This window comes from Thalia democratica, chromosome 8, assembly GCF_965202585.1.
Source record: "Thalia democratica chromosome 8, ktThaDemo2.hap1.1, whole genome shotgun sequence".
NCBI lineage: Eukaryota > Metazoa > Chordata > Thaliacea > Salpida > Salpidae > Thalia > Thalia democratica.
In genome coordinates this window covers 10,308,348-10,379,594 of record NC_139172.1, presented here as the reverse complement: position 1 = coordinate 10,379,594, position 71,247 = coordinate 10,308,348, and the positions used below count along the sequence as shown (strand labels likewise).

The window sequence follows — 71,247 nt, the reverse complement described above, 5'->3', positions numbered from 1 at the left end:
GTTGTGTTTTGTCGATTATTGCAGATCATGCTTTGAAAAATGTTTTTTTTTGTATCACTGTTTCTTTACTTGTTTACACAGAGTAGATTAAGTGGTTTAGTTTCCTTCTATTACAACTATATTACATTATTAATAAATAAATGTTTTTTTTTTAGTCAGCTAAAAAAAACAACTTTAATTACTTTTCTCTCAAACCAGGTTTTCCAGATTCATTCTCATAACCGTCCACTTGTCATAATTCCGAAAATGATCTTCGCCCTTTACTATACATCTCCCATTTAAAAAATTAAAATTTTTGCCCTTTTATCAGTTATTGCCCCCTGATAGCCAAAATTGACCCAAGGGGTCTCGCTTTTTTATAGGAAACTTTGTAAAGCCTTAAGTATAATAACTATTGATGCCATCAAAATATTTACCTAGTTAATGTGTATATGTTTGCAACAAAGATTTTTGAACTTTTAAACAGTGTGAATTTATATTAATAATATTTTTTATTTTCAATAAAAGTATATATTAGTTATAAACTGTTTCTATAAAATATAAGCATCAAATAACTTAAGAATATAAAGTATTTCTGACAAACTTAATACTCTGACGACGTTTTAAACATACGTGATCAATGTCTGGGTTATATGTGCACACACAAAATATTTGGAACAACGCAAACTTAGGAAGTTGAACAGCTAGTTTTGCAAAAAAAAAAGGCATTTTACACCAAAAAATTAACATTTTTCTGTCAATTCACAGCTTTTAAAAGTATTGTTTTAGTAGTTTGTGTATTGTTTGTATTGTTGTTTTTTTATTAATTTTGTGCTTTTGTCATGTTACTTGATAAATAAACTATATTTGTTAACTTAATATTCTTTATTCTTTATTATATTAGCAAACTATTGATAAAAGCAGTATTAAGAATAAAGTATACACTTAAAACCTTTTTTTTACATAGTTTTATATTAACAGGATGGCCACAAGACCTGGAATTTGACAATTTAGGCTAAAAAACCTTGAATTTGAGAAATAAAAAAAACCTGGAATTTTAAACAAAAATCACTGAAAAACTTAGAATTTTAAACAGTTTTCACATGTTAAGTAGTAAAATTTTGATTTGAAGCGAAAAATCTATCATATAGATAAACATTTTTTTCATCATCATGTTTATTATTATTAAAAAACGCACCTAAAGTAGCTTTACAGTATCCTTTCAATGTTTATAGTACATAACACAGTTTTAAAACTTAACTTTCAACTAAAAACAGACTCAAAAACGTTTGATTAAAAAAACCTGGAAGAAATATGTTCAAAGCCAGTGGCCACCTTGTAAAAATTAATCATTTCATAGATTGTTTCACTTAAAATCTAGTACTCTAACAGCATAAGTTTTTATTCACATAATGTGGTTTTTAATTTTATCAAACGTTAAGAGAGTTTTCGTAAAGAACTTGCTGTATATCAAAAACTATACTTAATATTTAATTTAATTGATTTATAGTGATAGAGGTCCTGATGACTCATAATGTAAATTAAGTAATTTTAAAAAGCTAACCTTGCCAATATATTCTAACTAGCGTATCTTCGTGATATTAGTTAACTACTGTTCAAAATATCTTGATACAATTTATTAAACATTTTAACGTACAAATTAAATACATAAGACTCTACTTCACAACACTCAGTTAATTAACCGGTGACTTTGGTAGTTACCATCTACCAAAATACAAGTGTATTGAAAAGAAATATAATTAAGCATCGAGTACTTGATCTTTTTCTGCAACTTCTGTTATAAAATTAAAAAGCCGTAAAGCATGCGATATTGCAATTGATACATAAATAAATTTAAACCTAAATTATAAATCATACTACCAAACTAATAAGTCAACTAAAATCTATTCTAGCATTTTCAAACAAAATATTTAAAATATTTTGTTTCAGGTCTGAATTTATAATTAGTATTAATATTTACAATAGTAAGTTTATCACCAGCAAATTCCACTTGTTTATTTGAAGTTATAGAAGTTTTTTACAAAAAATTTCCTAAAAAGTTATAAACAATAGTCCTTAAATAAATAAAGTTTACACTTACAACTAACTAATAAAAATTATAAATACTGCAAATCTAAAATAACTCTTTTCAGTTGTTTTTAATTATTATACTGTTGTATTTTATTCTACTGTTCTGTAGCAAACTGGTTGTTAATTTAGTTTATAGAATAGTTTACCAATTTAGTTGTCTAACAAAAGTTCGACTAAAATTTTTAAAAATCAGTGTAACTTAACTTGCAATTACTTAAATATAGTTTAGATTTATTGTAATTCTATCTCAGCACAAAAATATTTTAAGATTAATTATTTGTCCAACCTTATATGTAGGGAAGTTTGTAAAAACTCCCAAACTATTTGCTCCGATTACATAACTTATACTAAAAATTTCTGCTCTTATTGAACGAACAGAATTACTAGATAAAGCAAAAAAAATAAGTCCAAACTATTTATTCATTTGTGTAATATTTTGAGGTAAATTTTTCTACTTTACTAAACTTGACCATTTGTTAAAATCAAACAACTTTTACAAAAAGTTGGTTGAAGTTGTTTAGAGAAGATAAGCAAGAAGTTTCTCTGAAAGTTTAAAATTAAATTCTGCTAACACAACAGCAAAACAATATTATAGTATACATGAAATAAGTTCTTTAAATGATATTTTCTCTTCCTAAAAGTTAAATTAAATAATATAAGCTAAATTTTTTTTGCCAGAAATTGCCTTCTTACGAATATATTAAACTGACAAAAAAGCTATTTCGTTTTTTTACTAGAATTGTTTTTTAAACAGATACTACCTGCCCCTCTAAATGGACATAACTGTTAAATGTAGTTATATCTTTTTTAAAATCAAACTTACAAATATAGTATACAACATTTACTAAATTAAAAAAAAAAAACATAAAAACAAATCTTCTGCATTTAATAAAGTAAAAAGTTACAAGACTTATAAGAGTTGTTATTTTGAGTATGAAGAGTAAAAACAATTGTAAAAACTAAATTTTGAATAAAACCTAAGATTAAAAAAAATAAATTAAATATTAAAGCTAAGATCTTTTTTATATTATAAAGCAAAAAGCTATTAACTAGGCGGAATTAAACGGCTAGGTATTATTGATCTTATAGAGTAGGGGTGGGCAACGTAAATAGTTGACGGGCCGGATCCAAAAAAAATTAGTCCTCACCGGGCCGGAGCATTTCGAGTCTGGTCTACCGGATTCAGTTGGATCCTTTTTTAGATCCAGATCTTTATTAAAAAATGTTTTCTGGATCCGGCTAAATACTAATTTTAGACAAGGTTCGTATCCGAATAGAACTAACTTCAAAAGACTTTGATCCGGCTGGATGCTAATTGATCTGGTGTTTTGAAATTTTGAATCAATTTTCAAATTATTAAGGTTTCAAGTATAAAATTTTAAGTTAATTTTTATTAAGTACTCATAATTCTGTATTTATTACAACTCTAGACAGAATTAATACTTATTAGTTTTATAAAAACAATAATTTACTTACTAAAAGTTACTCGAGCCTAAGGTTTAAAACTAAAATATCAAAAATTTTCAAATATTCAAAATTATCTAATTTTGGTAATCCTTGGCTTGAGGCTACATTAATAATATTATTCAGATGTTAATTAAGATTCCAATATTTAACTACTATCTTTTTATTTAAAAAAACTTACAAAGATTCATTCAATTTTTTTTGATTTTAAACTGTTATTACAAACATACACAAATAAATTTCCTAAACAAATCATACTTAAAGTTAATGAGATTTTGTTTTGAAATATTGTCATCAGTTGGTCATCATTGAACTTAACCATTTAATTAATCAAAAATTCCTTAATTAAAATATCAATAGAAGAAAAGAGTGCAAACTGTAGTCTCTACTTGAAATATTCTACTAAAATGTAAAGCTGGGCAGTTTTACTTAAAGTAGGTGTCAATGTTATTAAAAACTACTTTTCTTAACATTTATAAGAACAATTCACTACACATCTGGGAAAGACATCTTTTTTTTACATGTAATTTTTTATCAAAATCATAATGATAGGTAAGATCATCAAAGTTAGTTCGGCAAACAATTTTTTGGATAGCTTGAGAAAGAATTAATTCAACTGATTTGAAACAGAACAAGGTACTATAACAAAATAGTGTTTTTATTACTACAAAAGTTAAAAGCCATTTTTAAAAACGTTTAAGGTTAAAGTCTTAAAGTTTATATTGTGAAAATAATTTAAAAAAGGTTTTTTACAAATTTTGTAATATTTACATTGGCTTGTAGGATTTTATATAAATTTAGAAATGCCTAGCGGGCCGGATAAATTTTGTCCGCAGACCGGATTCCGTTTAAATTTAAAAAAGGTTTGGGGGCCGATCATTTTGACTCCCAGGGCCGGATCCGGCCTGCGGACCGTAAGTTGCCCACCCCTATTGTAGAGTAATCTACTGAATTCTCAAAACAGAATCTTTTTTCCAAATCAAAATCAGGCCTGATCGGGATAGTTCAAAAATGTTTAAAGTATTTAAAGCTAATTTTCACTTGTAGTATAAAGATATATATTTTATTTACTTAATATGATCTTCTAACTAGTAATTAAATGAAACTATGTAAACAACTTTTTTAATAAAAAAAAATTCCATCAACTTCGCCACAGAACAAAGGACAAGTTACGTATAGATTAGTGAATATAAAAAAAGAAAACTCTAACTAAATTAAAATTAAAGCAGAAAGTAAAGTTGTGTAATTATAAAAAGGAAGAAAAATATTATGACTTAATCTATAAACATTTTGTAATAGTATCAATTAAGAAATGCATTATGAAATGAGGCGGAAATTAAAAAAATAACTTTGGATCTTCCACTAAAATTTTTAAACTTCTTTAGCAACAAGTAAATGTGTATATTTGTAAACTCATAACAGTAACCAATTACTAATTTTAAAAGTATCTAAAACTTGTGCACGGCAATTGAAATTCTTATAATTCTGAGTAATTGATATTTATCTGTTGAAAAATATTTAGCCAGTATTTATTTCGGCAATCCCAAACAAGTATGTCTCGGATGCTGTTGTTGTTGATCGTGCGGTGAAGTTCATTGTTTATTATAATTCTGTCCTGGACAAGACATTAAAAGGTATCCGAGTGGTGTGCGACTCGACAACCGAAAGGTTTTTTTCGCGCACCAGGTCCCAGGACCAAATAATTTAAGCAATTTTATTTTTTTCGTTCAATAAACAACAGTATTATAAAAGAAAACTTTATTAATTTTGTTAATTAGACCTTCATGATTAAAAAAAAGAGATTTGACTTAAATAAGTTTTAGAACTTACTTAAACATACAATTTTTTAGAAGTAATGAGTTTTCTCTTTTCATAGATAATTATCTTATTTATTTTTATCGGAATTTTATTAATTAGATCTACATTAGCAGTTGTTTGTTTTGAAATATAAATTCTTTAAACTTTTGTAAGAATTTTAATTGTCATGTAAGTATCTGACATTGTTTTTTTTTTTGCTTGATAGTTTTATTAGAGCTTCTGTTATATACATAAACATTTTATTTATATTTAATTTTAATTGTAAGTAGTTTGTATCTACGAAAATAAGCTTGACTTGCTTCCAATTTATTAGATATGGTCGGATACAGATCTTAGCTAGAAAGGCCGGGTCTCACCTCAGATTTAAAAAAGTACAATATTAACAAAAAACTAAGGTTGTGTAAGACAAAAAAAAAAAACAATAAAAAATTTTATTTGGTTTAAAATATTTTTTTCCTATGACTTCTTTTTTAATATCTTAACTTTTTTAACAATAACATTTTTTTATTTAGCGGGGCAGATATGGAAAAAAATTAACCTTTGAAGGCCGTATTGTTACATGAACAATTATTAAAAAAATAAAAATAAATAGTTCAATTAAGAATATATTTAATAATCATATATTTTTTACATATGCTAAAAGTATAAAAATATTTTTAACACAAAGTTTTTGTTTGTATATATGCGTTACTTAGATTACTTTTTGTAATGAAAGATTATTAATATATTGTTTAGTAACTTTTTGCATTTTGCAACCAGCATTGTTTGCTTATAATAAAAATACTTACCGAGATTGTCACTTATTAGTACCACAGTGCATCACGTTATAATACTCTTAGCAACGCATATTACATTTACTGTACATTTAGAGCACTCTAGAAAAAAATAATTTCTAAGTATATTTCAATGATTTTAGAACACAAAGTTTAACAGTGTTCATAAGCTTATATACGTACTTTAAACACATCTTAACAGTGTAGCATTAAGCAGAAGTACGTTCTTAAGAAGTCTTGGTTAAAAATACACACCTACAACTTTAACCAATGTTTAATCACCAATGTTTACAGATGACCTAAAGTTTGACTGAATCAGAATATACATATTTACCACAAAAACTCTTTTTATTAAAGCTAAAAAAGTTTTCACGGACTGAATTGTTTATCGATACTCAAACTATTTGATTACACTTCTCAATAATTTAGTTAAGTATTATTTTATAATTATGTATAATAAGTAGATACATACTTGTCAATTAGCTCGTTCGTTTTTTTTGTAAGTATTTGAAGAATATACAATATGATCATCAGTATTTTGGTATGTATTTTTTGTTTCTTTTGATAAAATCTAATTTTTTTAAATAAATTATTGTTTAGATATTAATTTTACTTTCAGGTAGAATATTTTTGTTAAAGTAAAAACAAAAATTGCATTATGAACACTAAGTTTTTTTGGTATTAAATTACATACTTACAGAAAGTGCGTACTCAAGCGGAAGATGACTTTACTTTATAAATATCTGTAAATAAAATAGACAATTGTAGTAAAATTAACAAACAGAAAAAAAAACAAGTCTCGTTTTATCAAGATCTGCGTACAGAGACTTTCATTTTATGTGGGAATCTTTTGTAGAACTATATAAAAGAAGAGTTTAATTATTTTTAAACATAAACTTTTACACTGCTTTAAAAGATGACACTAGAAAATAATACAAAATTTAAAAAGTATTAAATTTTGATATGCATTAGTCTTTTTTGTATCTCTTTGTTTATGAAATAGTAATGCTTGTTTATGATGATTTTGTTTGCTTGTTTGAATCTCTACGACTTAACGCTTTATTACATGATATCTGAAATACAGTATTGTAGTTTTATATGTTCAATAAATTATTTGTAAAATGGGTTACTGGTAAATATATAGATTTAAAAAAATAAAATTGGTTAGGGATAGGGGTTGAAATGTTATTATTTTCCGGATAAACTATTACTTTACCTTCTTTGCATGATACTATGAATGAAAAAAAAAATCCAAAACTTTACTACATTGAACCATAGCACATGAAACTAAGTGGAGTAGTTTTGAAAACCAATCGTATGTTGTCCTGAAAAACAAGTGTCCTTTACTTAATCATGAAAGTAAAAAAATATTTTTAGAGATATGAAAGTAGATAAAAACTATTTAAAGTACAGTTTTAAATCAAAGATAGAGACAGGAACTCTAACGCTTGAAAAGAACAAGGGTTGCCTCATCAAGTAAACAACAAATTCTAAGTAAAAAAAAACAAAGTTATCTGATATTTGTTAATACCAAAACACAAGTTCTGAAAAGATACTCTATATTGGAACGGGTCTAAATTGCACGAGGTTACTAAAGTGCACGAGGGCACAAAATAGCACGAAGATACCTTATCACGAAGACAAATTTGAACGAAATTGCACAAGGGGATAACATTGTACGAAGACAAATCCGCACTAAGGGTCATTTTTTCACGAGAGTAAAAAAAAACAAAAAAAAAAAACACTAAAAGATAAATTAATAAAAAACAAAAAAAAAGTTGCTGACCGAGGGTAAGGGTTGATAGCTAAAAAATACTAATAAAAAAAAAAAAGTTACCTACCGAGGGTAAGGGTTAGGGGTGACAGTGATACTAAAAAAAATAAAAATAAAAATTAGTAAAGAAAAAAATAAGTTACCGACCGAGGGTAAGAGTTAGGAGTAACACTAATGATAAAAAAAAAATAAAATAAATATCACTATAAAACTTAAAAAACAAAAAATCAACCCGTGCAAAAGTATTACCGTGCAAAATTGTCTGCTCGTGGAAAATTGTCTTCGTACAAAAGTATCTTAGTGCAATTTTGTCCCCTCATGCAACTTCGTACGCTCGTGAAAATTTGACGGCTGACCACTCAATATATATATCAGTGATCTACCGGATCTGAATGGTTTTTAAACTAAACTTAGACTTTAATGTCTTATGATAAAAGCTAAAGTTAACACTAAGTTTTGATCATAAAATTTAGATCAGCGATTCTTAGCCTGGGGTAAATTTACCTCTAATGGTAAATCACTTTATTTTAGGGGATAAATTTTCTTTATTACAAGTTATGTATATTTATGTTTTTTAATTGTTTTATAGTTTATAAGTAAATATTTATCTATAATTTTTTAAAGTTAAATAAACTCTTTAAATTTTACTATTATTTATATTTAGTAAGCATGAAGTTTAAAAAGTCTAGTATTTTTGTTCAAATGAAGCACTGTTTTGTATATTGGGGTTAAATTTGGTAATTACCTTCCAAAAAGGGGTAAATTTTTTAATCTTCCAAAAAGTGGTAAAAAACGAAAAAAGGTAAAGAACTGCTGACTTAGATGATTAGAACACAAACTCATGGTCGGCTAAAACTACCGTGAGCTCGTATATATACGTTTAAAAAGAGCTTTTGGTCGAAAAATAAGATAGGTGTTTGAAAACTAAAAATGTTTAGAGCTTTATTTTAATATAATTACTTTTTTACAAAAATAAACATAATTGTTTTTAAACATTTTGCTTACAAAAGCCTTAAAAAATAGTCGTGTGTAAAATCAGAAACTTCTGAATTGTTTTTTGTAGATTCTTTGTTATATGTACTCTAGTATAAGAAAAAAAAGAATTTGTACATGAGTGCAAAGTTCAAGAATGATATTAGTTTGATATGTTAGTGTTCGATAATTTTATAACCGAAAAATATACTTCTTAAAAGCTAACTCTTACGAATAATTTTGATACATTCGTTGTAACATTATGTATTGATGTCGGTATGTAACTAAATTATGCTGCAAAAGCCAGAAAACTAAAAAAATAATTTAAAGTTATATTTCAATGTTATAAATTAACTATGTTTGTAAGTTTTCAGTTCAATTAACTTTGTTATAGAATAAGAGTGGAAAAAATGCGATTTGCAGATAAAACTGGCTTGCCATTATACTTTTAAAGATTAAAATTTGTACTTAACAAATATATAAAAAGAATAGTAACAATTTTTTTTTTGGTTCAACTAAAAACCAAAATTTGCAAAAAAATCTTAATATTAGTTTTTGACCATTTCCAAAAACTGGTCAATACAAAAAAAACTTAATCTAAACACCATTTGAATTAATAACACATGTCTGCCAATATAAGAACTATTATTTATTAGCGGTTTAGTCAATATTAACTTTAATATTATAAATTATTTTTAAATTTTAAAGCTTGTAATTTTTACAAAACTATTTTTATTGTTATCAATGATAATAAGCCGATTTAAAGAGGTTAAATCATAGTAACTTATGTCTTTTGTAAACAAACTCATTGTTGAAACTACTTGTTGCTATGTATCGAATTTTAGTTTACACTTTGACAGGCTTAAGAATATTTTCAACACTATAAGTAATACTTGATAGGTTATTGTAAAATATAATACTAAAAATTAGTTTAGTTATTTTAAAAATTAAGGCTTGAAATTAAAAATTTAGTTAGTGATCTGCTGGATTTGCATCCGATTTTTTTTCACCAAACTAAGATCCGGCCGAATCCGGATCCAGTAGATCACTAAACTAGTTTATTTATTTTAATATAAAAAAGTATAGCTGCGTAAAAATAAGTTTTTACTACAACAGTAAAATTTCAATGAGATAAATCAATTAAAAGTTATAAAAACGTTTTAGTCATCTTTATTACATTTAAGTTGTTTAAGGAAATTTTATTATTATTCTAATGAGTATACCACTAAAAGACAATGAATTTAAACAAAACAAACTATTCAATGGCATTTTTTAAAATTTGTGTTCAGTGCGGGTTTTGATCTTATAACTAGAACTTATCATTTGTTTATATAATTAGGACAACTACTACATATCGCCACTCGAAATTAAAGTTAATTTTCTGAAAGTTACAATTTTTAAGCACAATATGCAGTTTGCAATTAGAATAATGCAAATAAACATGTTGCTACTTTTAAGTTATAAATATAAAAAAAATGTTTAGTATAGTAATTTGTTGATACAGTTTAAATTATATCAAATGATGATCAATAAATTTCAATCAAAATTAGAAGCAGTGACTAAAGTTTGATATTGTAAGAATACTGTATATTTTTAAAAAAAATATTCACTAACCATGACTTATTCACAAAAAATTAAAGTTGTAGGTTTTTTGAGAACTTTCTTTTATTTCTACTTCATGTACTTGTTCATAGAGAGTTTAGCAAAATCAAAACTTTAACGTTATATCGAAAACAGCTAAGATATTGTTTTCAATAGGTCTAAGCTTCAATAGGTCTAAGCTAGATAATAGAATCTGAATTACCTAAAGGTATAAATATCATTATCTGTTATTTATTTTTCTAAAAAAGTAAAAATTTACTGTAATTGTTTTGCCGGCATATAAAAAAAAACCGCCATCCGTAAAAGTAATCATTTCACCACACATCGTTTCATGAATTATTTAAATTTTAAATTAAAAGAGAAGTATCATTGACAAAAAAAAAATTACAAAAAATAAATAAATAATAGCATTTAGTCAACTTTTGTCTTTTTTTTTCCCAAAATAAGCTTATCATTGAAAAACATTTTGTTTTTGTTAGATACTTACTTTAAGCATCAGTCAAAAAGTTATAAATGAGCGCAATGTAAAGCCTAATATGTTTCATGTCAGACCATGTAATCAATTAACTAAAACTTTGCTGAAAATAAGTTACATTTTCGAGCATTACATGTAATTGATTGTAATTTAACACTTATATTACCCCTAGCTAGTACGGCAGATTAAGAAAAATATGTAATTGGTGTGTCTAAAACCTAAATTTTTTACACAGTGGCAAAGCTGAAAACGCATTTAAAATAAATATTTTTTTTTCTTAATTTGTAACTTATATTTATTTTCCTATGTTTTCAATAGTTTTTGGAGAGGTGTAATATAGTAGAAAACAGGTTAAGAAATTAAGTAATTAAAAAAATCAAGTTAGAAAAGTTATGTTTATTCAAAAGGTTTATAAATGAAGGTTTTGATAGTTATAGTTTATTGAGCGACAAAAAAGAAGCTCAAAACATTTGGTCCTAGGACCTGGTGCACGAAGAAATTTTCGGTTATCCAGTTCGCACACCAGAGATATTTTTTAAAGTGTTGTCTATGACGTTTAAATAAGTTATCTCTTATTTTATATGATTCATAACTTATACTTTTTGTCTAACTTATCTTACCGACCGTACATTGTACAATATTTGACTATTAAATATATATTTCAGTAAAAAGCTTATTAATATTTACTTATTTATCTATTTTAAATATATGTATCATTACAGTGAACTCATTGCTTAAAATCATGAAAAACTAAATAAAGAAAAAATTAAAAAGAACAGTTGGCACACCAAGAGGATTTGAGAAACTTTAATATTCAAAATATATATTTTTAATATTAAGTTATTAAAGTTCATTACTTTACTAGTAAACTATTTTAGTTGATAAAATTGAAATGACCTTTGCTATTACTTCAAATTGAAAATGACAATTTCAAAGAAGACGTTGAGTTTAATGATTTAGTTTTGTCTGTACCAAAACAGATGCTTTAGCATTAAGGTATTTAACCCTAGACATGGTTGGATAGATATAATGGTCGGTCGTGACAATGTCTACTTGATGAGACAGAATGATGAGTCCAGGTCGCAAAATGTCGCGTGGAACGTTATTGATGGTTTTACGTTTCATTTTATGGCTAGTGTTATAAAATTTTTAATTATAACCTTATTAAAATGCTTAAAGGGTAGGCTTCTTAAGGTTGCAATCACTATTTAAATTTAAATTTTACAGTATTACTTTGAGTTAAATATTTCATTTACATTAGTATTTACAAAAATCTTTAGTATGCTTTTACTACAATAGTAAAACTTACAATAAAAATCTAGTTTAGATGAAAATGTTTACAAATACTTGTTAGTCAACTTTATTACACTAAGACTTATTTTAAACAAATCAAACTATTCAATTACAATTTAAAAAGTTTGTGTTGAGCGCGGGTTTCGATCTTTCAACTAAAACTTATCAGTTTTTTTTATATAATTAGGACCACTACTACATATTGCTACTCGTAATTAAAGTAAACTTTCTGATAGTTGAAATTTTTAAATACAGTATATCATTTGCAATAAGTAGAATGCAAATGAACATGTGGTCATTGGTAAATAAAAAATAAGAAAAAAAATTGCTTACTCAACTAATTTATTAATACTTTTGAAATAATACTAAATGATGATTAAAAATACTTAACTAAAATTGATAGCAGTGATAAAAGTTTGATATTGTAAAGAGACTTTTTTATTTGCAAATTGTTCATTTACTATGATAAATTCATAAAAAAAACAACAGTAAAGGTTTTTATAAAAACTTTTCTTTACTTCTACTTATAGTTCATAAAGAGTTTAGCAAAACCAAAATTACATTATAAATTCAAAAATAACTGAAATATTGTTCACAAATACGTATTTTAAGCCAGATAATAAGCATTAACTAAAACTAAATTTACATGTAATTGCCTAAAGGTGAAAATAAATCAGTTAGTAATTTGTTTTTCCGGCATGTTCAACAAAAACGCCATCCGTGAAAATTATCGAAACTTGTGTTTCACACAAGGTTGATTTAGATTTTTAATTGAAATAAAGGTGTAGTAGCTGATTGTGAAATAAAAAGTAGTCAGTAGCACAAAGTAAAAAAATAGCACTTAATAATATTTTTTCATTACTTTTTCCGAATTAAACTTGTCGTAGACAAACATTTTGTTTTTGTTGAATCTCTACTTCAAGCATCAGTGCTTTATGAGAGCAGAGTATAGGCTATTTTTTAGCCGAGACCATTTAATCAAATGATTAAAATAACTTAAATTTTCAAGTTTAACATGTCTATGATTAATTTTATTACGTATTATACATCTAAAAACTATGGCCGATTAAAAAAAATAAGTACTAGGTGTGTCTTACACCTAAACCTATTTATACGGTAGCTAAGCTGAAAACAAATTTTCACTTGATATTTCTTTCCTTGTCTCTCAAACTGTTTTAAAAGATGTGTATTGTAGTAGAAAACAGGTTTAAAAAAATTTAGTCTAAAAAATTTTAGTTTGGAAAAATTATTGTAAAAAAAACATATTAAAAAAAACGCATATACCTCAAGTATAAACATAAAATGAAATGTTAGTTAAGTTAAGTAAAAGACAATTTAGAAATGTTTCTTTTTTAGGTATTTAAAACAATTTTTACATTATTTTTAATAATTAGTACAATCTAACGTCAAAATATTTTTGAAATTTTAAAATTATCATTTGAAAATAAAACATTTTTCTAACTGTAACGTCTAAAAAATGCTTAATTTTTTTTTTCTTATTAAAAACATTTAAAGTTATTTTTTGCGAGCGATACTTTTAAATCTTATTTTACAAATCGTCAAAAAAAACGGCTAGCTAAAAATGTTCTTTGTAACATTTTTTTATAACTTTTTCATAAAGTAGCACAATAAACATTTAAATAAAAAAAATCATATGAATATACTTTTGGCGAGCCCGTAGGCAATGCCACCGATTTCGGTATAAAACATCATATTATGTTAATTGAACTATTTAGTCAGTGACTTCAAAAACATGAAGAGTATTTGAGAGTTAGCTACAGTAGGTCGAATAAATTTATTAAACAAAATTGTGCAGTGTAAAGATGGCAGCATATTGTTTTTTGTTTTAAAAATAACTAATTTAAACATACTAATTTATGTTTCGATATACTGTAAAACATTTAAAATAAAAACTAATTAAAATAAGCAAACTAAGTAAAGGACTAAAAAAAGTTAAAAAACTTTAAAAGATAATTATAACGTAGTGAAATTTGTTTCTAAACTACTTAAATATTTTTAAAAATTGTTTATCATTTTAATCAAGTTTTAAACAGTTACAAACTATATTATATTAGTTTAGTTATAAACTTAGTTTTTATTATGTTTTAAATTGTAAATATAGTTATTTTTATTTAAAATGAAAATTTAACTAGATTAAAATTCACATAAATAATAAAATAATGATTTTTTTTAAATTTTAAACAAAGTATTGTTAAGTGTTTCTTGCGAGACTAAGATAACTCAAAACTAGCATTAATTTTTTGACAAAATAGCATGAATAAAACACTTATCTGTATAAGAATTACAGTAATTGCTTAGATTTAAACTGTAGTCGGGAAAACTTTAATTTAACATAAATATAAATAAGTTTTACGTTAACGAGTTTTACGATACAAGATACTTCAATATATGTGTAAAAACTGTTTTAAATTTATAGAAGTAAAAACTTTTTCGTTTCTAATGATTGTTTATTTAAAGACATAAAAGACCATTAAAACTTAAAAATTTAACCAGAGTTCACTAAGGTTATTTTTTAAAACTCTTACATTATTTTCTAAAAAAAAGGTTCTAAGTAGGCAAATATTTATACTATATTATTTGTTTTTAAGTGAGGACTAATTTACAAACTAGATTAGCTGTATGTATTGTACACATACTTTTAACTTAAGAATAACAGTTAGACTTAATATTCTTATTCTCAAAACGAAGCTTAATTTACTAAGTTTATAAGTAATTTTAGATAAAAGTTTTCTGAACTAATTAAAGCATTGTTGTAAAGTCTTTAGTCTATTTTCTATTTTTAAGTTACATATTAGTACTCATATGGAGCTTTTTAGAAAACTCAAACTACTTTAATGTAATTGTGAACTAAGATACTTTTTTTTTAATTTTCTTGGTGTTGCAAAAACCGTATGAATAAGCAACTTTTATTTAGCAGAAATGAAATTAAAAATCGTCTTAGTTGTTTTTGTGATACTGGTAGTTCAGCAGGTAGCGTGCTCTTGTAATATCCCTTCCTTCCTACAAATACCATGTTCCAAATACGAGTTGACGCGAAAATTGTGCCTAGAGGCGTGAGTTAATTAACATTTTATAATTAATAATAATAAAAACTCTTTTTATTTAATTTTAAGCTAAAAAACTAAAGCAAAAGTTTTGTGTTCATTTTGTATTTAGAATTTTTTTTTCTAGCTTCCAATTTTTTTGTTAGCTTAAAAATCTAAACTTTTTAATAAAATAATCTTAGTGAAACTAAATTTAACTTTGGTAAAAAAGCTAATATTTTAAAGACTTGTTACTAATAAAATTTTTAACAAAATATAGCTTTAAAAAGATGTTTGCGCAAAGTTTACTTTCACAAAAAAAATCGACACCGAAAGCGAAAACTAAATATTAAAACTCAGTAGTACTGTAATTAAAGTTCAAAAATGTTTTATTTTAACTACAGAGGATGTTGCTACAACGAGAACGGAATAAATATTAGAAAGTGTTTCAAAAAATGTAAGTTTAAAGTTTATAGTTTTAATAGTTTAGGAGGAAACTTTAAACGGCAAGATTAGGGTTTCCCAAACTCTCTACTAAATCACTAAACAGGGTTCAAAAGAATGTTTTGATATACTATTAGATATTATTGGAATTTTTAAACTATTTCTTAAACATCAAACATCTGTATAGATATGAAATATGTTGAACAAGTAGTTAATTTAATATTTTTCGCATAACTTTAGTAGGGCATGTCGTTTTACTTTCATTTTATTTTAACAACTATAAGTTTTTATTTTATTGTAAGAACTAACTGAATTGATAAGACTCCTATTTTTAATCTTAAAGAGCGTTTGATATCTAGCAGTTAACACAATTTAACTAACTTTAAAAGCAAAAAACTATACTTATAAATTAGTTTATTGTTTAGAAACAATAAATCGATCCTCATAAACATGTTCAAATGACATAATGTATAGAAAGCCCACGAGATCAATGAGTTACATGTACTATAAATTAACAAACTTCAACACTTTTTGAAATTTGTACATTTTCTTAAGATCCCACCCTCTTTTTCCCAAATTCTAATTGTTTTCCACCAGCCTTTTGCAATCGCAGCTTTAGGAAACCTTGAACTTATGTTGCTTTCTTAATCCGTGTTCAGTTACGCCATTTAATAGACTACATCTTGTTTTACGAATAACATAGTTGCTTTATTTTTAACCATCTTTAAAAGATGCATTTAACACATTTTTAAAATCAGTTCTAACAAAGAAAAAACTCATTGAAATATTTTTAAAATTTAATTATAACTTTTTGTTTAATACATTGTGTTTAAATTTTTTGGTATTGATGATAAATAATACATATCCTAATAACTTTGAAACGATCAGCTTTGCAGTTTTAAGCTCTAGTACATATTTAAGATTTTAAAGTAATATAGAATCAAACTTTTTTTTAAATATAATTAGTAAAACTTTTTTTCTAGTATAAGTTAGTATTTTAATTGTGCTAAGATTAGTTTTAAAACTTTATTTTTATATTCTGAAAAAATCAACTTACAAAACAAGTTTTGGTGGTCATAAGTTTAAAGCAAAAGTTTTACAAAGAAAATTGGTTCAAGTAACAAAAAATAAAAATGGAATACTTACAACACAATCAAGCGTAATTAACTTTAAACATTTTTTGGAATAATAAAACTAAAGAAAAGATTTTTCAAACAAAATTTTGAGTTTGTACCATACAACTCTTACCTAGAATAAGCTAAATAAAGTATAACTAAATAATAAACTTGTAAAAAATAAAAAAAAATTATGTGCAAGTTATGTCGATGTTATTTAACAAAATAAGAACAGCGTTATATAAAACGAGTCGAAAATTATTATATTTTAAATCCAAAATTATAGGTAAGAAATAATAAACTGTGTAATTTTTTTTTAGTGCATGATGCTAATCTTTCATGATACTAATTTAAGTGTTAAAACATTTTGAATTTTAAGCTGAAAATAAGGAACCAAAAAATAAAGACATGTTCGAGTTCACTCCAACAATAGTTCCAAGAAGTGAAACTGAACGCCTTGCTGAAATTGAGGCTGGAGTAAACTATTACCCAAAGTATATTTCTTATCCTTTAATAGGTATTAGTTTTTTTGGTTATGAAGTTTTTTCTGTTTGTTATTTTTAGATCTGAAATACAGGCGTTCGACGAGTTGGACTTTCGAAAGTGAGACTAGTTTGCCATGCAACAGAAAAATGTATCCAGAATACACCCTACAGATATCCAAATACAAAGTGAGCATTTTATACACATAGTTTTAATACTGACTAAAAAATACAAACTAAATGTTTTTAAGTTTTTGAACAAAAAAAAAGTAAAGCCAATAAATAATGTAAAAATACATGTCTATTTAAAAAAAAACTTTTATTATTAAAAAAATAATACTTACGGCAGTTTAAAAAGTTACAAAATAGTTACATTTAAATTTGCTACTTCTACAATATAATTTATTCACATAAACTTAAATGATATTTAAAATTATTAACTCTTATCATTAATTTTTTCATTAAATAAACTAATTAAAAGTTACTAAGTTTTAATTTAAAACTATAACTTAGTTCCGAAAAGTATTTCAGTCTGTAATATTATAAATATACTTAAACTCCATGAAAAACATTTTTAAACTATAAATTCCTTTAATTTAAAAAAAAAAAAGTTCTAAGAAATAAACTACTAAAAAAACATAAAAACAAGTTTTGTAATTTTTAAATTTTACCTTTTAATGATTATAACACAAAAACACAGTAAACTCTTTGTTTTTGATATTAAAAAGTTTGAAAAAAAAAATCGTTTTGTATAAAGATTATTCAATTTTATATAAAAACTGTATTGTTTGTTTATCAAAGTTTATGTAAGTCTTTCGGTATATTATTACTTATTAGTAATCAAATTCATAAAATCAGTCGATCGTTAAAGAGTTTTTATACTAGAGTAAAGGTAAAACTATGAAGTTCCTATCATAATCTCTAAAATTTTTTTAAGAAGTCAAAATAAAACAAACAAAATTAAAACATAAAAAGTAAAAAAATGTTATTATCGTTGTAAATATCTATGTAGTTTTGTTTGAAAAAATAATATTTTAACTTTACAACAATTTTATTCTTACTTTTTTATTTTTTGTTTGTTAACTTCAACTACATCTCTTTATATATTTTATAAAAACCTAATTTTATAAGAAAAAGCAAAATGCTTCAAGTACAAAATATAATAGTTTATGAGTTTTAAAAAACAAATTAGTTATACAAATAAAACTTTATTTTATAATCAACAGTATGTTTAAATTTTTCCTATTACTATTAATTAAAAGAAAATTTTTAAGTAAGTCTCATTAAGAAAGCAAAAAATAAATAACCATATTTACTCAACATAAATACAACATTTTAATGGCTAATTGTTATAATGCAAAACATATTTAACAAAAATGTAAATTTTTTCTGATAGTATTTGTGATGTTTTACAAAAGTTATTGTATTATTGTTATGAAAATTAATCAAATTATAATTGTATTTGATTTATTAATAAAATATTTTTTAAATTCATTTTTCTTATTAAAGCACTTTTTTTTGGTCAACTACTTGTGCAAAACCGATGTATTTTGAATAATCAATAAGAAATATTTCTAAAGTTTGTACTTAACTTAAAATCCAAAAGGGAATTAAATTTATTTCATTGACTATACTTAATAAAAATAAATAAAAAATAAAAATATTTTTATAAAAATTATACAAAACAAACAGTTATTTAAATCAGAGATCCGCATGCTTTTTAGATTTATATTTTAAGTTCTAGTAGAGTTCTTTGTAATATAAAACAACGTTGATGTTTAAATAGACAATTGGAAATTTCAGATAAATTATTGTAATTTTGTTATGATAATGTCGAGGTCAATATAAAGTTGATCAAAAATATAAAGATGTGAATATAAAATGAACAAAAATAAAAGATTATTAAAATGAAATATAAAGCTAGAAAATTTACAAGAATATTATTAATATAAATTGAAAAACAACACTCGTATAAATAAAAGTTTTTGGTGTTGTAGATCTTTAAAAAGCTATCTTTATGTAAAATAAAAAATTGGTTATACTAACTTAAAAATATTTAAAAAAACAAACCTTCAGTTTTAATATTAAATATAGCTAATACTTATATACAGGGGCGTGTCTTGAACATTTTTATTTGTTCTTAATTTGCCGCTTAAGTACGCATTTCTAAGGTATGCACTGCCAGTTAAGTACGCAATATTTAGCCTAAAAACTTTGTGTTTAAAATGTTTTTTTTTCTTAGAAATATAAAAAAACACATAAGTAGTAAATAAAAAATATTATATTTATTTATTTTTTATACTGTATTAAATTTAGATAAACTAAAACTAAAAGAACCAGAAAAAAAGTTATAAACTTACAAATTGTATACCAAAATTCAAATCCGTTATATTACATACAATTTATCAAATTAACGAAAATAACAAACATTGTATTATGCCTAAAATAGATAATTAAAGACCAAAACTTGCAGGTAGTCTTAGTATATTATAATCATTTGTTTAAAAAAAAACTTAATAAATCTGTTGTATAATACAGAACTCATTAAAAAACCCTTAAAAAATGTCAAAAATAAAATTTCAAGTCAGTTAAATAAAACAATTAAGAAAATAAATTTTACGAGCATTATCATTAGTTTTAATATTTTGTTTGGAACAGAATTAATAAAAAGCACAGCTGGAATAAAATTTTCTAAGGTAAATGAAAACTTTTGAACTTTAAATAATCGAAAAATACCAGTAAAACAGAATGTAAAATCTTGATAATAAATCATTTGAAAAAGTTTCCCAGAAAAAAATGCTACTTTAAAACTTTTACCTATTATCACGTCATAATTAAAATTTTGTGTGAAATCTATTGCAGCTGGGCAAAAACGAGCATTTTTTGTTTCGAAAACTTATAATCTTTTAGTGTTATAAATTCAACATTCATTATTCAAAGTTTATCAAATACCAAAACAAAGTCAATAAACAACGTTCTTAGTGATATTCTAAGAATCGTTTTTCCTTTTTCTTTTCTACTTTTACAGGGGGTTCACAGGAAACAGGAAATCAGTCAAAACACGCCTCTGCTTGTATACTTTTTTCAAACAAAATACTTGAACTTGAAAATATACTTATAACAACAAAAACAAGTTTAAATTTCAGTTTTTAAAGTTTTAGGAAGCACTTTACAAAAAATATTTTTACATTTACAACTACTTGTCTACGAAGTTCTTTTATATATCAATAAAAAATATTGTGCAATTTGTATTTAAAGCATTCCAGTCAATTAACTTTAACAGTTATTTAGTACTTTTATTTGAAAAAAAAACTTTACAAAGTTACTTATTGTAGCAGTTTGTTCTGAATATGTACTTAAAATACTATTATCTATTAGAAATAATATTTTAAAAACAACACTTTACTTAATAAGTATTAATAATGTTTTACAGCTATATGTTAGAAACACATTTCAATTTTTAGTATCTACATTGGTTCAGAAAATATTAAAGAAACGTTATATTAATAATAAAATACTACGTTTTTTCTGATACAATTGTTTCTACTTACTAAATAAGATAGTTTACTAGTTAATTTGTTAAGTAAATGATTTAAATAGATATGTATCTGTTTTAAGCTGACTGACTAGAATTCTATATAGTAAATAACTGTATCTGAAATAACCAAGTTTTTTTTAATTTATACATACCGGAATTTAGAATTTATTGTAGAGAGCCTCTCTATTTTCACTTTTTTTAGCAAATAGAAGTAATATCATAATTAACATTTTTAATATAATATTTAATACTTAATTACATTTTTTTACTTTTTTAAAACTAAAATAACTAATTTTTAAACTTATTTATTCACACTAAGGCAACAATGTTTCACCCCTAAGGGATCTTCAGGCCTGCAAAATAAAATAAACATAAGACGATGGATAACTAAAAAATACAATAATGCAAGAATTTATAATTAAATTTAAACTAAACTAGAAAATTAAAAAATTTATAGTGTTGTTACTAGATAATTAATTAAAAAAAAAACAATAAGAATGAAAAATTTTTAAATTTTAAATATGATTTATACTTACAATAGCTGATTTGTTCTATACAGATTTAGATTTAGCTTATAACAACACAAAACAAATGGCGTTTAACAAATAAGGGTACAAATAATAACAAAAATAAAAATAAGTGGCAAAAGAATTAAATACGCTAAGTTTTAAAATAAAATTTCCTAAAGTGCGGGCAGGTGTAGAAGAGCTCTTGTCTTTTGTTTAAAATTCGTTTCTTGTTAGCGTGTGAAGATCCCTTAGGGGTGAAACATTGTTGCCTTAGTGTGAATAAAAAAATTTAAAAATTAACTTTGTCTCCAAAACTAAAATTGTCGAGACCTGTTGTGCCCAAGAAATAATCCTTGAATATATTACTAAAATAGCTAATTCTAATGTTTTTAGTGATATAAACTTAAAATAAGACTTGTAGTTTAGTATAAATCGAGCTTTTGTTCTATAACAAATTTAGTCATAGATTATACATTACAACTACATAACAACACTTATAAGCGTTTATGTGAAACGTTTGTATGTAACCCTAATGGCCTGTCTTAAGAGATTACTTTTGTATATAGAGCTACAAAGTTACAACTAGTTTAATATATATATTTTAAATTAATAAACAACAATTTATAAACAATATATACAACATTAATGCAAAAACAGGTTATAATCACAATTTATAAATTGTATTTACAACATTAACGCAAAAACAGTTTATAATCAAATTTATGAATAATATGTACAACATTAACCGCCAACACACAAAAAACGGCCAAAAGCCAAAATAGAATTCAATAACAAAGGGCCACTTTGTTACGCGTATACCTAGTCTCTTGTTTCCTTACTAAAAGTATAAGTTTTTAAGCAGCAGATAAATACAAATATTTAGTTTGTTATAAACTATCTATTCTTTATTTACTTTAAATCTATACAAACCAGAATGTGTCATGTATAACTTTTTAAAAATTTTAATTATTAAAATTAAATGAAATTAAACTGAACTTAAAGTTTTCGTTTTTATTTTAGAAAACTTAAAAAAAAGTTGAAAAATTAATATACTTTGATATTTTATAAAATTTCTATATTAGTGCTATGATTTTTGTTTTTATAGATACTTATAACTTAAGTTTATTGAACACGAGAACGAAAATTCTCAAAAAAACATACCTGTCGGTAACAAGCAGCTTAAAAAATATATTTTTTAACATAAATTTTTAAACTTTAACTTTAAAACTGAAGATACAGTTGTAGTGAAAAGTTAGATTTCGTTTTTTTATAGTATCATATGAACATAGTCCTGGACAAGACGTTAAAAGGTATCTAATTGGTGTGCGACTCGATAACTAAAAGGTTTTTTCGTGCACCAGGTCCAATAACCAAATATTTTAAGCATTTTTTTTGTCGTTCAATAAGCAATATATGACAGTTAAAAAAAAAACTATTAGCTTTTTTTAACTCTGTTTATTTATAGAAACGAGCTATATTTTATTTATCATTTTAAACTTACTCAAAAACTCGATAAAAAAATGTGTTTATCATTTTCTTAATACAGAAGTACATGTTTAAGTTTTTGAAACTATTGGTTTTAAAAAATATAAGTTTGCTGTTTAACATAAGCTAAAAAATTAAAAAATATTAAAAGTAATTTTTCAATTATAAAAGCGGTTTTAAAGTATTGAAAGGTGTCAAGATAACTAAAATAAATAGTACAAACTGCTGTAAGCTACAAGTTTTGATAATATCACTTAAGTAAGACCAAAGTTTTCGGTGAATTATTGGTCTGATGATCGAAGTGATAGAATAAAAACTCGTTGTTAACAGACCTTAAAATTGTTTTACGGCAAATAAAAACCAAGGTTTTAGCTTTTTTTTTGGTGTTTTGTAAATCATTGGAAAATTCTTAAAATTTTTATTCTTCTTTAAAAATTTGTACAAAAATTAACTGTTATACTTTTCAAAATAGTTTTTTTTTTGTTTATCTAGACTAATTTTTTTATTTAAATCTTCTTAACTTAGTTGGATCTGACAAAATTACTGATATCATGTAACATATTCTGTACAATAAATTATTTTATAAAGTAACGTAAAATGCATAACTTGATTTCGTCAAAACATACACCCTAACTTTATTGCTTGAGTTTTCTATTTTCAATTAAGAGTATGAACACAAAAGCAATTAAAAACAGTCATCAGAAGAAATTTAGCGCTCATAAATGTGTTTTATTGACGTGGTTTTTTAAAAGAACTTTTAGTTGTTTAGCTACACACAACTAGACTAACTATTAAGTACTTGAACTATAAAAATGTTTAAAGAAATTAAAAAGCTTTAATTTCAATAAAAAACTGAACAACTAAACACGACACTTATTTTAGAATATAACTTTTGAATAAAAATAAAAGAGCTTTGTAACAATATACTTAAAAAAAATCTTATTAATTCGTTAGAATTCCTTTAAAAAAATTGAAAAAGTTATAAACGTAAGCTTTACGAAATTTTTTTTTTTTCAGAACTTTAGATCCCTTAAATATTATATATATAAATCTAAAAATATTTAACTAATTATAGAAAAAAACACATCTTTTTACGGGACTCGTTCAAAATCCACCCGCGATCAAAATCCACCAAGTCAAATTCGAGAACCGCTTATAAATCGAGGGTAGGGGTTAGGGGTAACTGTGGTAGTGAAACATAAATAAAAATAAAAATAATAGTGCAAAAAATATATAAAATAGATTAACATAGATGTTTTTGTGTTAAAATTTTATTCCGACTAACGGCGTTTAATTGCTCTCAAATAAACTTAATTCTAAGAATAGAGCTTTTTTGAGACTCCGTAGATCTGTTCTTAAGTTTATTTGAGAGCAATGAAACGCCATAGTCGGAATAAAGTTTTAACACAAAAACATATGTGTTATATATTCCGATAAGCTTAGCTTATCAGGATCTCTATGATTTAACGCCTTTTAATGTCACATCTTATATAGATCAGTAAATGAAGAAAATATAAAACAATCTGGTGGATTTTGATAGAACGTATACCCTTTTTACATATGTTTCTTATATAAAATTCTTATTTTAAGTTTAGTAAATTTAATTACTTGTTAAAGTTATTTAAACTTTTTGTAGAGATTTAGGGCTTTACAAATTTAATAGACACCATGACGTGGTAATGACGCTAATTTTTTTTTGTACAGTAAGCTCAGATTGAATACACGGTGCTTTTCGTTTAGTTATTAAGTTTAAGAACTTTAACATTTTGAAGAAGTTTGTTTTAGTAATTGCTATAAAAAGTTTATTAAATACGGAAGTAAAATTAAGTATAATACTTTTTTAAACTGTTTGTGTGCGCCGCTTAATTTTACTTTCATATTAACATTTTATAAAACTACAAATAACTTAAAAAATACATTTGTAACGAAAAAAAAGTAAATACAAACAAAACGGGCTTTAACTAAAAATAATAATTGGTTCCCAATAATATTTTTTTTTCTAAATTTGTTAAGTTATTTTATTTTGTTCTTTTTAATTTATAGATCACAATAAAACTTCTCGACTTAATAAAAAGGAGAATGATCAAATCATTTTTTTAAATTTTATTAACAAAACGATGTTTCACTCGTTTAAACTAAATCAAACGAGATCATCAGTTTGTTCAATAAAATCTTATTCTAATATATTTAACTGATGATCTCGTTTGATTTGTTCAAATAAGTGTAACATTGTTTTTTTAAAAAATTAAAAAAGTTGAATTGAAGTTATTTTATTTTACAACCTTGCTATTGCAACTTTAAAAAAGATGGATTAAACTAAGTTAATAGTAATTTTTGTCGAGTAAGGAGAATTGATAACGTAAATAATAACTAAACAGTAAACGGAAAACAATAAAAATAAAACAAAAGTTGTCTCATGTAGACTGGATTTATACAATTACAATCCAACAATCCAACACAATAAACATACAAAACAATGATCGTCCTCAGATACAAACTAATTATACGTATAATATTAAAATTAATGAAAAATAATCAAAGTAACATCTTTATAATACTGTGTTGCATTTTATTTTTTAGTTTCGTATATTATCCTTTCGTTTGACCTAACACTCTCCGAGATGACTATTACTTTGAAGTCATTTTACCTTAATATTTCTGTCCATAGCTTACTTTTCTGACAAAAATTAATTTTTATTAATTTGTTATCATAACTTTTGTATGAGTGTAAGAAAAGCTTGATTTTGATAACCTTGCTAGATGTTTATGTATCTATACTTTTAAAATAGCACTTGTAATTTATTGATAAAAAATATTTTTGAACCTAAAAATAATGGTACCTTACTCATAAAAAAGAAATGGTACACCATTTGCTACTTATTTTTGTTATTTTTATGCCACATATTTTTATCTTATATAATTTATAATGTTACATCTTAGTGCTCTTTTAGTATAAAAATTAACTTTTTCTTACTAATTTTTTTTACAGTTTAAATTTAAATACAGTTGTTAACATATTATGAATGTTTCTTTATTTAAACTAAACTAATCTTTAAAAAAAATTGAAAAGTATTTAAAACCTTTATCTTTTACCCTTGAACATAGTAGAAAAACTCAAAATTTTAATATATATCATTTATACAAAAGAAAGGATGTTTAGAAAAGAATTTTAAAGTCAAAATAAAACTAATAAATATTTTTCGAAAAATTTAAATTAGAACCATTTTTTTTTTTTTTTTTTAAAGTTTAAAAAACGTGCTATTTCATTCAAAAAATATAATAGATGTTTTACAGAAAATTTTGCAATAAAAAGCTGAATTCTGAACAAGTAAAGTTAATACAATTTTATAAAAAACAAACTTTGGTTTTGTTAGTTGAATTATGCAAAACTCTTAGAAAATAAAAGCCAGAAAATGAAAGTTTGAAAGCTTCAAACTAAAGACATTGATTATAAAATTTATTGTTGTTTACAAATAAAAGTGGAGTTATTTGTAATGTTTGAAAAATGTCTTAATTTACTAAACTTTCAGTTTAAGATTATCAATAAAACTTTGTAAGTAACAAGTTTTTTGATTTTTTTATACTTTATAAAACAATTAGTTCAAGCAACTTCAAGTAGTTAGATTTTCTTTATCTGATTAAGTAAACAAAACCAATTTTAGATTCATTTAGAAAAATACTTTTAACCATTTAATAATTTACCCTAGTTATAGTCTTGAAGGAACGAATTTGTATGATGATGAACTTTAAGAGCAGGATTTTTTGTTATTTATTTATAATCTTTAAAATGTTTTTTAACTTTGCGTTAATTTTAATAAGCCAAAATAATGTTTTGTATGCTTATACAATACAATAAATTAAATTAGAACTATATTATTTTACTTTATTAGGTATTATACTATAAAGTGTATCTTTATATTATAGATCCAGTTGTTATCGTCAGGGTTGCTGCTTTAGAGATGGAGAGTGTTACCAAAACATCTGGTTAAGTTAGTTTTGTTCATTATAAAGTTTACTAGGATTTTTCATAAGAAAATATTGCCTCCTACTTTTGAAACTGCTGTCATATTAGTTAACCTATTAAATGAGAATACTAATATTTCACATACATGCTTTATTTGAAACAGTTCAGAAAAGCACGGCGTTTCTTTTAGCACAAAGTGACACTTTAGTACGGAAGTTATTTTGCACGATTCTTTTATTATTCATAATAACATTTTATATATAAAATTTTCACTATTATGTTTCAAAACCTAAAACGAACTATGCAACATGTAAAATAAAAGTTAACAAGCTATAAGTGTGTAACAAGTTTAAGCTTCAACTAAAACTTCATGTAGTATGTACCAGCTATTTGAAAACAAACCTTTACTTTTTAAGAATGAGATAAAAGTAAATTTGAACATTATTAACTCCTTTTGCTATAAAAATTTATTTAAGATTTATTGATACTTTTACTTTTATATAATAAACATAAAACTTTTTTTTATAAACCTAGCAATGTATACGAGCTCTAGGTTTCATTAAACATTTTGAATAAGCTTAAATTAAGTTTTATAAGATTAAATTTTAAACATGAATTTTAAATAAAGGTTTAAAATACAAAGTTTATAGATACTGATAAATAATTTACGTTTGTTTATTAAAAGCTCTGATAATTGATAGACTATTAAAAATTTACTTAACATAACTTTAAATACATTTAGCTTTAAATATTCTAATTAAAAAGATTTTAAGTTTCTCACATTTCTAAGTCTACCGATCTGGTTTTTAATATTTATCTACATGTTATAAAATTAAAATAATGACTACCACAAGCGTTAAAAAAGTTAATAAAACAATGTTTTTATTCGTTGAGTATGTTTTATTTTTTTTATTGTTTTAAAACTTTTAGATACAGCTTAACTTAAAGTTGTTCAAGTAAATTCTTTATATAGATTAATTTTAAGACGATACTTTTAAAAGTGTTAGAACTGATTTTTGCATTAACTATTTTGTTAAGCTAAAAAGCTAATAAATAATTGAACATCTAATGTTAAAAGTAGTAAAAGATTTAATAATGTAAGTTACAACATTTCAAAATTCAAAAATAAAACTCCGTGCAAAAATGATGCCATGTTAAAATGACGCTCCGTGCTAAAGTGACGCTGTGTTTTTATGACACCTACCTGTTTTTTAACTTATATATAGCATTACATATACAATCGTACTGTTAACAAAACATAACTGTTAATACTAATGACAAAAGTTATGTTTGTATATAAAACATCTCAAAGCTTAAAACTAAAACATTGGTTTTTATCTGTTTTACTCTAACTAAAGTTTGGATATTTTAATTACAGTTTGTAGAGATTTAAAAAATTTCCTACTTTTTTGTAGGTTTTTCTTTTTCATTAACTATTTTTTTTTTAGTTTTGAAACTTTGTCCTCCCGGATCATTTTGTAAAGGTAAGATATTTTTCCATTACATAGTAAACTATAAATGCTCAAACTACTAAGCTATAAAATAAATATTTATAAACAGCATCATTTCAATTTTTATTGTGTAAAGAATACTTAAAATTTGTTATTTACCCTATTTTTAAAAATATTTCAACGAAAACCTAACATAAATTAAAAATAGTATTTTTACCTATGGTTTAAACTTAACAAGTGTTTTTATTTATAAAACTACTTAATTCGTTTTGATTCTTTTAGAAATAGTAAAGTCCTTAATTTATAGTATTTAGAACAAAAAATGAACACAAGTATAAAGTTTTTTGTTAAAATGTATTAGTATTTTTAGTTAGATTTTTATTATTTATAAAATTTTAAGTTGTATTCTTATTTAGTGATAAACAAATAAGTGTTCATATTATCACAAGATCTCAAGCTCTCGCAAATTATTTAACCAAAAAAAAGTTTGATAGTTTTACTATTTTTTTACTCAGACGTTCGACTACTACCGATTAAACTAAAAATAAATAGAAAACTAATACTTATTTAACATAAAACTATTTAATTAACTATTAAATTTTCCCACAAAAGAACATTGTGAAAAGAAAAATCTCTGCAATACTGGTACTTGTGTTGCACAAGCAGATAGTCCAGGTTTTACATGTAATTGCCCATATGGAACTTGTGGAGATAATTGCGAACGTACAGGTTGTTCATTTTCTGCAATTAAACTTACTAATAGTTGACTTTAAGTATACATTATAGAGTTTTACTGAAACATAAGTATTACTTTAAATACATCAGTTAAACATACAAAAAAATAACATTAATTTGAAAAATTGGTTCAGTCTTTTGATTCTTATTCAACTAGTTTAATTATTAAAATGGTGTAAGTATTAAATTTAGCTTGTGAAAAAGGCAAACAATGAAGTTAGTTGTAAAATTTCAATATAACTTAATTAGATTAAATATTTAAAAAGTTAAACATAATTTAATTTTTTGAACGTTTTTAGTATATTTCATCAAAGCTTTAAATGCTGTGTTTATGGTCCAGTATGTATCTACTTTACAATTAGCTTTTTTTTGTTGAATGACTCTTGTTATTTAAAGTAAATTTTTTAAACATACCATAACCCATACATTTTCATTTTCCAAATCTACTTTAGATCTTTAAATTTCATTTAAAGTCATTTTTATTACTCTCAAATAGCTTTTTAGTATAAAAAATTTTAGCGTCAATTTGTTTTTTTAATACTCAAAACTATCTTTGTGTTTTGTGAAACGGTGTTTTAAATACAATTATATTGTTATATATGATTTAACGTCATTTACTGACACATTGTAAGTTAGTTTTTTATTCAAATATATTTTATTAGATTTATTTGTTGCTTTATTTGCTTTATAAAGTAACAAATTAGTTTGAGTTCTTCATCTTTGAAATACATTTCTCAATAGTTTATTATGTTGTATTAGTAAGTCATAACTACTAGCTATTTTCCGCTAAAAAAAGTAAAATGCGAATTCTATTTCTTAAATTTCTTAGGCAAAAACGTCAATAAGTTGTTATCAATCCGTTTTATTACAGTGTCTAAGAAAATAGTTTTAAACTACTTAAAATTTCTTTTATTCGTAACTTTTAATGTTTTTGGCTTACGATTAACTCGTAATAGGACCTATTTACTAGTAATGTAGCTTCGACTTTTAAATATTAAAGTTTTCTTAATGCGCTCGTTAAGTGCAACCGCGGCGTGTTGACATGCTATGAGTAGTTCGACATCCTACCTAAATAAACTGTCTTTGTGTTTTTACGGCTTATATTTTATGTATTGTGAGTTTAAAATTATTAAATTAATTTAAAGTCTGTAACAATTTAAAATAGCATTAAATCTTAACAAAATTGTTCACGTTTAGTTCCAGCAAATTATCTACCTAGCCATCCCTTGGTATGTGCCGAAATTTTGATTACCATAATTTTTTTCTTCTTCAACTCATTTAAGGTGTATAAACTAGTTAGTTTAAACATTTTTGCTCAAACGAACATAGTTGGTACATCAAAACTGATCTTGTTATTATTTTCCTACTTTGTTTCATTCAAGCTACACTATTTTGCATTTATTTTCAATTAACTCTTCATTTTTTTTTTACATTAAGGTTTACAGTTTACAGTAAATTTTAAAAACTTGTGAGATATTTTTTTGAAATACTTGCTCACACACCTGTTTTATTATTTTTCATAAAATATATAATTTCCGAGATTAAACTTATAAAACACTTTACGCTTCATATGTGTTTTTTTAACTACTACTTTCAATGCTTTTATCTTTCACTAAACTAATTTTTCTTGGTTATTATTGTATTTTATTATTTTCCGTTTTGATTGTTTTACAGCTTCTTGGAAAAATGTAAAATACAATATTTTAAAGTGATATAATACATGTTATTTTTGTTCAGAAAGTTTTAGAGCTTGTGCTTTTGTTATTTTGATGTATTATGCTTATACTAAAACTTTTTGCGTGGGTATTAAATGTTTTTATTAATCTAATTTAACTTTTTTATATCTTGATGTATTTGTAACAAATATTAAACTTTTTCGACTAATTAGTATAGTAAACGGTAAAATTTTTATGAAGATATAAAATATAAAATCTCAAAAAAATTTTAATTTGTACAATTTCGAAAAGATTAAAACCAGTGTTTTTACTTTTTAAGCAATTTGAAGTTAGCTTATGGTGATTGTTGTTGATTAAAACAACCACAAAATATGTTGCGGTTTAAATTAAATTGAATATTTTACACTTAAACAAGCTATTTATTTATTAGATAGTAAAATGTTTACTATCGTTTTTAGAACTAATTATATCTAAAATATTGCGTCCAACTAGAGCTAGGCTATCAAAAAATGCCATTTACAATAAAAGGGGTAAAAGCTGATAGAATCAGAGTTACTTTAACATTGAAAAAGTATGGAAAAAAACAGTACTTTGTTTTATTAGTTTACTTATACAGTAGTTGATAAAGTAGTTAGTGTTTGAATGAGTGTTTAAGTTTATACTATGTTTTACAGATGACTGCTTTAAGTTTGTAGTAACTTCTGGTACTCATAAAACATACGATGATAGCGCTACAGTATGTGCAGGCGTAGGAACTAGTGGTCAAGTTGTTTCAAGAATTCTAACTAGCGAGGGATCAAGTTACCATTCGTTAGTTGTATATAAAAACGTAAACATTAAATTTATAAGATTAGTTAGAAAAATACTTAACAGTTTTAAATTGTTAATTACTTTAAAATTTAAGTAATCTAAACTTGTTAATCAATTTTTAGACATATCATATAATTTTCCTACCTTTTACGGGTTGGATCTGATTTGGCACCAACTTTGTAAAGTTTACCTACCAGCACTGCCTTGTAAATGCTTTTATTAAGTCAAGTCTTCGAAAGAAAATCTTTAAGAAAAATCAGAGAAGGACAAATTTTAAAAGGTAGCTAGAGGGACATCCTTAGTCAGTAATTAAAACTTTCTCGGAGATACAAAACGCTATTCAAAAAGCAGTAGTTGTAGCCGCGTTGGTAGAATGATACTGTATACAGTTTCACTCCAGCAGCTCTTGCGATGAATTTCAGCTGAATTAACTTTACTCGCTGAGCAACTTCTCATTGTAGAGAGTGAGATCCTACTTTTTTTGAAAAGATACAACACGGAATGCGACAGTTGTCGGTTGTAAGTCTAAACCTTTTTGGCAAGACGATGGACACAAAGGGTCAACATTTCATTTCATTTTTCATTTTACCTTCACTGTTACCCCTAATCCTTACTCTTGGTCGGTACTTTTTTTCATATTCTATTTTTATTAGTTTATTGTTTTTTTTTCTGTACTTATTGTTACTTTTCTTTTTCTTTTTACCTGTAAACCCTAATCCTTACTTTTGGTCGGTTTTTATTTTTCTGATAATTGTTCTTTAAATTTTATTAATTTTTTTCTTATATATCTTATCTTCTATTTATAACTGTTACTGTAACCCTTAACTCTTACCGTTGATTAGTAGGTTTTTATAATAGTTTTTATGACTTTTTTTGTAGTATATATTTTTTTATACTCGTGCAAAACTTTCACTCGTGCAATATTATCCCTTCGTGCAAAAGTGTCTTTGTGCATATTTGACCCATTCCCAGCCGAAAGGGTATATCCTAAGTCGCAATGTGTTTAAAGTTTAAACGTTCTACCACTGACATCATGTTCTCTGTACATAGTTACAAGAAAAATGCGAAGTTCAGGACACGCCTTTGTATACCACTTTTAATGACCTTAGTAAAACTTTTAGTTTAGTGAGTCGGAAAGGACTGTTTGCTCTAATATTGAAGATTAGTTGTCCTTCACATTTCTTTAGTATTGTAATTTTTTTTCATACAAACAAAATAGCAGCTATTTTTGCTTTAGTATTACTGATTTATTTAAAATTACAAGTAAACTAAGGCTGCGTACTTGCTCAAACTCTTTTCGTAACCTTTCTTTAAACGCTGTTATTAGAAATTAATCTCCATACAATAACTGATGGTTTCCTTTTAAATTTGTTTGTCTGAAAGCAAAGCGAAGGCTGAAGAACTATATGATCTCCTCTGTTCTTGTGTTGCTGCACTTGTAGCGTTATTTATTGTTTTATGTATTTCTTCAACTATTAAAAACAGTTATTTATTTTTTGATTAAAAATAATAAATATTCTAATATTACAACTAACTATTTTAAGGAGTACCCAAAGTCACCGTGTTTAAAAGGTTTTTACAAAGTTTAAAATTTTCAGGCAAATTGTAGCAATTCTCGCCGCCGCAGCCACTGACAAGTACTTTTTAGGAATAAAAGGAGTCAGTACAGCTTCGCAGTACCAATTACTTGAAACAGGAGGTGATGCAGAGAGTGGCTTGCTATTTAGTTGGAATGGTGGTACAGCACCTGATTACCCAACTACTGGTGATGAATGTGTCGTTTATGATAAAGCTACCAGCACAATGTCATCTATATCTTGTAGTCAGGAAAATTATGCATTGTGTCAATATAGTAATGCTTAAAAAATTTTAAGATTTATTTCTTTAAAAAGTGTTTAAATTTTTTATTGCAGCTTGTAGTAAAGTTTTACAAACTATTTTTTGTATAGCTATAAAAAACATGCTTTTCTATAACTAAAAAAAGATTTATTACGAAGTTAAACAAACAAACACAAAAACTTATTATGATTTACAAGTTTTAGTTTTTACAGACTAATAGTCTAGTATACAGTGTCCTTTATTGTTACTTTAGAGTAAAAGCCACATTTTTATTCATTGTAATTAAAAGTTAAGAAAGTTTTGCCAACTTTTGTGTTGTACGCTTTTAAAATAAATAAAACACGTGCTTTTTTTTCAAAATTAAAGCCATTTTAAAGGTCTAATTTTAATGATTTAAACGTACTTTAAAAAAAAAAACTTTTAAGTTTTATACAAAAGTTTATATCAAGACTAACTAAAAACAAATATTATTAAATAAGTAAATAGCTGTAAAAATTTTTAATATGCTAAAACTGTTTGTGAAATTAAAGTTTCTAAAAAATGATTGTTGTATAAACAAAATACTGTAAAATTTTGACCTATTCAAAATATAAACTTTATCAAAATAAGAAAATCTTATGGAAAAAAGTAAATTTGATATGCATTGCAAACGTAATTAAAAGTACTTAAGGAAATTACTTTTGCCTTTTTCGATTTAAAAACTAGACTAAGCTCCTCAGATACACAATCTTTTAAATAACGCTTTAAAACTAGTTTTGCTTTTATTGACGCTACTTAAGATAAATAACTACTGATTGTTTTATTTGTTCTAAGATTTTGCGATTGTAAACTTAGTTATAAGTAATTGTTTATTTTACAATTTTAGAAAAACATAAGCGTAGTTTTATAATAGGGTTAGAATAAGTATCATTTTGTGAGTTCTAGATAAAACACAAATTAACTTTATTTAGTTATTCTCAATTGTTTTTTTAACGAACAGTTGAAAAAACAATTGTTATATGAACAATATCATTAAGTCGAACTTTTTTGCTAGTGTACGACAAATAAAAAAATCTAATATAAGTTTATCCTAATGCGTTGAAGCTGGAATACAGTTGCATAATTGGATGGCAGTTAATTGTTTCCGTGCTTGGCTATTCTTGAACAGTTAAGAAAAAACATAAAAACATTTTGCATCTATTTTTAAATTCTTTTTTTACTTTTTAAAACCGTTAAAAACTTAAAAAACATCAGTAAAATTTTTGCATATTTTATCAAGTTTCTATCAAATATAATTGATGTTTTTAACGAAATCAATTCTGAAAAAATTATAATTATCTGTTTTATGGGTAGATGATTTTTTCCTGTCCGTGGGTCAGAACTAAGCATAGAACTAAGTATTATTTGAGTTAAATTAGTTCTAATGAATTTTATTCATATACAGCTACTATTAGCAAACTTAAATTTTAATTGAAATTAATTTTTGTTCTTTAATCTTTGTAAAAGATCCTTTTTAAATTTTTGTTATATATATCAAAAAAAATAGTTACATTTAAAAAACTTTTGTAACTAAAACTAATTGTTTATTTTTTTGTTTCTTGATATGTTTTTCTTAACTCATCATAAACTAAAAAATATAAAACCGCCATAATTCTAAAACTAATATTGAAGTATTAATTTTCTATATTACAGTTTATTGAACAACAAAAAAGCGCTTGAAGTATTTAGTTCTAAGACCTAGTGTACGAAGAACCTTTCGGTTATCGAGTCGCACACCACTTGGATATCTTTTAAAGTATTGTCCAGGACATTAGCGTTAAAATATTTGTATTCTTACCTATTTGAGTTTTAGGTGAGTCATAAATAGATCTAACAGCCTGAGTCATATATTCTTGTTTAAGTACAAGACTACTTGCCAGACTGCCAGTTGATATAATTTAATAAATTAAGTTGTTGTAAGACATCTATAAGTTTTTAAAATATTATTTGATAGCGTACTTGCGTTTACGAACAAAGATTATATTTATTAATTGATTTGAAGAAAAAATACTAAAATTTATTTTTTTTTCCTTTAATGCCTAGCCTGAAATAGAGATTGTGCAGTTTTTGTACACTTTATGTATACTTTTCGCTAAATAGGTGGAAAGAAAGCTGTAAAGCACAAAACTCTATAAGATTTATCCTAGGTTTACAACGTAGATTATAAACTGTAGGTATAACCTTTTAATCTAAAACTGAACAACTTGACAGTTTATAAAATAAGATAACATATTATTAGTCATTTATAAAGCTATTTACGAAAAAAAAAGACATCTCTTTAGCTACAAAAACTACAAGTTTGTTTTCAAACTTACCACAGTTAAGTAATTAAGTTTCAACTTAGATTTAAATGGCGAAATTGAAAACTTACGTACTAAAATACGTTTTATAATAAAGCTAATCGAGTAGACAAAAATTGTAAAAAAAATTATATAAAAATTGTTATTGAATTTGCAAATAAAAGTATTCACGACTAACTTAAATACAAAATGATAAACAGCTTTTCAGCACAGTCGGCCTAATCGTGTTAAACTGGAAAAAGAAAATAAACTTGTTTATAAAACGAGTATTTTTAATGTTTTTGAATATTAAGTTTCAGTGTAGCCTAAAACTTTACCTATTAATTTTTTAAAACTAAAATAAGTTAAAATAAAAATTAGCAGACTTTATTTGGTAGACATTTTTTCTCTTTGTTATTTTTGTAAATAAAGAGAGATCAATCTAAAATTGTAAAAAACCAAGTTAAGTTTATAATCAGCTGTATTTTTGTTTTAACCGCTCGGAGATGTAAAGTAAAAAGTTTATCAATTTCTACTTAATTTTATTGAAAAACACTGAAAAAAAGATGTATATACTATTAAATTGTCTAAAAAGATATTTAGAAAAAAAATTCTTAGACAAAAAAATATAATTGTATACAGCAGGGACCATTTTCTGTTAATTCAAAAATCAAAATATTAAAATAATAACAATAAATAAAAAAAAAAACAAAAAAAATTAATTTTCTAGTTGAGCGTCCACTCTGCTCCTGTTATAAAGAGCCAGCAACAGAATCTACGCGTAGAAAAATAATGGAAACACCTGAAGAGCTAAAAAAACATTAAATAAGTACGTGCGTCAACGTAAAATGATTTAATATGACTTTCATCGTTATCTAACTATAAGGTTATGTTTTACAATTACAAAACGCCATACGAGCAACCTTTAAGTATAACGGATTTGAGAGTGAATTTGAACAAAAAACTAACTAATAACGATATCAAATTATTAGAAAAGGAAGGAAAAAATGTGAAACTTATTTTAATCCAAAAATCAGTTTCTCTCTAGAAACTAAAACTGCAGAGGTTTCTTAAGATTAGAGAATAAACAACTTCCCAAAACTGGTCCTATAAAAAAAACCATCAAAATCGCTTGTTTGCTAAGTTTAAGAGTCTGAAAGTTTTAACCATAAACCACTAGGTGAAATAAAAAAACTGAAAGAAAGGTAAAGCAAACTTTGTAAGTCTAGAAAAAAATAAAATATCCAGCTGAAAATTTTCATAGTTGGTAAATGTCACAAAAATACCTCATGTAAAGTTTTAGCTGATTTTAAAAACTTTCACGACAGCAAACTTTTATTTTATTAAAAAATCCTATTATATGGGACTCAAAAACTGCAACCTTAAAGTTTTTAGCTGGATTTATTTTTAGTATTTATGTGTAGCATTTATAACAAAAAAGATTGTGCAGAGTTAAGACAGTTTAAAGATATTTTCACAGAGGCACTTATTGATTTTATAAGATTTTTTTGTTTTCTTATAAAATTTATTCCTTTTTTATTCGAATTTTCAGTTTTTTTTTTGCCCAAAAAAGGAGAAGGCCTCAAAAAAATACTGTTTACAGAGTTTCAGTTATGTATAAGGGAAAATTATGCATTAAATTTGTTCAACAATAATTAATTAAAAAATCAAGCTCAATTAGCACAATTATAGTTTAAGAAAGAAACACAAAATGAAATAAAAAACATAGTCATCGTATCTACAATAAAAGTTTGAATGAGAATGTGCTAATTTAGAAATTTTTTATGAATTCAAAAGTAAAGAAGATAGTGTATGTGTTTTGTAGAATAAAAGATTAATTTGTATTTTATTGACGTTGAATTTTCACTCAATTCCAGATCAGAATTATTCAGTAGATACATTTTGCATACTTTTAGCTGAAACAATTTTGATAACTCGCTACCATTTCTAAACTTTATGTGTTATATAAATATCTATACCATTTTCAAGAAAAAAATTTATATTTGAATATATTTGTGTTTAAGTTTTTAAGTGTATTTAATTTTTGAGAAAGTTAAAAATAATTGAATACTTAGTATAGAAACTTTAGATTGTTCACTAGATGACTTCAATGATTACATTTTTATCAATAACCCTCTTCATTAAGTTTTGAAGAATTTATCGATTAAGATCATACACTACTGCATGAAAAATTTTGTAGTTTAAAAGTTATAAAGATTAAAAGTACTTCGTTGTCTACTGGCTCACATTTATAGATTTCTTTTGAACATAAATATTCTATAAAGTCTCTTAGATTTACAAAATTAAAGCCTCTTACAAAGTTTGTGTCGAACAAATCCGGTCTGCTACATACAAAATAATGCCTCATCTTGACTTATATATTGACTAGTCTAGTTGCCTAACACTACTATTGAATAATAAAAAAAAAAACAAAGACAAACATGTTTAAAAATTCGCTTTATTAAGTAAGAAACTTAATTTAAAAACTTGAAACCTTTAAAGTTGTCCTTAAAGGTCTTATTAATCTTAATTTTTTTTTGGAACGTTTTTATAGGAGTTTTCTTAACATATTTTTAATGCATTGCATTTTTGCTTTTTATCTTAAAACTTAATTATAAACTAATGATTTTTATTATAAGCTCATGATAAGTTGTTTATTTGCGTCCTTCAAGGTTTTATCTAAATGGTACTTTTTTTAGTAGTTGAATCTTTTCTGTATAATTAGTGAAGATTCTAATTCAACGCACTATTACCGTTTATTTTAATGTTATCTACGGTTGTAAAGCTTATTTTAGCTTTGCAGCTTGGTAATGTTTTCTAACATGCTCCGTCCTTGCTGTACAGTGTACTGTATATAGTAAAATAAGCATTAAAATACATTCTTTACTATAAATTTCAAAACAACTTTATTTCATTAAACAAATATTTATGTTAAAACAAAGAAATTAAACATGATGAAAACTAATTTCTAAGGAGTTTAAACGTAATTTCATATGAGAAAAGAAAGAAAACAGTTAAAATAAAATAACAAATTTTTCTTCATAAAAAGAAACACAAAACTTTAATGAGTTATTGTTAATTAAAAATATTTTGATTTAAAAAAATTTGATCATAATAGAAGATAAAAACAAAAAATATTAAAAAATACGCTCTTAGTTGATAAAATATACTAAAGAGTGTACAGAAACAAACAAATAGATATTTAACAATATAAAAAAGCTTATTTTTCAAAGCAGTGTAAAGATAAAAAATTTACCGTATTTAAAAAAAATGGCATAGATTTCTTTGCGTGCAAACAAAAAATATGTACAAATCGACACAAAAAAAATTACAGAAAAAGTTATAAACAGATAAAGTTCTGATGTAAACAAAAAAAAACCTTCATAATTAAAAAAAGACTGCATAACTAATTCAAAAAAATAAAGTGTTTTGTTTGTAATGTTTAATAATCATAGTCTTTTAGTTATTTATAAATATAAAAAAGTTTTGAAATATTTTAAAACTTGCGATAGTGATTACTTAATTTTTCATTTGCAATAGAATTTTTTTTTATGTTTAAAAAACTAAATATCCTTAACTAATATTTACAGAATTTTGAAGGTAAAACATTTAAAATACTAGTTAGAACTTAAGTAAACTAATTGTATAAAAAATTTGAGTTAGTAAAAATAATAAAAAGTTGTAAAATGATAACTAAATTTATATGATGTATTATATTTTTTTAAATATGCCAAGTTAGCCAATATCTCAAACGTATTATCCATAAAAAAAAACAGTAATGCACAAGGACGTATTCGTATCATTTTACAGGCAGCTTTAAAAATTTAAAGATATAGTGACAGAAACGGTATTTGTTGAAGAATTATTTGGAATTTTTAGTTTTAGAATGTAATTTTTAAAAAGAGTCTTTACATATTTTACGTCCAAAAATATTAAAAAATGTTTCAAAATCTTCTAAAAGAGCTTTAAAGAAGCTCACTTTGATTGCCTCTAATTGTTGTTTTAACAGTTCGTTGAGGCCTAGTAAATGAAAATCCATCAAACAGCTCTTGATCTAGAGAAGCAATGACTCCTTTGTCTCCCTAAATGTGGGTTAAAATAAAATATATACAATGAAACTTTTAAATTAAAAAATAATTTTGTTTTATTAAGTGTGAAAATGCAGTGCAATTACATAAAAACAGTAAATATAGTGTATATTTATTTAATGAAAGTAGTATACTTAAAAACTTCTGTAAATCGAGAAAGTAAAAGATAGAGTTTGGAAAATAGTACCACTCAAATCTGAAAAATATTTATACGATGTTTAAAATTTTTATTAAGTTCTCAGACTAAATTTTTCTTTGAAGTATATTAAAAAATCATTAGTCCTTGTAGTATCATTATATGATAAGATATTACTTATAGAAAAAAGTACATACAAAATGAGTATAAAAAAAACTATAAAGTAAAAGTAATTTATAACATTGCACTACTGTAGCGCGATGTCAACTAAACTTATAAAAGCTAGTACAATTTGCTTTGGGTAAAAACTTTAACTATCCATACTTTTGCCTAAACAGGAGGGTGCAAAAAACAATTTATAGTAGCAATCGGTCAACATTTAATTGAAAATTAAGATTTCTGTGACAACTACAACGTAGATAACTAAACTTAATAAATAAAAAAGTAATAATTTTCACCTGAAAAAAGTAGAAACAATTTGCGTTAAAGTCTTAAACCTCTGCTTTGAAGGTAAAAAAAGGTTGTATATTTGACCGTTTTTTTATGTCAACTTTAAACTAAATAAGTGTTTACTTTATTTACTGAATTGTTATAATACTTTTACATTTAATTACTTATTTTATTACTTCATCTAGCCTTTAAATTTGTACTGTTAAGTGTACTTAAATGCTTCTTAGTTTATTTTAAGTTGCTATTTCATTTTAATACAACTATTTTATCCATGATGTTAAATCAGAACTTCAATTTATATTTTGTTTTCAAAATCTGAAAACTGCGTAGCTGAATTGATGAAATTACTAGCTGTAATCAAACATCTAGTTAATGTGGAACATCCGGTAGTCGATAAGGAACCATCAACATTTTTTATAAAGATTCAATGGTAGATATATTATCCAGCATGCATCATAAAAGATCCGTTGGTCGATGAGGAAGATCAAATGCTTGTTGTGAAAGATCCGTTAATCGATAATGAAGATGTTATAGAGGACAACTACCTTCTAAACATATAAATACTTAACGAAAACAGCTTATTAAAGAATTATATTTACTTTTCTAACATTAGTACTAACTTTGATTGCAGAAACACCGGTTGTGTTGTAGCAAGCAAAAGCCAATATTATTCTAGCTAGCCTTATGTTGTATATTTGTGGAAAAGAGTTGGCGTTCCATGCTAGATATGGAAATCTATCCAGCCATAAATTTTATGATTCCGTGGACGATGTTGGTGACAGTTACAATGTGCCACTACAAGTCAAGTAGAAGAAGAGCATGATTATGATTCGGAGGTCCGAAAAAAAAAGATGTGCAACCTGCCTAAGAACCAAATGCCCCAGGGAGGCTTATCAAATCCAGGTGCACAATAAAAAGTAGATAAAATTCAGTATGTATATAAAATAATCATAGAACTATGAGCATATGGAAACCTTTCTATATAAAACAAGTCATTACCACTTTTATCTACTTAAAGAGTTTAAAAAAATATAAATTAAAATTTATCATTTCTTGTTTTTAAAAATAACTTATCTTGTATTACACATAGTCATATAAGTGAATCCTCATCATAAAGTTTATACGAAATTTCTAGACTTACTTTAGTTAGCCTTGGGCTTGCATTAGTAAACTCTTTGTCAAAGTTCGAAAAATCTGAGGGTGATTTCTGTTCAAAAAATTTTTATTATAAAAAAATAACATTTAATTAACTAAAATTTACATTAAAAAAGAAAATTAAGCAAAGCTTTATTACTAACTATGATTGGTTTAAAAGGAGGTGCAACTTGTCTATTCTCAATTGCTGCCCAGTCCATACTTGAAAAAAAAACATGATTTTGAATTCTCTTCACTACTCCTAACCGCATTTCAACATCTTTTTTAAGTAGCTGTAAAAAAAAGTAAGTTTAAATCAACAGCTAATAAAATATCTACAACATAACAGATGAAATTATATAGAAAAGATTACAGTTAAATAGAACTAGCCACCTGTCTACAGCAGTCAACAGCCTGTTTGTTGAGCCACCTGGGAAACACAGGATTTTTTGTTTTTATCGAGGTGAAAAGTTGCTCCTCGTCGCTTCCGTGGAAGGGCGATTGGCCGAGCAGCATTTCGTACAAAAGAACTCCCAGCGACCACCAGTCCACTCCGAACGAGTAGCGGCGTGACGAGAGAATCTGCAAAACATACGGTTTTATTGATACCTAAAAAATTAAAAATTATGTTTTATAAGCGAACGTTTTATTGACTCACACCTTATTACGTCATATACTGTACTTCAACTTTAAAAACGTAAGAAGTTGTTTCTGATTTGCAAAATGATTTTTAATTTGGTGTTGGTAGTTCCTTTGTCTTTATCTTCATACAGTTTTGTTATTTATATATAAGAAGAAACAAGTTTAAGTTTATTGAGTTTGTGAATAATAGACTAAACAAAAGCTATTTGTTTTGGCAACCTAAACTAACAAAATTATTGTAATAAACATAGTTATAGATTTAAACAACAAAAATTAGTTGAGAGTATCTTATAAATTTGAATTACAATAACAGCAAACCTAGAAAAAAAATCAATACATGAAGTTGGTAAAAAAATTCATAAAAAAGGTATAAAAAGTAATAAAATAAAGTATAAAAAGTTTTATAAGATGTAACGTTAAAAGGCGTTAAATCCTGGAGATCCAGACAAGCAAACTTATCGGAATATATACCACAGATGTTTTTGTGTTAAAATTTTATTCCGACTAACAGCGTTTCACTACTCTCAAATAAATTTAAGAACAGATCTACGGAGTCTCAAACAAATATATTCTTATATAATATTCTTAGAGCTAATTATAATATATATTAAATATTAATTTAATATATAATTAATTAAATAATACTCTTAGAGTTTTTTTGAGACATCGTAGATTTGTTTTTAAATTTATTTGAAAGCAGTGATGCGCCGTTAGTCGGAATAAAGTTTTAACACAAAAACATCTGTGGTATAAATAGTTTTATATATAAACGCCTTAAATAATTACAGTTAAGCCGAGTTAAAAAAAACCTCTTAATAAAAATCTAGCATTATTAAAGATGAAAAAATATAAGGAAAATTTTTTACAAAAATAAAAACCTCTGGGGCTATGTAGTCCGGGGTACCACAAAAAGTTGAAGCTTTATTCTCATTTGAGGTGTTTTCCCTACACATGCCAAAATCTGCTATCTTACAGTGTCCTTCATAATCCAACAACACATTGTCCAATTTCAAGTCCCGATAAACTATTTCTGCATATAGAAGTACTTTTTAGTCAAAGAAATGAATTTGTATTTAGCTGTTTTGATGTTTACTAGGAATATTACTGGAATAAGATAAATTAAAAAAAAAATCTCATTAATATTATAACAAAATTGGTGTGTAAATAATTAAAAAATATTTCTGATTAATCAATTTGTTTTATAAGCTAAGTTTCAAAAGTGGCAATTAAAAGTTTCAAACTTCTTAATTGATATGATATGCGTTAATAAGTTATATTTTTGAGGACATATAGGGTCTGCCTTGATTTGACATATTGGTCTTAATGCGTAGATTTTTATTTTTCTATTATACGCTTTTTAGCTTAACTTTTTAGCTAATCTTTGAAATATGAGCAATCAACAGCAGTAAATTCAATATATTCATTTATAAGGCGCAAAGTAAAAAAGCAAAATAAAAAGTTTTACTAAAAATCAATTAAATCTTTCATTTTTAACCGTTCTATTTCAAAATTATACAGAATTCCATTAATGAATTCAATTTTTTTTAATTAAAACAAATTAACAGTTTTTATTCTTAAAATTCAAACTTAATTTTACTTTTTAGATTTAATTTTCTTAACTAATACAGAGTCTTTCCTAAAAACTTAAGTTCAATCGTACCAAAAATGAAGGTAAAGATAAATATCTAGTTAGTTTTTATACATCAAATAATTTTATAATGAAATTACTGCGATCCATACGCTTATATCTCAATGTTTCATAAATGATATGTTAATATATGTCAAAGTTCATAAATATTCAAATATTTTATAAATACTGACTTATAGTTTATACTTCTAGCATTTATAATTAACCAAAAATTTCTTAAAGCCTTAAACTCATGTTCTTAACTGATTTGCGAACCAACTAATCATACCTGGTTTAACAAACTCATACTTACATAATTAAACGAGTTGAAAATAGACTTACTGTGTTTATGCAGAAACTGTAGTCCAAGACTAATTTCAGCTGCATAAAATTTTGCTCTTTGTTCTGGAAACCTACCAGAGGCTTGAATGTGAAACATAAGATCCCCTCCATTTAAATATTCCATCACAAAAAACAGATGTTCCTGCAGATCATGTTTTTAATAAAATAAATATATAGTTGAGATGGACTCCTAACCTATATTGCTATAAACTTTTGATGCATATTTTCAGTCTGATATCATAAATGTTTTATTATTTCTTTAAATTGAATCACTGAGTAAAAATTTATAAAAATGTTTGCACTGTACAATAGTTTGTAAAAAAAAACTAGATCTTTAAAACATTTAAAATCAGACATGTATATGTTACTTTTTATGCAACATAAAAAACATACATCAATTACTGTTTTACGATCATTCGGTTTTGAACAAACAAACTTTAGAAAGGAAGAAATTTATTGCAAGACAAGAAATTATAAACTTACTATTAAAAAACAAACATCTTTATATAGTCGTCAAAATAAAATTAAGTCTAGTTACTTAGCTAAGTTTGTAAAAACGTTGTACTGTTAGTGTTATAAAAACTTATGATTTTACTAAATTGTGATAACATTATTTACTATGAAGTTTTGTAATTGTTCTAAACAAAACTAGTATCAAAGCTATTAAGTGGCAATTCCTAGAAAGTGATTACAAGTATATGTACAAGAGATAAATAGAAAATTAACAAAAATCTTGGAAAAACTGTTCATGTTTGTGTTTAAGATTTAATACTTATCAATTTTATTCCTATTTTTTCATTGTAAAAAGTTTAAAACAGGGTTTTTCAAACTAATTTCAAACACTCCTCAGAAGAAATCTAAAAAAATAATCAGCCTCTTTTATTAATCATCGCGCTTATCTTACTAATTAATACCCCTTGATAGCCAAAATCGCCCCTAAAGGGGTGCCCACTTTGAAGACCCTGGTTTACAACCATTTCTTGAATAAAATTTAGCTTTTGATCGATTAATAAAACTACAATTTATTTGTTTTTGTGCTGTTCCCAGTATTTAAATTACAAATTAAAAAAAACCAGTTTAATAGTTTTGTTAAATGTCTTTTGTTTTAGCTTGAGAGTAATGATTTAAAGCTCAAGTTCTTTCTATGTACTTTTGCTGATTAGAAACAAAAATTGGTTGTATTTTAAGATGTAATAGTAGCCTTGTATATTAGATTTAATAGCAGATATTGCTTATACAGTGTCTGCTACCTTTTCGTAAAAACCTTAATAGTATGTTCATAAAAAAATTTTTAATTACTATACAGTAATTACTGATTAATAATTTCCACAACTAACTAATTTGAAAATTTAATAGTCAGTTACGAAATAGTCCTAGTAAACAATACTTTTTAAAGTTAACAAATTCAAAAGTTTTTATTAAATTACACCATTTTTAAAAACATTGCTAACTAACAAGAATAAATTTTGTAGTTTGACTACCACGTCCTAATTCTCGTTTTTAGCAATAAATGTTATATAAATTCTTGTCTCGCAGTAAACTTTTATTTGTTTCTGAAGAGAATTAGTTTGTTCAAAATCAAATCCAAAACGATCGTAAAACAGTATTTATTATTTTCAACCACATAAATCTCTGCTTTATTTCAAAAGAATCAAGTTTTGTAAACCAAATTTAAAGCAACCTTATCTATTTTAGTAATTAAAGCACTGAATAAATATTAGTAACACCATAAAAAGTTATTCAAAAATAAAAAGAATTTTTTTAATAGAAACTTGAAGTTCTATAAAAGATAAACTATTAAATGGTTCAATACTTTTGGTACACGAAGTATTAATTTAAAATTATGTGAAAAATAAAATTCCTAAGAAAACATTTATTCTTAAAATCCAAGTGTTAGTATAGTTTTCGTTATTAGTAAATTTCTAGAACTGTTTTAAGCTAACAAACAATTAAAATAAAACAAAAACATGGGTACCTACTTTCAAAATGTTATAATGCGTATTTTGACCTACATTGCTACGGATTATAACTTCCATAGTTAAAAATTTTCTAGCGTGTTTTAAGGAAGAATTTCAAGTTAAAATTTTAACGTAATATTTTTAACTGAATTAACTTATTTGTTTTAATTTATTTACTTCATACAAAAACATCTTATAGTTTTGCTAAGTTGCTGGTAGATAAATAATAAAGTTAAGCCATATCAAACCTTGTTCAGGGTTGCTGTCTATTTCTCAAACAAACCTATAACATGACATATTTCTATAAACTAATATATATATACATTTGACAAATTTTATAAAAAAGTATTCACGCATGGTAATAAAACCACTACATTTAAGGAATTCAAGTCGGCAGCAAAACTCTGTTCGAAACCCTAACAAACATTTTTGTGTATCAAAAACCATTTAACATTTGTAATGATTTAATTTACTTTTGATTGGAAGGTGCAAAACAGGTGTGTGAGGTAGGGGTGCCTGCATCCGAGCGCTAGCACACGCTTTTCCACCATGGTGCACTCAACATCGTCGTCTTCAACAACTATGTCCTTCTTCAGCGCCTTGATGGCAAAATATTTATTTTCCTGCTTCAAACACGCCAGCATAACCTAATGTTAAATAAATTTTAATTTGTTATAAATAGTCTTTGCTTATATTATTTTATTAAAAATAAGCACTAAACAAGGAAGCTAGTTGTTAATCACCGTCATTTATTATTTAAGTTGTACTTAAAAAACATACAATTTTGGTTTACTGACACAACATTTCTAGAACAAGTTAATAAAACAAAATTGATTATACTTAATTAAGGAAGAAAGGAACTATCATTTCACTAAAACATAAATATTTAAACTATTACTTTTATATTTGATTCAAAAAACTCAAATGTTTGTACTTTTTAAATGTTGACCTAAATAAAGTGCTTATTTATAAAAAAATAATTAAGGCCATAATTATGAGTCCTTTTCTTTCAATAATTAATATTGGCTATTATTTAAAAGTTTAAAGGAATATTATAGATACTGTTAATTATAAAAATATTTTTTCAACTTTTGAAATATAACAGTTTTGAAGAACGAATCTGAAAAATAGTATAAAATCTACTCCGTTTTCAACTTCTAAAAATTGTTCTTTAAAATATCATCTCAAACTATTTGTAGTAAGCGGATTTTTGAATAACAAATTAAAAATAAAATATTATAACAAAAATTAAAAAATAGTCATATTTTTATTTATATTCTAAATTAAGAAAAAAAAAATTAAAACTATAAAAAGTGTTTTTACAAGTCATTTAAAACTATTTTTCAAACGATTACTAGAAAACTGTAGGAGGATTTGTACTATTAGTAAAAAAAAATATTTTTTTTAGTTGCATTTCCTTTAAAAAACCTTTTAACTCTTTAGATTTGATCGCTTATATCTCAAAAGTTTTTTTGAGTAAAAAAAGATTAAAAATCAAATTGTTGCTAAGTTTTTTATGTATAAAACATGACTAATTTAGTTTCCTTACCTATGTCCTTACATGGGAACGGGTCAGAAAAGCAAAGCGTCTTTTTAGCACAGAGTGACACTTTAACACGGTGTGATTTTTTAGCAAAGAGTGACACTTTAGCACGGAGTCACTATAGCACGGAGTGACACTTTACAAAGAGTGACACTTTAGCAAAGAGCAACACTTTAGCACGGAGTCACTATAGCACAGGGTGACACTTTAATACGGTGTGACAATTTAGCATAGAGCAACACTTTAGCACAGAGCGACACTTTAGCAAAGAGTGACACTTTAGCACGGAGTCACTTTTGCAAAAAGTTACACTTTAGCAAAGAGTGACACTTTAGCAAAGAGTGACACTTTAGCACAGAGCGACAATTAGCAAAGAGTGACATTTTAGCAAAGAGTGACACTTTAACAAAGAGTAACACTTTAGCAAAGAGTCACTATAGCACAGGGTGACACTTTAGCACAGAGTGACACTTTAACACAGGTTGAAACTTTAGCACAGAGTGACACTTAAGCACGTAGTTTGTTTTGCTTTTTTTTTTCTATGCCTAAATAAAATTTGTACTTTTATGTTTAAAAATCTAATAACGAACTACGCAACATGTAAACTAAAAGTTAAGAAGATTTATATGTGTTACAAGTTTAAGCACTACCAAAACTAAAATAACAATAAATTTACGATGTTTATTAGTTCATATTATTACTGTATAATTTCTAACAAATATATTTTGATACTTTTATTTTCTTATTTTTTACATAAAACTGTCTTTATAAACTTAACAATAAATACAAGCTCTAGGTTTCTTAAAATGTCTTTAAAAAAGCTTTAATTAATTCTAATAAGCTTAAACTTTAAAAGTTAATTTAAAATAAAAACTGAGATATATAAATGTTAATAAACATCGATAAACAATTTGTCTTAGTTTTTTACAAGCTCTGATAACTTTGAAGCCTAAAAAAATAACTTACTTCATTTTTAAAATACATATAGCTTTAAATGTCATAATACATAAAGATGTTAAATTCCTTTTATTTCTACATGCACGCGTCTCGCAACTTTTTTTTATACTTATCTAAGTGTTATAAAAACTAAATATAGACTACTACAAGAGTAGTGAATTTAATTCAACAATTTTTCTACCTGGTTAGCTTTTTTATTACTTTTATTGTTTTTAAACTTTAAGAAACTAACAGCTTAATTTAAAGTGCTTCTAGTAAAAACTTTATTTATAATTATTTCTAGACGATACTTCAAAAGTGTTAGAACTAATTTTTGCATTTACTTGCTTGTTAACTTAATATTTAATATTTAACTTAATTTAAGTAAACATTTTAAAAAGCCTAAAATTATTTCGTGCTAAAATGTCACTCCATGCTAAAGTGTCACTCCATGCTAAAATGACGCTGTGCTTTTCTGACACCTAACCCCTTACATTATATTATGAACTAACATATCGCCGTATTTAAACCTTATAAAAATTAAAATGTTTTTATATATTTCATTTAAGTAAAACTTAAAGCGTTATTCTGTTAAGTTCATTTAATTATAAAATAAAAAACTAAGATTGCTGATTTCTCTAAAATGTAAAATCAAGACGTTTACTTTATTTTTATGTTTACTTTAACGTATTAAAGTAAAAACAAAGCTTTCATTTGACTGTTTCGAAAGACAACTTTTTAAAATGGAAGTTTAGAAATAAACAATCGTAGTATTTGCATTTTGACTTACCATAGATCTATTAAAAAATACTTACATTTGTTTACCTGCTTTAGTTTTTGATAGAAGTTTTTTTTTTTAATAATTATATGTGTGTAGAGTTTACTTTTAAATGCGTATTTGATTGATATAAACGATGACTCACGACGGTACAAATATATTATTAATATACTGTATTATTCATGACTCAATGACGTTTAGATTTCTAAATTATTTTAAAAAATCCTAAACATTTAGAAAATCTATATTTAAAATCAAAAACATTTAAGTTTACTGAATACACAGTTTTGAATAGTACTAATGGTAAAAACTAAATAAAATTTATTGTACGCTTTAAACTTTTCTGTTTGTTTTAAACTTAAGAATAAGAACAGTATATTTGAAAGCAAGATACTAATGACAAGTATTAATATATCATAAGTTTAAAAAAGGATAGTGTATGTTTAGGACAAAAAAGATATTTAAAATTAAAAACACCCTACTTAAGAAACTTTTCTTAAAATGCAACTATTTATATTTTGTGCCAGACAAAACTTTAATTACTATATAAAATAAATAATACATTTCATAAAAAACCTACATTTAACAAACAGAACATTCATATAAACAGTACTTTTAATAAAGGTTTTATGATAAAGAGTCTTATCTAAAGCTAAAAGTTAAATTAATTTACAAATTTAAAGTGATAAGTTCTGACAGAAACAAGTAAAAATAAACTGACTTTATATACAAATAATATTATTTGTAAAACATACAAAATTAAATCCAAAATTAAAAAAAAAAGTTTAAAAAAAGTGTATGAAAAATATATTTTCAATTACTTTTTGCTGTTTAAATAAAGTTTAACTTCTGAAGTTTATATTATTAATGATTGTAATAAATTTACATCTACATAAAAATAGCAAAAAAAGTTACTGTTTAAAAATAAGGAAGTGGAAAATTACGAAACGATAGCTTAATCAATAAAAAATTGTTGTCTAAAACAAGAAATCAGTGATTAAAATTAAAAATTATTTAAAATTTTACTTTAAATTAAATAGAAAATTTACTTCACCCAGTTTTTTAAACCAGTTTAAAAGTTATTAGTAAAATGCATTAATCAAATTAAGAAGCACTTATAAGTGCATGTAAACAACACTATCTTAAAACTAAAAAATCAAAAATCTATAAAGTATAGGAATTAAATAATCAATCACAGATACAAAACAGGCAGGTGTTTGTGTTGCGATTTACAGATTCTAATTATGACGCAATAGACTGAGTCAATAAGATTTAAAATTTGTATAAGAATTATTTAAAGAACTTTTGGCACTAAACGTTTTATAATTTAGTTATTTTGATTCCAAAACTTTTCGAACAAACCAAACTATTGTTTTTTTGTCAAGTAAACAATAACTAATTTTGTTTTAAACAAACAGTATGTATAATATATGTTGTGGTTTAGTTACAATAATATTCTTATATAGACTTAATTATATCATTACTTGATTAAGGAACCAATAAACTTGATATTTCTTAAATTTATTTATCAATAATCAACAGGAAGTTTTTCTAAACTAATGTACTGTTAAACTTTATAGATATTTCAGCTTTAAAACTAAAATTTTATACATAAAAAACTGCTTATTAAAGAAACATTTTTAGATTAGTTGTACATTTTTTAAATATATTTTAACTATTTAGTAGGAAAAGTCAATTACTTTATTATTACTGAAAGATAGTTTTATTTTTATCTAAACTAGGTAATACATAAACTTTTTTTTTTAGTTTCAACTTCTTTATATACTAAAGTTAATTTTGTTACTAACAAATCGATACTGTTCATAGTTAAACTTACTTTAAGAATACTAAATCTAATGTTTTTTAAGCTTGACTTAAACCCTTAAAAATAACTCTGAATCTAACTTAAGTAAAACTAGTAATTACGTTATAATTTATTTAAAATTTAATTAAAAAAATTAAAATAAAATAACAAACTTTTTAGCTAATTCATTGCTTATACTATATTTTTAACGTAACTTTAGAATTAATAAACTTATAAGCGACTGTATAAATACTGTATTAGGACATAAAAACTCAATTAAGGGGGTAGGTAGGGTCAATCTTGTTTTTTACAAGTTGATCTTATTTTGTGCAGTTTTATCTAAGTTATCAATCATTTTACCCGCTTCTAAAAACTTAAAGTACTTATTCAGATATAAGCGATCAAAGTAGTTAGCCCAATAGGTTCCTTATTGAAGGCGAAAATGAAAAACGCAAAAAAAAAACTATTTCACTAAAAATCTATTTTCTCTTTCGTTTTTAAGCAATGTATTTCAAATTTTTACACTAAAACCAATGCTAATGTTTAAATCTTTTTAATGCACGATCATTTTTAACTTAAAAAACAAAAATTAAAAGCACACTTTTTTGTCTAAAATCTATATTTTTCTTGTTTTCGAAAATCAAACATTCAAAGTCTTTTAAATCGCATTTTCAAGGTCTTTTTCCCAAGTAATATTTAAGGTTTCTAGCTTAAATTTGAAACAAAAAATATAATTTTAGTAAAATTTAAATTTCTGAGAAAATGACCTTGTAAAAAGACCATATACGTTTGCATCGAAAACTTTTTACAAAAATTTCTATATCTCAAAAGTTAATAAAAACTCTTTATTAGTAATAAAAATTACTTATATTTTTTACTTCAACCTTTCATATAAGAAATAATGTAAAATTTTATAGAATATAATTGTCTTACCCCCCTTTCCTTACACCTTTTAAAACTATTATTTGAAACTTTAAATTGAAACTTAAATTAACCCAAATGACGACCAAATTTAAAAACATAGTAACTAATGGTACACAGTTTTCTTATTTAACAGATAGTTCTGTTTGTACGAAAAATTATTAATGTGGTTAAAAAAAATCAAAACATACTTTCCCAAAACTTCCCTTTCCAAGTACTTTTATCATTTTGAACTGCTCAAATTTGTATTTTTTCTTTATCAATGATTTTGTTCTAGGAGCTGGCACTGGAGCGTTTGCTTGAGATTTTACTTCGGATAACCATAACTTTTCGTAGTGTTGCTCTACAATACAAGTTTAAATAAATGCAACAATTTTTTAACTTTTTTTTGATACAAGTAGGCATAAGAAACACTTAATTTAAAGAAACTAAAGATCTACTGTTAAAAAAAAAGAAATTGAATATTAAAAACCATCTATCAATTTATTTATGTATAGAAGTAGAAAATTATTTATTTAATCAAATGTCTAGCTAAGCAGTTTTTACTCGTAGTGTTTTCTTGGGGTTTTTGTTCGTATAATTGAGGAGCGTCGGAGTAAATACTTTGTTCCGTTCCTGGTCCAAACGAAGCAGTTACTTGCTGTTGGAAGTCCTTGATAAAAAGATTAAGTCAAGTAATTTATTAAAGATACTGGAAGCAAAATTAAGTTAGACTAATTTGATGTTTGCTTTGTTTATGTTTGAAAAAACCATGCTTAGTTTTAAGATTTTTAAACTACCACTTGTAAACTTAAACTTCATTTATAAAAATTAAAGTTATTTGTTAATATATAACTCAAGAATGGAACTATAGAACTTCACAAAGATAAATCATAAGAAAAGTTGTACTAACATCTTCTGGATTTGGTAGCTTGTGAAGTTTTTCAAGCTGGGCAGCTAGTAAGGCCTGGTTCACACCACAAGTGTGAGCCATCTTTTTATAACATTTGTGATGCGCGTTCGTACCACATTCTGTAAAAAAAAGAGTTGGAAGTTTGTCTCTTTGAAAACTTATTCATATGCCAACTGAGTTTCACTGTATACGCTACAGATATTTAAGGGCAGTAATAAAAAACCTACATTTACAAAGTTTGGTCAAAAAATACAAAACAAAGTATTTAAGAGTGTAATTTTGAAACAAATGCATTTTAAGCTACAAATTAAACTGACTACAGATTGCTATATTTTTTCAACTAGAAAAAAGCTTTATTTTAATTTAGTTCTTAAAGTCACTACTGTATTCATGAACTGTGAAGGCGATTTGAAAGGAGCGAAGCAAGATAATAATTTTCTGAAATAATTAAGACAGATCAAATTAATAATTTTGTAATTTTTAAAGTATGGATGCTTTAAGTAAACATTTTACTTTGCTCCTATGGTCTTACTTCTAAAACATTAACTAGTAAATTTAAACATTGACCATAATAATGTTGTGATTACTTATGGCTAAATAAGCATTGTGCATAACTGTTTTTTAACATGCTTATTTTATACTTTATAAAAAATAAACATATGAAAGAGAGTTTGTATGAAAATATCATTTATACTTTTTAGTCTTATTTTCAAACCTTGAATTCAAAATTATAGACTAATGATATTTAATTAGTTGTTTTAGTTTGTTCTAGGTTTGTTATTACATCTTTTTAATTTAGTAATTTATAATTATTTATTAAAACGTTAACTTTGAAAATAATATTTATCAAACAACTGACTTTCAATTGCTTATTAAATAACTTGAGTTTAATAACATTTTTTTGTAACATTGGAATAAGTAGTATTAATACTAATATTACTGAAATAATAATTAAAAAAATACTCAATATGCTTGGATTAAGTGATATCGTAAAATAAGGCTTATTAAAACAACATCAATTTTTCAAGATTAATTATTAACGAAGTGAAAGTCTACCCTTAATTGAGAAGTATTCTTAAGTATTTAAAAAAAAAATTTCAAACTGATTTTTTTTTTGTGAATTTTAACGATTACAATGGTTGTTGATTTTGATATTTTTCATGAAAAATAAGTGCTTGCTTAAGTATAAGTCATTTGTACCAAAAATTTGCTAAATCAACTTGTGTCGAAAACATGAATGTAGTACTTCAAATTTATTAATTTTAAATCAAGTTATGTATGACTAAATGTGATTTGTTTTATTTATTTAACTATTTTTTTTTTACAAAACAGTAAACTGTACAACAACCATTGTTTGATGACTTCCTAATAAGACATTTTTACCAAAAAAAAGTAAAATTTTTGCTTTTAGTTAATATCAATTAAATTGAACTAAATATTAAACTATTTCAAAAAAACAAATTCTACCAACTTTTGTTATAAATAAAATAGGCGAAATATTTTCATTTAGCCTAATTTTTAAAATAACTAACTTTATTAACTAGTTTTCAATTAATTAGAATACTAGTTTTTTAAACTACTAAGTAAATTAATACAAATTATGTAACATAATTTAAAGTTAAGTTGTTCTGAATTTAAGATTTTAAAAATAAACATAAATCAAAATATGCTATAAATTGCTATTAAATAAGGGTAATTTTATTTAATATTCTGAATAGCAATTTAACTTTTCAATATGTACTACAAAGCTGTTTCTTTGATTAAGTAACATTAAAACAGATAGGTTTCTGTACATCTAAAGATTATACGATACCCTTATTTTTTATAGTTATATTCATTTTTGTTTTATCTACTAAATTGATACTTTTATGACTTAATCCAAAGATTAAGTATTATTACTTTTATTTATTTGTCATATATCAACCCTTTTTTTTAATTTTTTTATAATAAAATCTTTTTGTTAATTAATTTACAATATTGAAGTTAAGTAGATAATACTTATGATTTTCATACTTCCAAAATTTCAATATCTTTATGTATATATGTTTATTATTAAAGAGCAGCAATATTTCACTAATAACTACACTTTGTGATTAAACTTTATCATACCTACAACTTCATTTAGTAAAAAAAATACTTGTATTCTAATATAAAAAGGGTTTTATATACTATTTGTATAATTAACAGCAGCTTAATGATCTACAACAATATTTTATGTTGTTTTAAGATCGCATAATAAAAAGCTCAGCTATAAAGACGGTACCTAATAAAATATTAATGCTGTACATCATATTTTATTCTTTTAGACATATTTGCACATATAATTAAGTTAAAGAAGCAATAAATACTCAATAAAATTTTCTTGGTGAAACAAAAAAACGATAATTCGTTTAAATAAACCTTATTTAATACAAAGAATAAAAACACATTTTTTAGTTCTTAAAACTATTCCTCTTGCAATTTTTTTATACCATTTTTTATATTTTAAGTAAATAGTTTCAAATATAAGTAGTCCAATTACTTTGATAACTTTTTTTTATTAACTGTAAAATTAAAAACGAAATAAACTTCGTAAAAAAGTAGTGTAATAAAGTTTTAGTATATGGATTTTAATTTGTTAATACTTAAATTCTAGTATTTGATATTTAGCTATAAGGCTAAAACTACTATGTACTTTTTTGTATCCTTTAGAAACATAATAAATAGTAAAAACTATATAATAGGTATTTAACGAAAGTTAAAAACTTTCTTTTGACTTTGAGACAGTTTAAAACGTTTAATAGTCAGTATCATACAGTTGAATTAAAAATGAGTCTCATAGGAAAAAAAGTATATAAGAAAAAAACCTTCACATTGTACACCTTGCCGGATTAATCCGTAAAGCATAGACCCGCAGTGGTCGCAAAAAGTAAACTTTTTGTAGTTGTGAACTTTAAACCGATGAGGCATGTCTATGTTGAATCGCTCTTTCAAGTACTATAGAAAGTTATTAGAGATAAACGAAATTTTAAATTAATTTCATTTAATGTTATTGTAAAAGCAGTTTAATACTAACAAATCTGTTAGTGGACCACTAGTGTAAATGGTAATTAGCTTTTTTGTGTAAAATCTATTTTATTTTACGATTTAAAAAAGTTTTGTTGCAAAATATGTTTAAGTTGTTGTAAACTGGCGTTTATTTAATCTAACGTTTCTTAATCCGAGCAGATTAAAACTTTATAAACAATACAAACCAATGTTGCTGCACTCTTGTTAGCATTTTTACTGCAAGTACTCAAAAGGTGATTAGAGCACCTTTTGTGCATTGCTATTCCACATTCTAAAAAAATAATTTCTAAGGAGTTACATTCTATTAAAGTCTTAAATAAAGAATCACATTATTTAACAAGATATTTTTATTATTTTTTTTATATTGTAATTTGTTCTTTATTAAACAATTAGCAACTTAATAAACTATAAAATCCTAAACAACCAATTTTATTTTTTCAAACCTTTGCATTGGTATCCCTGTTTGTTGAGCCCCCATAAGAAATCTTTACAAACTGAGCAGAAAGTTGGTTGTTTGAAAAACCTACAAAAGCAATAAAAAAACACTTCAAAAAAAATAGTTGCAGGAATAATTTACCTACAACAAGTTTAAATAAATTAAAAGGTAATGCTTAATTATTAATTTTTATAAAACTACCTACCTTGCTACTAGCTGATGTCCTTTAATGTGATGGACTTTAGCCTTTTTTATTGCACCTCTTCTGTTTTGGATGGCTCTATCAGGCATCTCCTCTGCTTTTTTATCTATATCTGTTCATTAATAAACGAAGTTTAATCAAAATTAGTTAAAGTTTTCTTTTATAATTAAGAAATAAATAATGATGTTTTACTATTACAAATACACATATTCTAAAACTTATTTTTTATTAGAAAAAATTTTGTAATGAAAACTGCTTTTTTTTAGAGAGAAATAAATAAACATATTACCAGCTTGTTCGATAAAAAGTTTTACTTGAAGGTGCACTCTACCAGTTGGTTTTAAATCCAGCTATAAAAATAAGTTATTAAAATAAATTAACAAACACTGACTTCAAAAATTTAACAATTAATTTCTTAAATAAAAACTAAATTATCTTTTTTTAAGACCACAGCTAATTAAAATAATTTGTACAGTAACAAAAACTTCAATATAAAATTTAACTTTAGTGTAAATTAGTTTTTTACATTTTTATTACAAAGGCTAAAAAGGTATACTGAAAAATAAGGAAAAACATTATTAGCTAGTTTCAAAGTACATAATAAATAACAATATATTACCTTTTTCCTTTATAGAATCATAAGGCGAATATGTTTTTAAACTATTTTAAAAGATGTTTTCAAAAATAATCTTATAAATAAAATATAACTATCTAAATAAATATTCTAAAGCAATCACAAATTTAGTTATTTGTTATGATATTAGAAAAAAGACTAATAAAATAAAAAATTTCATGAGCTTTTATAATCGAACTTTTAATATTTTATAGTCAAGCTAATAAGATGTTTTTTTATTTTTTTGAGACTTTTTTTAAGCTTTCTGTACTTCAGTAACTTATTACTGATTAAAGTAAAATATTTCGATCTCACTAAGAAAAAACATAATCGATTATTCTTTATCTTATAATAATTGTTTGCAACACAGGCTGTAAGAAGCCAGAATCTATTATATACGCCAAAAATTAAGTTTTTTTTCTAAAAAAAATCAATACTTTACAATACTGAATAAAATTTATAGACTATACTTTACTTATTTTTTATCTATAGTTTTTTAACAAAGACAACCATAATAAAAATGATAATAGAAGCAAAAAAAAATATTTTATTGTTTAATAGTATACTTACTTACTTCAGAAATACACTTGATAGTAAACTTAAAAAAAAAAAACTCTAAGCGTTTCAATGTTGTATAATAAATATATCAAACATATATTATAAACAAACCCATATATCTGTAGCAGGGCCACCAACTATCTGACTTTTACATTTATCTGCAAGTATTTGCAAACCTATGTTACATTCTGATATGATTATATCTGGTCGTTTCTTAAGTATTATCTGTAGAAACCATTAAACTAATCAAAAACAACTCTATATTTTATTAGATTTCAAATACACAAAATATATTTAGTTATGATAGTTGCATAACTTATAGTTTTTTTATCTTTATTAGTTTACATTAAAAAATTTAAGGAACTAAATAAATATTTTATTTCAACTTAAAATTTCATAAGTCTAGGTTTTTAAAAAAAAACTCATACTAAAATTTTCAATTTTTGGTATTATAAGTAAGAAGTATCTTTTTATTAAATCTCAAAGCTGTAAACATAGTAACTAAATACGTAAATAACTTAAATAGTAGTAAAGAAAAAAAAAACTGTTTAAGAAAAAAATATCTAAAAAGGTATTTCATTGAATTTTTAAAACTAGTAAAACAAAACTTACATACTTTAAACTAGTGAGTTCTAACTTTAAGAAAAAATCTTGTGTAATGGTTAAAAGTTTAAAAATACAATAACTTTAACTTTTTTGTAAATTTTCTTATAGTTTAAATAAAAAACTTTTTTATAAATGTGAGTTTTAATTTATTAAGTTTTTAAATTATTTTTTTCAGTTTGTTTTCTGTATTTTTTATGTGATCAGATTTCTTTTAGTATTACAGTCAGGTCCATAAAAAACGTTTCCAGTAAATATGGCCTGCCAATTAGAAAGGTCTCCTATTCTTAATGTAAATATGTTACAACTGTTTAACTATTTGTTTTTGCAGGAAAGCCTAATAAAATATCTAACTTGTTTTTAGTTTATAATTAACATTTTAGCTAATTAACATTTTTAAAGGTAACAACTATTTAGTATATCACATAAAAACAAATAAAAAGAGTTAATACACAACAAAAAGGACTAATACAATTGCTAGCTATGACTTTTTTAATATTTTTATAAATTTACTGCTATTTTTAGTCTACTAGTTGTCAATTTTTTTAAACTATGAAAACAGTTTTGTCTCAAAAAATACTCTTGTATTTATCAAATAGTAATTCATATATCTGGATTTCATATATGATTGTTATCTTACTATGAAACAACATGTAAAGATTACTAAACCACTTAAAGTTTGTTATTTTACTTTTTCATTTAAAAGCTTTTATTAATTGCCAGGAAAGAAGGATTGTTCTTAAAGAATAAGATTTTCAATTATGATAAAAGTATTACAAAACAAAAAAATTGAAACAAACTTGAACAACTCTTCCATCTTTTAAATGTGAATCAAAACAAGAGTTCCATTCAGGAAACATAGTTTTCTTCCTTTGTTCTAAGTTAGCTGTTCCTCCTAAAAATATATGCTCATAAGATGAATACAAGAAACTAAAAAGAACTATTAAAATTATTTTAAGTAAAAACTGAATAATTTATAACATGTTCAAATGGTAATTACTGAATATTTACCCATAAAGGATGTCATATTAAAAATTTAAATATTTTATTAAATTTTACTTAAAGACCATTTTGCTAATTTTAAAATTTAAAGTATTTAAAAAAATTAAATTCTGGAATGAGATTTAACAGTATTCTTAAAAATTAAATAATTTTCAACCACTTCCACTCATTACTTTTTATAACTTTAGCTGCATTGGTTTGTTTAAAAAATTATTATTATTTCTGTATTTTTAAGAATATTTATTCGAAGAGTTTTAAAAAGGCTACAAAAATCAGTTTCAATAAACTTAAATTAATTAAAATTGTACTTTTTACGAAAACAATAACTCCTAACCAAGAAAACTTATTGTACATATTCAAAAACATAAAAATATGTATTAAAGCTATCTACACCAGGACTGGGCAGGAATTTGGTGGTAGCAGGCTAAATTTAAAAAACAAAAATATTTGCAGGACAAAGTTAAAATTTAGTTTTTTTACTCTTCATAATAGATCCAAAATATCTAGTGTAAGTTTCTATTTTCCCGTAAATTAAATTAAAGACCATTATTTTTATCTTTTTCTCTTCACTTCAACTCTTAGAACAGTGTAAGTGCTTTAATTTTTATATTTGAGGATAATATTTACATGTTTGCTGACTTCAGGTTTTATTATACATTGATGGGCCACATCCTATTTAACATAAAAAACATGCTCACTGGCTGCAATTTGCCAAACGTCAATCTACATTATATACAGTATCATTTTTTTAAATAGGAGTATTTTGTCAAAACATTAAATAAAAAATTATATGACATATTTTATGTTAAAATAAAAAGTATCAGTTGTTTTAGTAGGATTTCATAAAAAAGTCTAAACATTGTTTATTATTAGTTTTAGTAAAAACATTAACTGCTTATAAACTTATAAAATTTATTAAAATAAGTTTTTCATACTGGATTTTTTTTTTAGTTTGAGCTCAATTTTTAAAATATAAAAATTATAAACTTTTAGATTACAAAATAAATCAAAATGTTCTTTTAACAGTGTAAATGAATTAACATTTTCTAAAATTGGAAACAAACTCTTATAAAAAAATTAATAATTAATTAACTTCTAACAAGCTAATGAAATTAAGTAAAGTTCATTAATTATTGTTGATGGCGCAAAACACATCAACTTTGTTGATTATGGCTGTAATAACTACTGGATAAAACATTTAAGTATTGATATAATTATAAATATTTTTTAATTACAAAGGAAATTTAATTCAAATACTTTTAAAATGTAACTATTTAAATATACTACCTTAAATGTATTTAAAAACAGTATAATTTCATAAAATTTTTCTACTAATTTCTCTATAAACAATAAAGACCAATAAAGATCTTTATTATTTTTATTAAAACATTATTATCCATTTAAAATTTTGATTTGTTTGTAATAATTTTCAGCATTAAATAAAATTATTTGATTATTTTTTGAAAAAAAATTACATTGCACACTCCATATACTTTTTTCAGACATTGGTTGTTATTTTCATTAAAATTAAATCAAATTAAACTGTCACTTTATTTGTCTTTATATTATTTTGTTCATAAATTCTCATAGCATAACTTAAATCAGCAAAAATGAAAACAAACTTTTATATTTGTCATTAAGAAATAGATCAGTCAATAAAAAATTATAAATAATGTTAAATTAAAATCAATATTACATAATTAAAAGTATTAGTATTTTTCTAATAGTTCAGTTAAAAGTTAAAATAAGAGTTTGGTACAAATACTTGTTAGCAATAAATTGTAGATTTCTTTTAAAATTATCTTCAATCAAACTGACTTTCAGTAAGTATACATTCTTTAACATTTACTGCTACAAATGTTTCTGTTTTGTAATTTAAGTTTTTTTGTCCAGTTTCACACTTCACTATGACAATTCTCAGAAATGGAGCCATTGATTTTTTTGCAATCCAATCTTACATTAAATAATTTGTTCTGTTGTGAAATTTAAACATTTATCTAAAGTAAAAATAAAGTTCATGAATAATTAATTAAAAATAACTATATAAACATAAAATTCTTTTTTGAGATCAGTTATAATGCAGTTCTAAAGAAGAGTATTATTGAACCAAAAATAAAACTAAAAATAAGTTTTAAGTGGTGATGCCAGTTTACTAAACGGATCAACTTAAAATACAAAAGTTGTTTTGAAAGGTTTTGAATAGTAATTAAAATTATCATCAAAGAAATTATCAGCAAATGTCTACAAAGCCTAAGCTAGACTTTTCTTTTCGGCAAGACCTTGCTCAAGTCAACATTATTTATTCAACGAAACTAAGGTCTCAGACTATCAAAAGCTTGTGGTCTGATGATTGAATCAAACCTTAATGAATAAAAGTACATGTACAAACTTTTATGTTTATGAGCAGTAACTTTGCCTGAAATAAAGTTCATATACAGAACTACTTTGAAACTGTCCTCTAAATTGAATTGTATTAACATTTTTACTGAACATAAAAAATTAAACTAAATAATAATATATTTAATTATACTATCAAAATAATAAACTTATGTAAAAAGTTTTTCTTTCAAAACACTTCTGCATACAAAAAAAACGATTAGTAAAATTTATTAACCTTAAAACTTTGTATAAATTCAATTATTATTAAAAAATGTTTTAAAGTTAATTAAACTAATCTACGTCCCTTTCAATTGAATTTAGAAATACTTTCATTAGCTTTTTCTTTCAAATAGAAAACTAACTTTTTAAAATTTGAATTAAATTTAGCTATGGGCTAGCAAATAGACTATTTGTATATTCAAAACGTTAACTATTCGAAAAAAAAAAAGATAAATAAATTATGCGATTTAAACGAAAAATGTAATATTTCTCACTATTTTTATGAATTCAAACCCATTAGGAATTACATTAGTTCCTCTTAAATGCCTCTTAAACTACTCAAGCATAACATCTCTATCATGAGCATAAACATGATATTGTGGATTTTTTAAATTTCATCTTGATTCTATCACAATTTAGTTAACAAAATTTCTAAGAAAATCTATACAGTTGTAAAAATCAAATGCCAATAAAAGTCTGATGTGAACTAACAAAAAAAAACTAATAAAAAAATTAATAGTAGTTTATACTTTTTTTTAATGTAAACAGTTACCTATCTTAAAAAATACAAAAGTTTCGAATCATTTTACATCTTACTTATGCTTATCTTAAATACAAATAAGATTAAAATAATCTAAAACTAAATGATTAAAGTAATCATATAGAAAAACTAAAAATATAGCCAACTTTATATATTTAAAAATTTTAATTTTGACGTAATTTTTGTCGACCTAAAAATTTCTAAAACTAACCTAGGTATATTTTCTTTATATACTAAACTTAAATATCTTTAAAGTGATTAAAACTTGTGCAGAAAATGTTTAAATTTAAAAGTAATCCTGTTTGTAGAGTATTTTTGTTTCTTTGTTCGATGGATACTAAATAAATTTTAATTACGATATATACTTAAGAAAACTTTTCAAGATTGCGTGTTCGTTTAATAAATTAAATGATAATCAGTAGAATTAATAAACAGTTATTTTGATTATTTTTTTTAACTTTTGTGAATTTTGATTCTTTTTCAAACGATACTTGTGTTTTCTAGTTTTTCTCAATAGAAAAATTTGTACAAAATTCTAAAAACTAACAGTACTGTTTAGGTTTTACATGAAAATTAAACTTAAAGTTCTGGATCTGCAAATGTTACAGCAGCAGTCGCTAATTTTTTTTCCGGCAGACTTATTATTTTGATTGTTTGTATGCGCTTGATCTAACTTTGATTATTGTTTTTTTTTTTGGTATAAATTGAATTAGAAAGCAAACATACAAGTAAACGTTGGCGTATGGTAAAACATAATTAACCGTTTGTAGATCAACGAATGCAAATTTTATTCAGTTGCGACTGACTGAAGAAATTCAAAAAAAAAAAACGAAACCCGGGTCTCAGTCTACCAAAAGCTTGTGGTCTGATGATCAAAGTGATATGATCAAAAGTTTATTCAATGTAAAGCTATAAAATGTTAAAATTTATTTGTTATTGCAGTTTTGCACTATCTTATAAAAATTATTTAAATATATTTGTGCTATTGGAAAAAATATCTTTTTGTTTTTTATACTTCAAAGAAGAAATATTTTTCAAGCTTTTTTTAGTTACAAAACTTCATTTAAAGCTAAAAAAACTTCATTAACTCAACATATTTGAACATAAAGCAAGTTTAAATTTGACGATATTTAGGTGTATAAACTGTTAAATTTAAAATGACAATACCGGCTTTAGATAATCTATAATATAATTACTTTGAACTTAAATAAAATTTAACTTTTCTATTGGTTTTTTTTTGTAATTTTTACTTCGGTGAAAGAATGTGTAAAGCTAAAAGATATATTATTTGAAGTATAATGATAATCTTATAAATAATTCATATTGTTTTTTGATAATAAATAAGCTCTTTTATAAAACAGCTAACATGTGCTTTATTTAATTAAGAATTAATATACTCCTGTGTTATACAAGTAAAACGGTGTTACCCCACTTAAAAAGTTCTAAATCAACCCAGTTCAACAAATAATTCAAAAGTTATAGTTTTCTATATAATCAAAAAAAATAATCATTAGCTTCTATAATTACATAACGAAAATGACTTTGTCAGAGTCATAAATATATACTTTAAACTATTTTTTATTAATTATAGACTTAGCTAACGAACACCTAATGTTCGAACAAATGTTCATTTTAAAATAAAAAGATTAATTTTACAATAATAGTTTTAAATTTTTGACTATAAAACATCCAAAAAAAATTACAGACTTTTAAAAGCCGTTTGTTTTTCTTTGTATAGTATAGATCAGGGGTCGGCAGGCAGTCGGTGCTCGCGGGCCAAAATTCAAATTCCCAAAAACTTCGCGGACCGCAGTTTTAGTTTTACTGACATTTGAATATTATTTTGGTTTTAGTTTTAGTCACTCTACAGATTTTTTTTACTTTTAATTACTTTAATATTTATAAATGACTTTTAGCTACACATAGTTTAAGTTTGAATTATAAATATTTTCTTGAATAAATTTACATTGCCTAATATACTTAAGTTTTAACAAAATACTAACTCTCTTAAACACTTAATAAGCTAAACTTAATGTAGTTTTATTATTTTACTCTTAACCTAACTATCTATAATAATCGAGCTGAAAAATATTTTTGGGACACTTTTATACATTCTTTATACTATGAATCACTTTTTAATATTTTAAAAATATCAACATTTGAAAATTATTTTTTCTGTCTAAAATTTTTAGTTTTCAGTTTAAAAAAAAAAATTGTAGTTAGTTACTTAAATAAAACTAATACCTATTTGTATTATAGAAAAACTAAAACAATTTCTTTCATATAATTAATGATTAAATACTATAATAGAACACATTAATAGTTATTAATTATTTTATTCATGGTGCCACTTTGAAAGCAAAAAATGTCTGAGTTATTTCAAACCAGCTTAAATTTATTAAAATTAAAAAAGTTAAAAATTTGCTGTTAATTAAGGTTATATACCTAACTGAAATATATTCATTAAAAATTACACAAAATTTAAGAAGACAAGAAAAAAAATCAATTAGTGAGCTACACTACAGACGTAAAAAAATTCTGAGATTATGAAGATTTATTCAAAGTGTTTGAAACAGATGGTTAACACACACCTAAGTTGTTAAAAATATCTTTAATTGGTTTTAAACAGTCCGAGTTTTTAAAATTTTTAAACTAGCCTGTGTGTTTAGCAACGGTGCTGAAAATAAAATTCAGAAAATAAAGAAATAACAAAGTTTATTAACAGAAAATTAAAAATGTAGCAAAAAAATCATTTTATTTCAGCTTGAATTGAAAATTAAGTTACTTAAATTTTTTTAATAAAATACAAAATTTTATTAAGCCATTAATGAAGTAAAAAAAATTTAAGCATTATAGTAATCTTTATCTGCAATAAAAATCTTGCATTTAAAAAGAGTAAATGTTAAATACAAGACGAGCTACAAGAATTTAAAAACGTTAGTTTGGAGTTTTTGGAAAAAAAAAAAACAGCTTAAGTCAGTTCCAACAAAGCACATGATTATTTTCAGTAACTACAGACTGGTCAGTAAAAAGGCAATTTATAAAGTAGCAAAATTAATTACTATAAAGAAGTAACCCTTTAAAATTTTAAACTTTTTTAAAGAGCTTGTGTTGAAGGTAGCGAAATGTTTTTGTTTATTTCTTCAATGACAACAAAAAGTCGTGTTTAGAAAAGGCCTTTAGATTATAAAGCCGCATAAATCAAATTATGACTTTATAAATCTGTTAAGATGAGAGTACTGATACAACAAAAATTGTTTATTCAATTCTAGATTTCTACGTACTACTAGAGATGTTTTTACTAACTTTGACATTTTAGAAAATTTTCTAGGTTTAGTTCTAGTTATGCAAAGCACAACAATAGGCAAAGACATTTTAAAAGCAAAGATGCGATGCAAGTACAATTTTTTGCTTCTATTACCAGTATAAAATAAAATTAAATAACATAAAAATATTAAAAAAAAAAACTGTAAAGCTACTTAAGTTGTGTTTTTTAATAGAAAAATATTGGTATGGTAGATGTCAAAACGAAATTTCACTACTTTACATGTATAAAACGCTTAAAATTAAAGGGTTTTTTCTAAAATTTCTCAAAATCAAGGTTTTTCTAGAATTTTTTAACCATAAATTGTCAAATTCAAAGCTTTTCCGGGTTTGAAGTTTTTTAGCAACATTGATTGTTCAAACCTATGTGTTTACAATTAACTAAACAATATTTCAAATTACATCAGCTGCAAGATTTTAAATTTAACATATAACATAATGAAAACGAACACTGTAGATTGAACAAAACAAACATCATTAGTTTAATTTGCCACTTTTTAGAGCAAAAAAGCCAGCTTGAGTGACAAAAAACTAGCCTGATACTTTAGTATACAAAAGGCAATTCGATCGAAAACTAAAAAATAATAAATTGGCCTGAGATTTGAAATTTGAAGTCTTCAAATAGTCATAGTCTGAGTGTTTTACAATGTTTAGTTGTTTATTTGCTTGAACTTGAACTATTTTGATTAACAATCTACAAACTTAATAAGTTAACCATAGTCAAATCTAGTTTGTATTAAACAGTATATTCAAAAAAACATCATCTGTTTATATCAGTATGCAACGCATAAAAATTAACTTAATTTGCAAAAATATATTGTTTGTAAAATGAAAATATACACCAGACAACAGCTAATTTAAATTATGTTTTATATATTATTTATAATGTGGTTGTACACAATTAGATATTACATGTAGAAACAACAATCTTAGAAAGTTATGAATATACTAAACTTAATTTAACTTAGTAACTTAATAAAAAGTGATGAGCATGTTTGTACATTGGTGTGCATAGGAATGTATTAGAAGTGCACAGAAAACTTTTTAAAAATCTAAACCAAAATATAATAATTTTTTTTTTCTTATTACTATGTAGTTTTAACTATTTTCGTGCTCTAAAATATAATATCTAGTAAAAGAACATCTATAAAATAGACTTATTAATAAAAAACTTTTAAAAAAAGTATCTAAACTGTTAATAAATGACATCGTAGTTAATTAGTGTTCTTTACTTTCGTACAAAATGGAAAACATTTGCATGTAGTTTATTTACTTAATACGTGTTATATAAGTAACTTTGTAAAACCAAGCACTCTTAACACTGTTTTTCGAGATAACAACTTGCGGTTGTAAAAAACTTTTTTATAAAACTGAGAAAAACCCTGGTGCAATGCTAACCTGTCTTTTTCACAGCTAAAGTAGTAAAGACTTTAAATTCTTTTAAAATGTTATACAGGGGCTTAAACAAAATTAAACAAATTCAACCAAATTACAAAAAAAAATTGTTTAATATATTTTTGCTCAGCGGGCCACATTTGCATGCTCGCGGGCCGCAACATTTTCTTTCGAGGGCCGCATTTGGCCCGCGGGCCGCAGTTTGCCGACCCCTGGTATAGATTAAGTAAAAAACTGTATGGTTTAGAAATACCAATGATTTTTTGTTATGCAATATTTTAAGTTATTTATGTAAAACTATTATTACTGTGTTGGTATTTTTTAGCATAAAGTAATTTTTAAACATAAACTAAAGTTAAACCCTTTATATACTTACGTTATTGTGTTTAGGAATAATTTTTGTTTGTAATTGTTTATTAGCAAAACGTTAAAACTATTTTTTTATTTAGTTTTATTTTTAAGCATAAAAAGTTTTTTTAGAACCAATATTGAAAAATTTTTTTGGTCTATATTTTGTAAGACTTATAAAAATTGTTAAACATCTTTCCAAAAAATCTATTTAGTCATTAATTAAAATATTTAACAAAATTATCCTGTTTTAATAAATTAAAAAAAAAAATTTATGTAAAAAGACAAATGATATAACGCATAAGTAAAAATTACTAAAAACAAGTACAGTTTTAAACATCTACAAAATCTTTTAGTAATAAATTTATTTAACAAAAATATGTTGACAAAGATTAAAGTGTGTATTTATTTCGATTTAAACTTTTTTTTATTGATTTTTGGAATGATTTGAAATGTAAACTCTGGTGAAAAACCACAAAATGTCTAAGAGTTTTAAAAGGTATACCTCATTTTAAATAAATTAAACATATAAATACTTATGATACATAGTCAAACTCTTATTTTACTCTACTAAGTATACTTAAAAAATAGTTATTGGTTATTTACGTTTGCTTCAAGAGTTTTATTTTTATTTTATAAAAAGAAAGTTAAAGTTTAGCTTTTCTAATATCACAGCTTGTGTTTACCTAACTGTTTCAAAAAATTAGTCTATAATTTAAGTATAACTTACGATCAAATAAGTAATTTGGAGGAGTTATTTTGTCAGACCTAAATTAATACTTCAAAGATTCTAATTTTTGACACAAACTTTCAAACTTGAAAAAATCCAAATATATTTAAGCGTATTGGTCTGATTTTTAAGAGACTTCGTTTTTAGATAGAATACGATTTATGCTTATGTATATTTATTATTGATCTACCAGATCCAAAAATTTTGGATCCAGCCGGATCCGAGTCTGAATATTGTGATAATTTGAAACCTAAGACTTAAATTGCTTGTAATGTAGATACAATACAAGTTTACAAAAAATAGTTATGTATTATATTAATACTTATTTAATAAAAAAAGAGTTTGAACAATATTTTTAACGTGTTAAAAAAAAAATTCTAAGAATAATTCATCTTAAAAGCAAACAAAAAACAAACGCCTTGCTAAAAAGAACAAAAAATAAAACTAAATATACAACAACTTAGTTTAAATATTTTGACATGCATTTAAGCAACATTAACAATTAACTTGTAGTTTTGTTATTTGTGTTATGTAAAATAATTAAACTATAGAATTTATAAATGCTTAAAGCAAAAAATAACTCACAAACAAAAATATGCTTTTTAATATTATTTTCGAGATAAAAAGGGAAAGCAAAAAGTCGATATCTCGGATCAACAGCTGTTGTGACTAACATTAATTTGTTGTTATTCAGGCTAAGTTGTTTTTGTTATTATAGAACCTTCGTTCGCAAACCTCTCCTATTTTTTGGAAAAAGTTCCACAAACATCTGATTCTTCTAAACTTTAATAAATTTAACAAACTTCGTCAGCGAGCATGCAGGATCACAATTAAAAGCATACTTTGTTTTTACTAACTACTTTATAGTTACACTACTTAACTTAGTACTTAATTTTATTTGGGAGTCTAATAAAAACAAATTATCCTAGTTTTTATACTGTGAGCAAAACTCAAACTTTAAGAAAGGCTTTTATAAGTTGCGGGCTTGGAAATTAAAAGGAAGAAATTGAACTCGGGTCACAGACATTTAAAATAAAGTATAGAACTTAATTATAAATAACAACGATCTAATACTAATTAACAATATAATGTAACTTTTGTGAACCTGTATTTCAAAAATATTTCATTGAAATATTCTTGAACCTTATTAATATTTTATTTCTAATAAAAACACAAGTCAAAACTATAAATAAACTGAAATATTTAAAGTTTTGAGACTACATAAAATAGACACTGTTTAATTTTATATTTTCTTTCTTTCCCATTTATATGAAGCTGTGAAGTTTGTTTTTATATTGTATATGCATTATTCTACTAAAGACATTATTACACATTTTTATTATTTTAAGACTGTAAGATCCAACAACCAAAAAGATTTTTTTTAGCTTATGAGACGCTAAAAAGTGATAAAGTCTTTTACACATTAGAGTTTTATAAGCTACAAACTAATAAATTAGGTAAAAAAAGTCATAAATACTTTAAAAAATTAATATACGAACTGAATTGAAGACTTTTCTCGAAACCCATGAAAAATATAAATCAATTTTCAAACATAAAAAAAACAAATAGTGGTAAAAACTCTCAAATCCAACAATGTTCGTATTTTACAACTATCTTCTTGGGAAAATATTCTTTTAGATTCTTAAAACGAACTTAAACACACAAGTAGCCGCAGAAGTAAATTAATTGACACTGTATTAAGTTACATTCGTTTAAATTTTTAAACTGCTTGCTTTTTTTATGGTAAGTATACTTTAATTTAAAGTCAGTCTGAGCAGAAAAAAAGCTGAGTCATCAAGTTTTTCTAAAGCTTTTTGATTTATTTCCCAAACTTATCCCTAACCCAAATTACCTAAACATAATTATACAATAGTTTATTTATCTATTCAAATGTAAACTTATATCGAATGTTCAAGTAAAATAGTTAAATAAAAAAGAAAAATTACACTTTCAGCACAAACTACTGATGAAATTTAACGTAAAAATATTTCAGCGTAACACATTTATACCTTCTCTAAAGATATATATATATATATATATATAATTTATTCAAATGGCGATTTTAAAAATTCTGGAACATATGTTTCACAAAGCTTTAATTTTTCATAAAGCTTTGATCATCAGCCAGTTAAACTCAAAATACAAAGCACTGTACTAAACAAAGATACAAAGGTTATGCAAAAAAACAAAAAACAATATGACGTAATATTGTACATTACAAATATTCAGTACAAAAATCGATCTACCTTCTAACTAATTAAACAACTAAAATTAACGAAAACAACAGTTAATTGACTATAAAATGCTTCAAAATTTGTTGTGTTTTAAAAGAAGCTTTTTTATATGTCGACAAGACGATATAAATTCGTAAATATATATAAATATATATATATATATATAACTTTAAATTAACTAATAAAGGGAGATAAACAATACTAGTAGCAAACATGTGAATACTTGAATAACAGGTTACAACATCTTTTAATAATAAAGCCCTCAAGGTGGGCTCAGTGTGAAAAATTTTATTTATTAAGTTAAATAACTTAATTCTATATATATATATATATATATAAAGGTTTATTTAAAGATGTAAAACTCAAAGGACTCGAGTTTCGTGCCTATGCACTCATCAGCTTGAAAACAAGTTTGAAATTAAGCACAAAACAAAACACACAAATGAAAGTTAAAAAACTTAGCATAAATAGATTACGACGTAATTTTGAAACTATCAAAAATCATGCAAAACGGCTTGTGCAAAAATTAATTTACCAATCGACAATAAACTGGCAAAAATTCATAAAACTTCAGTGAGTAACTATATATTAGGACAGATAATTGAAAGAGATAAAGATAAATTTAAGATACAAATTGAATTTTAGATTTTTTTAAGAATCAAGGTAAATAACTTAATTCTATATATATATATATATATATATAAGATGTAACGTTATAAGGCGTTAAATCCTGG

The 71,247-nt window shown here is 24.4% G+C and overlaps 2 protein-coding genes across 2 annotated transcripts; one reads left to right on the top strand and one right to left on the bottom strand.

Moving 5' to 3' along the window:
* Positions 1 to 15,180: 15,180 nt before the first annotated feature.
* On the top strand, positions 15,181 to 33,640 carry LOC145842435 (uncharacterized). Its single transcript, XM_082949882.1, has 9 exons — positions 15,181 to 15,315; positions 15,690 to 15,742; positions 17,224 to 17,361; positions 17,422 to 17,515; positions 26,783 to 26,847; positions 28,271 to 28,306; positions 28,886 to 29,002; positions 31,359 to 31,494; positions 33,093 to 33,640. The coding sequence occupies exons 1-9, from the start codon at positions 15,182 to 15,184 to the stop codon at positions 33,355 to 33,357; spliced, it is 1,038 nt and encodes a 345-aa protein (XP_082806008.1). The 5' UTR covers position 15,181; the 3' UTR covers positions 33,358 to 33,640.
* Positions 33,641 to 39,292: 5,652 nt separating this feature from the next.
* On the bottom strand, positions 39,293 to 61,310 carry LOC145842208 (protein kinase C delta type-like). The gene is made up of 18 exons (XM_082949621.1): positions 61,162 to 61,310; positions 59,142 to 59,236; positions 57,850 to 57,963; positions 56,857 to 56,917; positions 56,571 to 56,679; positions 56,373 to 56,452; positions 56,115 to 56,200; positions 55,728 to 55,857; positions 52,882 to 53,000; positions 52,536 to 52,641; positions 52,181 to 52,332; positions 46,481 to 46,654; positions 44,050 to 44,191; positions 42,959 to 43,110; positions 41,832 to 42,020; positions 41,603 to 41,731; positions 41,446 to 41,511; positions 39,293 to 39,712 (listed from the first exon to the last, which is right to left on the bottom strand). Exons 1-18 carry the CDS (start codon positions 61,274 to 61,276, stop codon positions 39,596 to 39,598), a joined length of 2,136 nt encoding a protein of 711 aa, XP_082805747.1. The 5' UTR covers positions 61,277 to 61,310; the 3' UTR covers positions 39,293 to 39,595.
* Between the last annotated feature and the right edge of the window lie 9,937 nt (positions 61,311 to 71,247).

Bases quoted from the DNA above. Each gene is read 5' to 3' on its own strand.
- LOC145842435 (XM_082949882.1), top strand. From the start codon at position 15,182: ATGAAATTAAAAATCGTCTTAGTTGTTTTTGTGATACTGGTAGTTCAG. The intron at 15,316-15,689 runs GTGAGTTAATTA...TTTTAACTACAG, and splicing joins CGAAAATTGTGCCTAGAGGC to AGGATGTTGCTACAACGAGA. The intron at 15,743-17,223 runs GTAAGTTTAAAG...TTGAATTTTAAG, and splicing joins TAGAAAGTGTTTCAAAAAAT to CTGAAAATAAGGAACCAAAA.
- LOC145842208 (XM_082949621.1), bottom strand. From the start codon at position 61,276: ATGGCTCCATTTCTGAGAATTGTCATAGTGAAGTGTGAAACTGGACAA. The intron at 41,512-41,602 runs GTTAGTAATAAA...TTTTTTGAACAG, and splicing joins CTCCTTTTAAACCAATCATA to AAATCACCCTCAGATTTTTC. The intron at 39,713-41,445 runs GTAAGTCTAGAA...ACCCACATTTAG, and splicing joins CAAGCCCAAGGCTAACTAAA to GGAGACAAAGGAGTCATTGC.